The 67,266-nt window shown below is 37.8% G+C and overlaps 2 non-coding genes across 2 annotated transcripts; both read right to left on the bottom strand.

Moving 5' to 3' along the window:
* Window positions 1-13,997: 13,997 nt before the first annotated feature.
* LOC112724164 (small nucleolar RNA R71) lies at window positions 13,998-14,101 on the bottom strand. Its single transcript, XR_003163341.1, has one exon. It is a non-coding gene; the product is annotated as a small nucleolar RNA R71 (small nucleolar RNA).
* Window positions 14,102-31,225: 17,124 nt separating this feature from the next.
* Window positions 31,226-31,333, bottom strand: LOC112725091 (small nucleolar RNA R71). Its single transcript, XR_003164220.1, has one exon. It is a non-coding gene; the product is annotated as a small nucleolar RNA R71 (small nucleolar RNA).
* Window positions 31,334-67,266: the final 35,933 nt, after the last annotated feature.

Here is a 67,266-nt window from a genome sequence, read left to right as displayed (position 1 = left end):
AATATTACCCTAGCATAATTTAAATATAAATTGATTTAGGAGATTTACGTTTTCAATTTTCATTTAGGAGAATCAAGTAAATTTGATAATCTTTTATTTTAATTAAATAAAAAAACTTTTAGGATCTATGTATAGCCATCATGTTAAATTAAGCACTTGGGATATATTTTTTATTATGAAAACAAGATGATCCTTTTAAATTGAGAAAATGTAGTTAAATGTTTACTTTAATTGTGCTTAAACCTATATTATAATTTAAAATTATTAAGAATAAACAAAACTATGTAGTATATTGAACCAGCTTAATCAACGGTTTTTATTCAATCCTAAAAGATAAAAAAAAAATTTAATCTCGAAACAAAGTGAAATCACATTTTTCTTAGGATTTTAATTTTTATTGTATTATCTAAAATTTAAATAGATATAATTCAAATTAATAAATTTAATTTAGTTTTATAAAGTTGTTTACAGTCATATTATTATATCCATTTCATTAATTTTATTTAGTCAATTTTAAAAAAAAATAACGGCTTGAAATAGTTAAATTTTATCTACATAATAAACTCGATGGAATTTTTTTAAATTAATTTTTTTTTAAAATATGTACTCTTTTTGGTTTAATGGTTTAATTTAAATAAATGTATTTGTATTAATGAATACAAATACATGTATTTAAAATATTTAAATTATAATATTTTGAATAAATATCCTATTCTTTTTTGTTAAATTTTTGAAATTATGATTAACGCTCATGTTATTATAAATCATTTTGAAAGAAATACAAGTACATTCGCAACTAATCTTAGAATTGAATATAATATATTTTTATCATGTTTTAGAACACAACATTTTAACTTAAAAATAATAGGATTGTTTTTATCACAAACGTACGCATATTCTTATGATTTGTGATTTGGTAGTGTGGGATAGGTCGTTACATGTTAATTATAGTAGAGGGTGGAAAATAATTAGTTGCATATAAATCCCGCTACAACGGTGGTGTAGGTTTTTAAAAATAAAAGGTTACACATGCGACTTGGAACAAATTATATACAATTTAGATACTTTTTTCGTAATTTGTGGTTTTAATCAGGAATACATAATTGAGATTTACCTAGAAGATACATCACAAATAGCATCTTGCACGGCGGTGATGATTTCATTATGCACGGTTTTCTTTTCCATCTCTTTTTTTACGTTGAAATTAATCTTCAAAAAATAAAAAATAAAAACACATGAATAATGTCAGGTTGATAATTAAATAAGTTAACAATCAGATAAAATTTTATAAATAATTGCTAACACGTAGACATAAAAAAAGGTATGGTATGAAACGAATAAATTAAAAAAAATTAAAATAAAATAACATTAGTCACTGAAAAAATTATTAAAAAATTGACGTTACGACCTCTTTGAATTACTCCTAGTTGCACGACCAGTCATGGTGTGGCGTTATTCGTAACGTGAGTGCTGAAAAGGGGTGGATAACAGAAAAAAATAAAACAAGTTAATGAAAAGGCTGAATAGTACTGACATTACTCTAACATTTATTTATAACGTTTTGCATACTTGTTTGAAATTTAAAAAGTTATACTCTCTAAACAAAAGGAAGTTTAAGTTAGATTTTTTTTTTTAAATTTCAAATTACATTAACCACACATTCAAAATTTGTTACAAGATTTTTTCGGTGGCGTTTAATAATATTCAAATTTAAGTTACTTTTTGCACAAGGTGGCAAACCGTTAAAATTTCAATTTAAAAACGTTGCCTTTCAAATTTTAATTTAAATTTTAAATATAATTCAGATGAATTAACTGATTAATTTTACCATAAATTAAAATCTAAATTGACCATTTAATAAAAAAAGTTAAAACATCCATTTTTTATAATTTTTATCGTTTCAGAAGAATATATTATATTATTTAACAAATGACATAATTACAATATTAATATAATGTTTACAAATTACCGGACCTTTATAATGAACTCTATTTTGTAACTTTTTTTTTTCTATTTATCCAATTCGTTCAAATCATGTACCTGTTATTGCTTAAAAAAAATCACTGTTGAAAAAACAAAAGTGTATATTATATTTAGAAGAGCATGATAACTCTAAATACGTTTTGAACACACGGCTGCATGCAAGTGGCATTCGAACTTAATTAGAAGAGCATCATAGCTTCAACTGCTTCATAAATTTTTTTAATCAAATAATTTAATGTCAACAAATGTTAACTGAATGAACCAAATTAGTTATTTTAAAATTTCAAAACGACAATTAAGTTATTATTCGATAACAATAGAAATTGATATATTTAATTTTTAGCATGAGTATTTAATTTTTTTTTGTTTTTTGTGTATATTTTCTATTGTTGGTAGAACAAACAAAGACCCTCGGATCAGAACTAACTAATAGAAGTTAGAAAAAATTGCAGCATATCTACATTTGCTTAAGAAAATAAACAAAAATAAAAAAATTCAACCCAATCTTATCTTCAAGGAACCTAGGAAAAAAGAATAAGAAAGCAGGAGTTGGAGAGCACGGACGGCGGGCGAGATCGACGGACAGGCGGTGGCAATGGTTCAAAGAGAGGCTAGGGTTGGAGAAGGTGGAGTGGCTGAAATCAATAAATCATTCACAAAGTTAAAATAGCAACAGCAGCACAGCCAAATATCAATTAATCATCCATAATTCCATAGCTAAAATCAATAAGGCAACACACTACCATCATCTCTCAACTGGTCCCAATAAAAAATACCATTACCAACACCACAACATACTGAACAACATCCAGGAATCAAGAATAATTAGCAACAAAAATTAACAAAAAACAGCAACAATTAATCACCTAAAACCAGAAATCAGTAAATATATCAATTAAAATTCAAAAACAGTATACTCACTTTTTCATCAATTAAAAAGAGTATCAGCAGAGTAACAAATCCATTTTTAACAACAAAAAATCAACAATAGACAGTGAGCAGCTGCAACCCTCAACCAGATGACGTGTCGAGCAACAAGAGAGTTGCTGGGTTCAAGACAGGGGGAAGGAGGAGGCCGCGGAGGCGCCGACAACAATAGACGATGGCGGCAGAACCCTAATTTTTTGTTAAATGTAGAACCCTAAGCTTTTCAATTCTTCACGAAGAGGGGGGGTATTAGGGGAAGGGGCAAAGGGCAAGGGCGTGGGTTAGGGTGACGCGTTTAAACGTTTGTTTCTTTTCTTTTTTTCATTTTTTTGTTAAAACTCAAAACGACAGCGTTTTATAAGAACTGGTCGATTCCTGATCTGGTCCAACCGGCAGATAACTGGCCGGTTCAGCAATTTTCAAATGCTATTTAATTTGGCAATTTCACATGTTGGAGCGGACCGATTTATTCGCCGGTTCTGGGTTGAACAGGAAATAATGTAACAGAAAACAAATCATAGCTTTCAATAATACTCAACATATTTTTATCAAGCTGCAATATTTGAATAAGATATTTTTAAATAAATTAAAATAAAAACTATCACTTAAATTTAAAAATTGAGTGTATTTTTCAATTGTGGGCAACATTATGTGGATTGAAAACAAATTGAATTTCGTAACTTTAAAATTGATTTGTACAAAATTCAATATTTGAAATTATAATTTCTGGAATATATTCAATCATTAACCCTTATAAATTCGGAGCACCTAGATCATAGACGGTCAAAAGTTTTCATAATTTAACTATTCGTAAGAGAAAAATCTTAGTTAATTTTAACTTGAATTAACTATTATCACAAAATCATGTCTTCGAGGGGGAGAGGTAGGAGGCCGAGCAAGGGAAAAGATAGATCTACCATCAATGTCACAAGCAAATCGACAGAGCCTTGTATAGGCGTCATGGACAAGAATAGGACAAAGCAAAGGAAAAGAACGCTGAAACAAATAATAGATACATCATTAAGGTAACCGATCTAACTTTATTCTACAACTGAATATGGTTGTTATATTATGATCGGTCCATGTGAATAATAGATTTAAGCCCAATTTTGTGTTTTTCTTAATATTAATTTAATTCTTAATTATTATCCAGTACTATTTAATATAATAGAAAAAACCGTTTTATTATTTATTAGTACATATCTTTAGTACAACATTTTAAACATTTTCCGAAATTTTTTAGATTGTTTTTAGTTACAATTTTTAAATCATGAATCATTCTTTTCTGTGTAAATAATTATTCTATAACATAACTAATGGAAAATGTATTACATTAATATTTTAGCGTATGTTTTGTGAGGAACGATGTAATCATTTTTTCAACTTCAAAAAACTACACTACTCATGTATGTTCCATGTTTATGACTATGAATATATTAGAATAAAAACTATTTATATGTTTATGCTTTCAATTTTATTATTTTCGATATTGTAAAGCCTAAAAGATATAAACTGTATTTTTTTAGTTAAAAAGAAAAAAATAAAGTACATTCTTTGTGATAAATTTTTTATACGAATTAATTTTCATTAAATTTTATGTACTCTTTAGAATATGATATTAAGGTTTATTAATTATTTAGTCCCTATTGATGCATTAAATATATGTTCGTAATTTGTGTGTTATGTGTAACATTTAAAATACAGGTATGTGTATAAAAACATGAACTTGTATTGTAATGACATTGTTTAGTATTACTATTTTTAATTTTATTGTTTTAAGTACACATGATAATGGCTTCGTATTTGCAGTGGATGCCCATTAGTTTTAGACCACCGGAGGACATGATTCTAACGACAGATGAGCTTGCTTGTGCCGTTTATATTTTTGGTTCGGATTTAGAGTTCCAAGTTAATCGGTAAATCCTTATAACGCTATTCGATTTGATGCAAGTCAATTTTATACTTTGGTAACAACAATTTTCTGAACTAAATATTTGCACGTGTATTCGTAAAGGGATGAAGTACTCGTGTCAAATCGTACCTCATATGCAAATAGAGAAAGTTTAGCCACGTTAGTTCCAGGAGAATAAGTCATCCAAGATGTAAATATTTATTTTTTATTATTTAACATGAAAAGATGTTAATGTTATGAATCATAAAATTAAAAATATACAAATGTATTTGTTTGTAGGTTGTATATTCCCTTACTTGCATTCTCACATAAGAGCATAAAACGCATAACAAATTGCCATCCATATGGTTTCTGCCAACAACTTTTTCGGTAAGTTTCAGTACAAAAATACCCCGAGAAAATTTGTATTTAATATTTTGTTTGGTTTAAGTTTCAAGCAGCATATGAATAATTTGATGTCATGTTTATTTATCATAATATATTCAGCAACTAGCACTTACATGGTCCAGACGACCCAATCAACTAAGTGAACAATATGCAGATAACTACATGTATAAGATTGAGTACTTGTCAAGGGTAAGTCCTTTAATTTTTAGTAAATAAAATATGATTTATTTAATCCAAATTGTATGTTTATATGTAATAGCATAGACTCACAATCCTCATTATTTTGTAAATAAGTAGATTTTTGTCCCACAACGACCTCAATGAGCATTGGTTATTGATGATCATAGACATAAAAAAAGAAAAGATCTTTGTACTTGATTCTTGTAAAATACCAGACAGAAACTATGGTAGACTATTATTAGTTGAAACCATGGTAAGTAGTCCAGTTTTATTTTTTTAAAAGTAAAATTAGTTTTTCAACTTTAATTTTCTATTAATTTTGAATGTTTTGTATATAACGAAAAAAAAAAACACCACATTGTTTGAAATTACGATTTGAATTTGTATTTTAAAATCATTGCTATATTCGGTTTTTAAGTGATTTAATAGTTTGTTTAATTTGAAATTAAGGTTCATTTGTTAACACTAATATCGAATTAATAATTTTTAAATTTTTTATAATCTAAACATTTTAGACATGTAATAAAAATTAACCCGTTACATTACTTGCACTACACATACAGTATCCAACCATATTTTATGTCACATAGGCTATATTCATTGAACGAATGTTAGAACACAAATCTTTCTACAATTCTAGTGAAATCACTGTACCTCAGATTTCTAAGTTTCGTATCGTGGAACCGTCTGACCTGCCACAACAGAGGAAAGGCTCGTAAGTAATATTATTTTAAAAAAAATTTTACTTTCATGTCTATTAAGTTTGTTATGTATGAATCATGTGTTCGGTTAAACTGATAAAGTAGTATAATCACTCATATAACTAAACAGTAATGACTGCGGTATCTGGGTTGCTCCATGGATGAAAGAGTGCAGGTAGACTGATAATTTTGGCATCACGGTAACCAATCTTATTCATTTTCTAAATTTTTTATTATTATTAGGAAAAAATGAAATATATATATATATATATATATATATATATATATTATTCTAATTGCTTCATACTTTTTAAAATTATTAGGTCTATGACAATGATAGGATTAGGCTAGCAATCGACTTGGTTAGCAAGGAATTCAATATGAAGAAGTCAGAAGTTATGGATAAGGCACAGGCATATATGAAAGATATACTACAAAAACAATAACGACTACAAAAAGATATATATTTGTTTTTATTTTCATCGCATTTTATATTTGCTGAGACACGTCATATTTTGTTATGCATTTTTATCTTAAGTCGTTCTTTTATTATAGGATATTTTGTTCTCTAATCGAACCTACTGTTGAGTCATTTGATGTTTATTTCTGTGCTTAATAAAAGAACTAATATCATTTAACTTTAATTTTTAGCTTTCAAGATAAATCCAAAGATATAACTTTTATGCATTACATAATTTAAAATATACTTATTATATAGCTGTCTAATAATATTCTGAACATAAAGTAATTGTTGTTTCTGGATAGTATTCAAATGACGATCATAATAATAAGAAGAATCACATTCGATTATGAAAATCAATCTCATCCTGAAGATATGATATCATTTTTTTCTAAAAATGTAAAATCAAGTAATAAAGTATAGTTTAATTAATGTGTACATTGAAATAAATGTGAATTGTATATAGTAGCAACCCAACGTGGAATTGCAATGGCTGCCTGATAAACCACTATTTTACGGTTTCTTTTGTATTGAATTGAGTAAATTTTATCCATTATTCTCACACTTATTCATATAATTCTCATGTTTTACATTTTCCTTCCTAATTTTGTGCTATGATTGAAAACATGCTTCTGTGGCCTTAAATTTGCTAATTTTAATCCTTACTTATTACCATTCAATGCCGTGATATGTGTGTTAAGTGATTTCAGGTTTTTCAGGGCAAGAATGGCTTAGTGATTGGAAAATAAGCATGCAAAAGTGGAAGGAACACAAGTTGAGAATTTCAGAATCTGGTAGCAACGCGCACGCGTGGATGACGCGTACGTGTGACTGGTGCATTCGACAGATGACGCGCACGAGTGGCTGACGCCTACGCGTGGCCAATGAAAAGTCCAATGACGCGTACGCATGGCTGACGTGTACGCGTGGCTGACACATACGCGTGACAGAGCGTCACGTGCTGCATTAAATAAAAGATTTCTGGGTTGCTTTTGGCCTAGTTTCAAGCCCGAAAGTAAAGATTAGAGGCTGCAGAGTGGATCAGGAAGGGGGAATCAATCATTCACTTTTCATTCACACAATTTTAGGTTTTAGATGTAGGTTTATAGAGAGAGAGGCTCTCTTCTCTCTCTAGGTTTTAGGGTGTCTTCTTTCAATTATTCTTAGGTTCAGGTTCAATCTTCCTTTAATTTAGTTTTCTCTTACTTTTATTTGTTTAAGCACTTTAGTTCATCTCCTTCTCTTGTTAATTTCCCTTTTCTGCCATTTTTATGTTTATGAGCTCTTGTTACGTTAGATTTCATTTAATGCAATTTATGTTTTCCATGTTCATTGTTACTCTCTTTAATTGTTAGTCATTGATGCTTGTAATTAGTTGTTTAGATTTAATATCCCTTGTTAAATTTATCATGCTTTTATTTTGTACCTACCAAGTGTTTGATAAATTGCTTAGGTGGATGTTAATTTAGCTTTTTACGTTCTTAGCTTGGATTGAGTAATTTAGATACTCTTGAATTGTCAAAGTCTCTTGTTAGTTGGTGATTGAAAGTTGCTAGTTGGCTTGAGCTTCACTAACTCTAGTCTTTGATTAAGACTTGTGAACTCAAGTTGATTTGCTCACTTGACTTTCCTTCAATTGTTAGAGGTTAACTAAGTGAGAGCAATTTGCAATTACCATCACAATTGACAATGATAATGAGGATAGGAATTCCGATTCTCAACCCTTGCTAGGACTTTTCTTAGTTAGTTATTTTCTTGTTATTTACATTCTTTGCTTATTAAACTCAAACCCCAAAAATATACTTTCCCATAACCAATACTAAACATACTTCCCTGCAATTCCTTGAGAGACAACCCGATGTTTGAATACTTCGGTTGATTTTATTGGGTTTATATTTGTGACAAACAATTTAAACATTGACCGAGGATAATTTGTTAGTTTAGAACTATACTTGCAACACGATAATTTTTGTGAAAATCTTTATTGACATTTTTCCTCCGTTAAGTTTTTGGTGCCGTTGCCGGGGAATTGTAAATGTGTGCCTTATTATTGGTTATTGTATATATTGTGAATATGTTTGCCTTTTCGTTTCTTTGTTAGTTGTTTCTGTTCTAGGAGTTTATTTTCATTATTTCTTATTAGTTTTTATTTTTATTTTCTCCATTCATTATGAATTCTCACTCCTTTGGCTATGAGTTTGGTTCAAACTATGTTGTAGGGAGTGGAAGCTATAATGAGAAACATGCATCATGGGTGGGACAATCAAAGGTGGGATGAGCCTCAAGCTTATGGACAACCTTCTTGGCAACAACATCCACCAACTTACTATGAACAACCATTCCATGATGCATACCAAGACAATGGTTATGGTGGACCTCTTCATGACAATCAACAACCACTACCATATACCTATGTACCCCCTCTTCAACATAGCTTTGAACCACCATACTCACAAGCCCCCTACTACCAAACACCTCCATATGACCCTAATCCTTATCCCCCATACCGACCACCTTATGAGCCAAATGAACCATACATAGAGCCACTCCAATTCTAACCCAGTTACTTCCAAGAACCACCACCTCAATACACACCACCTCCAATGTATGTGAATTTTCAACCACAAGATGAATTTTTCTTTCCGCTACAACCCTCCATAGGGGAATGTCCATATCCATCAATTCCAGAGCAATATGATCCTAATTATGTTAGCCAAGCGGAACAAGAGCCACGTGATCATTTTAAGGAAGTAATAGATCGACTTCAAGAAACCATCCATCAAATGGAGCAAGAGGAAAGCCGTAAAGCACACGAAGCTCTCATGGCTGACAAATCTCAAATTGAGAACAAAGGACTGGAGTGTGTTGTACAACAAGTGAAAAAAGATGGAGAGTGTTGAACCACCACATCCTTATCATGATGAACCTCCGTCCTATTATGAACCCCTTCTCCCTACCGATGAACCCTCATATCCACTCTAGTATCCAATGGATGACACCCTTGGTGTTCTTCTTCAAGGGCAAAGAGAGATGCATCGGACGACACTAGAGTTCATAGCTACCTTGACCGAGGTAGTAGATAATTTAACTTCACTGTGCTTCAACACTCAAAGTACTCCCATGGCTACGTGTGGAGAATCTAATGAAGAGTGTCACATGAAGGAGAGACTAGAAACTCCGGTGGAAAGTGAGGAATGTGGCTTTGTATTGGAACAATTGGATGAAGCCGTAATTGTTGAAGAGGAAGAAGTGGTTGAAGACTTTGGAGATGCTGAACCTCCATGGGAAGATAGAGTTGCAGAGTATTCCTCCAAGAAGCTTGAAATCGATGTTGAGGAGGCTAGTGCACAACCTCCAAGGCATATTCCCTATGAAGAATTGGACGGAATAGATCAAGAGGCAAGTTCTCTTGGTGATGATGATCATAAATCAAGACATCCTAGTAATGAATTTGCATCCACAAGTGAACCCCTTGAGTTAGAAGAGCCTTCTCCCGATGACATTGAAAGCGACATTAAGGTAGATTCCTCTCAACCTCATATTTATGATTTGAGTGACAGAGAAGAGTTGGATGAATTTGGTGAAGAAGAGCTTGAAAGTGAAGAATATTTTCAAAAGGTAGAAGTCCTTCAGAAAGGTTGGACGGGAGTTGAATATGCTTTGTCAAGATCGTTGGAGACTTCTCTACCTTGGTTGCTGATGAGCGGATAATTTATACGCTTTTTGGCATTGTTTTTAGTATGTTTTTAGTATATTTTAGTTAGTTTTTATTATGTTTTTATTAGTTTTTAAATAAAAATCACTCTTCTAGATTTTACTATGAGTTTGTGTGTTTTTCTGTGATTTCAGGTATTTTCTGGCAGAAATTGAGGGACCTGAGCAAAAATCTGATTCAGAGGGTGAAAAAGGACTGCAGATGCTGTTAGATTCTGACCTCCCTGCACTCAAAGTGGATTTTCTGGAGCTACAGATACGCAATTGATGCACTTTTAATTGCGTTGGAAAGTAGACATCCTGGGCTTTCCAGCAATATATAATAGTCCATACTTTGCCCGAGATTTGATGGCCCAAACAGGCATTCCAAGTCAGCTCAAGAATTCTGGCGTTTAACTCCAAAACTGGCACAAAAGCTGGAGTTAAACGCCCAAACTGGCACAAAAGCTGGCGTTTAACTCCAAGAAAAGTCTCTACACGAAAATGCTTCAATGTTCAGCCCAAGCACACACCAAGTGGGCCCGGAAGAAGATTTCTGCATTAATTACTGATTTCTGTAAACCCTAGGCTACTAGTTCTCTATAAATAGGACCTCATACTATTGTACTTTGAATATTTGATAAGTCTTATGCTATCTTAGACACGTTTGAAGGCTGGCCATTCAGCCATGCCTAGACCTTGTTCTTATGTATTCTCAACGGTGGAGTTTCTACACACTATAGATTAAGGTGTGGAGCTCTGCTGTTCTTCATGAATTAATACAAGTACTATTGTTTTTCTATTCAACTCAAGTCTATTTCTTCTCTAAGATATTCATTCGTTCTTTAACTTGATGAATGTGATGATCCGTGACACTCATCATCATTCTCACCTATGAACACGTGCCTGACAACCACCTCTGTTCTACTAGCAATCGCTTGAATGCGTATCTCTTGGGTTTCTAATCTAAGATTGGAACCTTCGTGGTATAGGCTACAATTATTGGCGGCCATTCCTAAGATCCGGAAAGTCTAAACCTTGTCTGTGGTTTTCCGAGTAAGATCTGGGAAGGGATGACTGTGACGAGCTTCAAACTCGCGATTGTGGGGCGTGTGACAGACGCAAAAGGATCAATGGATCCTATTCCGACATGATCGAGAACCGACAGCTGATTAGCCGATGTTGTGACAGAACATCAGGACCATTTTCACTGAGAGGACGGGATGTAGCCATTGACAACGGTGATGCCCAACATAAAGCTTGCCATGGAAAGGAGTATGAATGATTGGAAGAAGGCAATAGGAAAGCAGAGGTTCAAGGGGAACAAAGCATTTTCATACGCTTATATGAAATCCACCAATGAATTACATAAGTATCTCTATCTTTATTTTATGTTTATTTTCATCACCTTAAACTCCATAACCATTTGAATCCGCCTGACTGAGATTTACAAGATGACCATAGCTTGCTTCAAGCCGACAATCTCCGTGGGATCGACCCTTACTCACGTAAGGTTTATTACTTGGACGACCCAGTGCACTTGCTGGTTAGTTGTGCGGAATTGTGACAAAGTGTGATTCACGTTTAAGAGCTCCAAGTCCTTTGGCGCCATTGTTGATGATCACAATTTCGTGCACCAAGTTTTTGGTGCCGTTGCCGGGGATTGTTCGAGTTTGGACAACTGACGGTTCATCTTGTTGCTTAGATTAGGTATTTTTTTCAAAATTTTTAAGAATGAATTCTATAGTTTCAAGGTGATGTTCTTATCATCACAAAAGCTGATTGATTCTCATCAATTTAGCTATTGAATGTAATGTCCTGCTGAAGCTTGGCCAAACATGTCTAATCTTTTTAGACTGAAGCTTTAGACTAACATTACATGATTCCTGGAATTTTCATTAAAAGTTTTGATTCTCTTTATTTTCTTTTCTATATAAGTTTCGAAAATCACAAAAGAAAATTTTTTATAAAACCATAAAAATAAAAAATATTTTATGTTTCTTGTTTGAGTCTAGTATCAATTTTTAAGTTTAGTGTCAATTGCATGACTTTCTTCTTCTTGCATTTATCGAATTTATACATATTGTTCTTCATTGATCTTCAAGTTGTTCTTGATGATTTCATTGCTCTGATCTTTAAATTCTCTTGTTTAGTGTGTTTTGTTGTTTTTCATATGCATTTTTACATTGTTATAATCCTTAGTATACAAACTTTTAAGTTTGGTGTCTTACATGCATTGTTTATTTGATCTTTGTTGCATTTTTATTGTTTCTCATCATCAAAAATTCAAAAATATTTTTCAAAACTATGTCTTTTCAAGTCAATAATACAGAGAATTGAAGATTCAGAACATTCAGCAGAGGAATCAAACAGAAAAAGCTGGGTGTTCAAAATGCCCAGTGAAGAAGGAAAACTGGCGTTTAAACGCCAGCTAGGTGGCTGGGCATTTAACGCCCAAAAAGGTAGAGTTTTGGGCGTTAAACGCCAGAATGGGCACAATTCTGGGCGTTTAACGCCAGGATGACACTAGAGGTAAGATTTTGTTTTTAATTCACATTTTTTTCAAGTTTTCATAATTTTTCAAAATCAAATCTTTCTCAAATCATATCTTTTCAATCATATCTCTTTCAAAATCAATTTCTTTCCATTTTATACCATTTTAAAAAATCCTTGCTTCAATTAAAGATTTACTTCAAAATTTTCAAGTTGTTACTTGCCTATTAAGAAAGGATCAAACTTTAAATTTTAAAATCATATCTTTTAATTTCTTGATAGTCAAGTAATCAACTTTAATTTTAAAAATTTTCTTTTTATAAATTAATTTTCAATCATATCTTTTCAAACATATCTTTTCAATCACATCTTTTTCAAAATTAATTTTTTCAATCATATCTTTTTCTAATTTCAAAATCTTTTTCAAAAATCACTTTATTTCTTTCCCAATCTTAGTTTTCGAAAATCTCAATCAAATTTTCAAATTTCTTTTTAAAATCTTTTAATTAATTTTCGAAAATTCTTCCCCTCTTCTCACATCCTTCTATTTAAGGGACTAAGACTCCTCTTCAAGGTACAATTCGAACTCCCTCCTTCTTTATATGTTCGAATTCTCCTCCATCTACCTCCTCCTTCTATTCTTATTTTTCTCTGACACCTCAAGGAATCTCTATACTGTGATATAGAGGAATCCCTACTTTCTTGTTCTCTTCTCTTTCATATGAGCAAGAACAAAGATAAAGGCATACTTGTTCAAGCTGATCCTGAACCTGAAAGGACCTTGAAGAGAAAGCTAAGAAAAGCTAAAGAACAATTCTCTTTAGAGGGCCTAACAGAGCTCTTCAAAGAAGAAGAAACCATGGCAGCCGAAAACAACAATGCCAACAATGCAAGGAAGGTGCGTGGTGACTTTGCTGCACCTACTCCTGATTTCTATGGGAGAAGCATCTCTATCCCTACCATTGGAGCAAACAACTTTGAGCTTAAGCCTCAATTAGTTTCTCTAATGCAACAGAATTGCAAGTTTCATGGACTTCCATTGGAAGATCCTCATCAGTTCTTAGCTGAATTCCTGCAAATCTGTGACACTGTCAAGACCAATGGGGTTGACCCTGAAGTCTATAGACTTAAGCTTTTTTCTTTTGCTGTAAGAGACAGAGCTAGAACATGGTTGGATTCACAACCTAAGGAAAGCCTGAACTCTTGGGAAAAGCTAGTGAATGCCTTCTTGGCAAAGTTCTTTCCACCTCAAAAATTGAGTAAGCTTAGAGTGGAAGTCCAAACCTTTAGACAGAAGGATGGTGAGTCCCTCTATGAAGCTTGGGAGAGATACAAGCAATTGATCAAAAGGTGTCCTACTGACATGTTTTCAGAATGGAGCATCATAGGAATCTTCTATGATGGTCTATCTGAACTATCCAAGATGTGATTGGATAGCTCTGCTGGAGGATCTCTTCATCTTAAGAAGATGCCTGCAGAAGCTCAAGAACTCATTGAAATGGTTGCAAATAATCAATTCATGTACACTTCTGAAAGGAATCCTGTGAATAATGGGTCAACTCAGAAGAAAGGAGTTCTTGAGATTGATACTCGGAAAGCCATATTGGCTCAGAATAAAATATTGACCCAACAAGTCAATATGATTTCTCAGAGTCTGTCTAAAATGCAAGCAGCAACAGGCAGTACTAAGGAAGCTTCCTCTGAAGAAGAAGCTTATGACCATGAGAACCCTGCAATGGAAGAGGTGAATTACATGGGAGAACCCTATGGAAATACCTATAATCCTTCATGGAGAAATCACCCAAATCTCTCATGGAAGGACCAACAGAGGCCTCAACAAGGCTTCAACAACAACAATGGTGGAAGAAACAGGTTTGGCAATGGCGAGCCTTTTCCATCATCTTCTCAGCAACAGACAGAGAATTCTAAGCAGAGCCCCTCTGACTTAGCAACCATTGTCTCTGATCTAATCAAGACCACTCAAAGTTTCATGACTGAAACAAGATCCTCCATTAGAAACTTGGAGGCACAAGTGGGTCAGCTGAGTAAGAAAATTACTGAACTCCCTCTTAGCACTCTTCCAAGCAATACAAAAGAGAATCCAAAAAGAGAGTGCAAGGCCATAACCACATCTCACATGGCCGAACATGGAGAGGAGGAAGAGGCAGTGGTTCCCACTGAGGAAGACCTCAATGGACGCCCACTGACCTCCATGGAGTTCCCTAATGAAGAACCATGGGAATCTGAGGCTCATTCTGAGACCATAGAGATTCCATTGAATTTACTTCTGCCTTTCATAAGCTCTAATGAGTATTCTTCCTTTGAAGAGGATGAAGATGTTACTGAAGAGCAAGTTGCTAAGTACCTTGGAGCAATCATGAAGCTAAATGCCAAGTTATTTGGTAATGAGACTTGGGAGAATGAACCTCCATTGCTCATCAAAGAACTAGATGACTTGACTAGGCAGAGATTACCTCAAAAGAGACAGGACCCTGGAAAGTTCTCAATCCCTTGTACCATAGGCACCATGACCTTTGAGAAGGCTCTGTGTGACCTAGGGTCAAGCATAAACCTTATGCCTCTCTCTGTAATAGAGAAACTAGGGATCATTGAGGTACAAGCTGCAAGAATCTCACTAGAGATGGCAGACAATTCAAAGAAGCAGGCTTATGGACTTGTAGAGGATGTCTTGGTAAAAGTTGAAGACCATTACATCCCTGCTGATTTCATAATCCTAGAAACTGGGAAGTGTATGGATGAATCCATTATCCTTGGCAGACCCTTCCTAGCCACAACAAAAGCTGTGATTGATGTTGACAGAGGAGAATTGATCATTCAAGTGAATAAAGACTCCCTTGTGTTTAAAGCTCAAGGATATCCCTCTGTAACCATGGAGAGGAAGCATGAAGAGCTTCTCTCAATACAGAGTCAAACAGAGCCCCCACAGTCAAACTCTAAGTTTGGTGTTGGGAGGCCACAACCAAACTCTAAGTTTGGTGTTGAACCCCCACATTCAAACTCTAAGTTTAGTGTTGGAAAGTTCCAACATTGCTCTGAACATCTGTGAGGCTCCATGAGAGCCCACTGTCAAGCTATTGACATTAAAGAAGCGCTTGTTGGGAGGCAACCCAATCGTTACTATTCTATGTTAAATTTCTATTTTCCTTTGTTATTTTATGTTTTCTATAGGTTGATGATCATGTGAAGTCACAAAAACAATTGAAAAAGCAAAAACAAAGAGAAAAACAGAACACCCTGGAGGAGACAGTTACTGGCGTTTAAACGCCAGTAAAGGTAGCAGAATGGGCGTTAAACGCCCAGTCTGGCACCATTCTGGGCGTTTAATGCCAGAAAAGGGCACCAAACTAGCGTTTAACGCCAGGAATGGGAAAGAAGCTGGCGTTAAATGCCAGAAATGGGCAGCAGCCTGGCGTTTAATGCCAGGATTGGCAGAAAGAGGCGTTTTGCACGCCACTTGGTGTAGGGATGAGATATCCTTGACACCTCAGGATCTGTGGACCCCACAGGATCCCCACCTACCCCACCTCTCTCTTTCTTCTTCACCCATTCACCAATCACCTCAATACCTCTTCCCCAAAAACCCCTCACCTATCAAATCCCACCATTCTCTTCACCACTCATATCCATCCTTCATAAAACCCCACCTACCTCACCATCCAAATTCAAACCACTTTTTCTCCCAAACCCACCCATAATGGCCGAACCATACACACCCCTCTCACTCCTACATAAACCCATCTTCACTCCTTCATTTTTACACAACCTAAACAACACTTCTCCCCCTTGGCCGAAATACAAAGCCCACTCCATCTCCTCTATTTCTTCTTTTTCTACTCTCTTCTTTCTTCTTTTGCTCGAGGATGAGCAACCTTCTAAGTTTGGTGTGGTAAAAGCTAAAGCTTTTTGTTTTTCCATAACCATTTATGGCATCAAAAGCCGGAGAAACCTCTAGAAAGAGGAAAGGGAAGGCAAAAGCTTCCACCTCCGAGTCATGAGAGATGGAGAGATTCCTCTCAAGGGTGCATCAAGACCACTTCTATGAAGTTTTGGCCAAGAAGAAAGTGATCCCCGAGGTTCCTTTCAAACTCAAAAAGAATGAGTATCCGGAGATCCGACATGAGATCCGAATAAGAGGTTGGGAAGTTCTCACCAACCCCATTCAACAAGTCGGAATCTTAATGGTTCATGAGTTCTATGCCAATGCATGGATCACCAAGAACCATGATCAAAGTGTGAACCCGGACCCCAAGAATTGGCTTACAATGGTCCGAGAGAAATACTTGGATTTTAGTCCGGAAAATGTAAGGTTGGCATTCAACTTGCCCATGATGCAAGGAGATGCACACCCCTACACTAGAAGGGTCAACTTTGATCAAAGGTTGGACCAAGTCCTCATGGACATATGTGAAGAGGGCACTCAATGGAAGAGAGATTCAAGAGGAAAGCCGGTTCAACTAAGAAGGCATGACCTCAAGCCTGTGGCTAGGGGATGGTTGGAGTTCATCCAACACTCAATCATTCCCACTAGCAACCGGTCCGAAGCTACTATAGACCGGGCCATCATGATACATATCATCATGATTGGAGAGGAAGTGGAAGTTCATGAGGTTATATCCCAAGAACTCTACAAGGTGGCGGACAAGTCCTCTCCTTTGGCAAGGTTAGCCTTCCCTCATCTCATTTGTCACCTTTGCAATTCGGTTGGAATTGACATAGAGGGAGACATTCTCGTTGATGAGGACAAACCCATCACTAAGAAAAGGATGGAGAAAACAAGAGAACCTCATCAAGAGCATGAGGAAATTCCTTATCATGAAATCCCTGAGATACCTCAAGGGATGCATCTTCCTCCACAAAACTATTGGGAGCAAATCAACACCTCCATAGGAGAATTAAGTTCCAACATGGGACAACTAAGGGTGGAGCACCAAGAGCATTCCATCCTCCTCCATGAAATTAGAGAAGATCAAAGAACCATGAGAGAGGAGAAACAAAGGCAAGGAAGAGACATTGAGGAACTCAAGCACTCCATAAGATCTTCAAGAGGAAGAACAAGCCGCCATCACTAAGGTGGACCCGTTCTTTAACTTCCTTGTTCTTTATTTTCCTGTTTTTCGAAAATTATGCTTTATGTTTATCTATGTTTGTGTCTTTATTACATGATCATTAGTGTCTATGCCTTAAAGCTATGAAAATGAATCCATCACCTTTCTTAAATGAAAAATGTTTTTAATTGAAAAAGAAAAAGAAGTGCATAAATTTCAAATTTTAAAACAGTTTGATTATCTTGATGTGGTGGCAATACTATTGTTTCTCTGAATGAATGCTTGAACAGTGCATATTTTTGAATTTGATTGTTTATGAATGTTAAAATGTTGGCTCTTGAAAGAATGAAAGGAAAAGGAGAAATTTTATCTAATGATCTGAAAAATCATAAAATTGATTCTTGAAGCAAGAAAAAGCAGTGAAAAGCTTGCAGGAAAAAAAAAGAGAAAAAAAAGAGAAAAGAAAGAAGAAAGAAAAAGAAAAGCAAGCAGAAAAAGCCAATACCCCTTTAAACCAAAAGGCAAGGGTGATAAAAAGGATCCAAGGCTTTGAGCATCAGTGGATAGGAGGGCCCACAGGAATAAAATCCTGGCCTAAGCGGCTAAACCAAGCTGTCCCTAACCATGTGCTTGTGGCGTGAAGGTGTCAAGTGAAAACTTGAGACTGAGCGGTTAAAGTCGAGGTCCAAAGCAAAAAGAAGAGTGTGCTTAAGAACCCTGGACACCTCTAATTGGGGACTCTAGCAAAACTGAGTCACAATCTGAAAAGGTTCACCCAGTTATGTGTCTGTGGCATTTATATATCCGGTGGTAATACTGGAAAACAAAGTGCTTAGGGCCACGGCCAAGACTCATAAAGTAGCTGTGTTCAAGAATCAACATACTTAACTAGGAGAGTCAGTAACACTATCTGGATTCTGAGTTCCTATAGATGCCAATCATTCTGAACTTCAAGGGATAAAGTGAGATGCCAAAACTGTTCAGAAGCAAAAAGCTAAAAGCCCCGCTCATCTAATTAATACTAATCTTCATAGATGTTTTTGGAATTCATTGTATATTCTCTTCTTTTTTATCCTATTTGATTTTCAGTTGCTTCGGGACAAGCAACAATTTAAGTTTGGTGTTGTGATGAGCGGATAATTTATACGCTTTTTGGCATTGTTTTTAGTATATTTTTAGTATATTTTAGTTAGTTTTTATTATGTTTTTATTAGTTTTTAAATAAAAATCACTCTTCTGGACTTTACTATGAGTTTGTGTGTTTTTCTGTGATTTCAGGTATTTTCTGGCTGAAATTGAGGGACCTGAGCAAAAATCTGATTCAGAGGCTGAAAAAGGACTGCAGATGCTGTTGGATTCTGACCTCTCTGCACTCAAAGTGGATTTTCTAGAGCTATAGAATCCCAATTGGTGCGCTCTTAATTGCATTGGAAAGTAGACATCCTGGGCTTTCCAGAAATATATAATAGTCCATACTTTTCCCAAGATTTGTTGGCCCAAACAGGCGTTCCAAGTCCGCTCAAGAATTCTGGCGTTTAACTCCAAAACTGGCACAAAAGCTGGAGTTAAACGCCCAAACTGGCACAAAAGCTGGTGTTTAACTCCAAAAAAAGTCTCTACACGAAAATGCTTCAATGCTCAGCCCAAGCACACACCAAGTGGGTCCGGAAGAAGATTTCTGCATTAATTACTGATTTCTGTAAACCCTAGGCTACTAGTTCTCTATAAATAGGACCTCATACTATTGTACTTTGAATCTATGATAAGTCTTATGCTATCTTAGACACGTTTGAAGGCTGGCCATTCGGCCATGCCTAGACCTTGTTCTTGTGTATTCTCAACGGTGGAGTTTCTACACACCATAGATTAAGGTGTGGAGCTCTGCTGTTCTTCATGAATTAATACAAGTACTATTGTTTTTCTATTCAGCTCAAGTCTATTTTTTCTCCAAGATATTCATTCATTCTTCAACTTGATGAATGTGATGATCTGTGACACTCATCATCTTTCTCACCTATGAACACGTGCCTGACAACCACCTCTGTTCTACTAGCAATGGCTTGAATGCGTATCTCTTGGGTTTCTAATCTAAGATTGGAACCTTCGTGGTATAGGCTAGAATTATTGGCGGCCATTCCTGAGATCCGGAAAGTCTAAACCTTGTCTGTGGTATTCCGAGTAGGATCTGGGAAGGAATGACTGTGACGAGCTTCAAACTCGCGATTATGGGGCGTGTGACAGACGCAAAAGGATCAATGGATCTTATTCCGACATGATCGAGAACCAATAGTTGATTAGCCGATGTTGTGACAGAACATCAGGACCATTTTCACTGAGAGGACGGGATGTAGCCATTGACAACGGTGATGCCCAACATAAAGCTTGCCATGGAAAGGAGTATGAATGATTGGAAGAAGGCAATAGGAAAGCAAAGGTTCAAGGGGAATAAAGTATCTTCATACGCTTATCTGAAATCCACCAATGAATTACATAAGTATCTCTATCTTTATTTTATGTTTATTTTCATCACCTTAAACTCCATAACCATTTGAATCTGCCTGACTGAGATTTACAAGATGACCATAGCTTGCTTCAAGCCGACAATCTTCGTGGGATCGACCCTTACTCACGTAAGGTTTATTACTTGGACGACATAGTGCACTTGCTGGTTAGTTGTGCGGAATTGTGACAAAGTGTGATTCACGTTTAAGAGCTCCAAGTCCTTTGGCGCTATTGTTGATGATCACAATTTCGTGCACCAGTTGCCGTCTACTTCATTTGAGTGGGTAAAACTTCTCTCTATTCACTTTACTATCCCACTGAGTTTGGTATTCTTGAAAGAGTTGGCCAACTTAGGAGGCTTTGTGGAATGAAGCGTAAGAGACAGATGTTTAGTGGTTGGAGTTGCAAATCAAGACTCATCAAGGTTGAGATTTCAAGAGCTAGATGCAAAGGTTGGACTAGTGATCAATTGGTTGGATCTAAGAGAAGAGTTTGATATTTCATTGAGAATTCAGATTACTTGCCACCCATTAGAACAATGATGATCCACTTAACGACGAGTGTAGAAACAAGATTTGGGATCCCGACAAACAAGAGAATCAACTATGGGAGCTCAACGCTTGTGAAGAACTTCATTAAGGCTTGGTGAAATCATTTGAAAATGTTGGAGCTTATTGGAAGTCCAAGCGTTGGTGGAAGTTTCAAGATGAGTTCAAGCACAAGCCACCATGACAAGGAGCTCACCAAATGTCCAACTTAAGGACTTTAACTAAAAGTGCTAGGTGGGAGACACCCCACCATGGTAAATTCTTTCTATTTTCTCTTTTATTTATATTGGTAATAAGTTAAATTTTCATCTTTAGTTAGGTTTATTTGGTTTACATTATGATTTCACTTGTTTATTAATGTTTGATATTACTTTGGTAGCCTGTTAATTTAAAAAAAATACCACGCGTGCGCATGGCCGACGCGCACGCGTGGAACCCCATAAAATGGACCATGCAAAAACGGTGCTGGGACGATGCGAGCGCGTGGCCTAGACAGAGAGTTGTGCCAGGGCCGTGCTGGTGGGGTGCTAGGCGTATAGCCAACCCCACGCGTACGCGTCACTGACGCGTATGCGTCCTTTGCGTTTTTTGCCATCCACGCGTAGGCGTGGACGACGCGTGCGCGTCGATTCAAAATTTTGATTGTCCAGTACTACAAACAGAGAGATGGGCTGCTACTGTGCGAGTATTGTGCGCGGAGCACAATTCACATCCACACGTACGCGTCACTGACGCGTACGCGTCACTTCCTTATCCTGCAACCCACGTGTACGCGTGGGCGGCGCTTACGTGTCCCGTCCTATTTTCTATTCTTCTTCTTTCTTCTCTCCTTTCTTATTCTTTCCTCTTTCCTTTCTTCTTCCTTTTCTTGTTCCCTTCTTACTTTCTTCTTCCTTTCTTTAACTTCTCATCCTTATTCTCTTTTATTCTCTTTTGTTTATTGCATTTACATACTTTCATTCATTGCATTTTAATTTTGTACTTGTTTTCATGTCTTTTTCTAAATTTGCTATTTTTCCATTAGAGTTGAATTTTCTTACTTAACTGTTGACTATTTCGTGCATTGTTTTGGTGCTTCTCGACTTGTCTGCTATTTACTTGAAATGCCCTTCGCTTCTATTGTTTTCTTACTCATATGTTGTAGCTACCATGTAGTTGAGAACCTCATTATTACTTGGCATTAGCATACCCATATTTTATTTATTTGCATATCTTTGTTTGTTGGTTCTTCTTCTTCTTTTTTCTTCTCTCCTTTCAGGCTGGCCTCCAAGAGGGAAAAGGAAAAGTTTCTAACTGGGGCACAACAAGTCTCTCCGCACAATCTTTTGAGAAAGCGCATCTGTTGTAGTCACCCGTCCACTTGCATATCTTTGCATGCACCGAGGACGGTGCAATCTTTAAGTGTGAGGAGGTTGATACCGACTTCTGTGGGTTAGTTACTTTCTTTTCAACACCAATTCTTATTTTTCTTTGTTCGATTAGTTGTTGCATTGCATAATAGATTGCATGTGTAGTTAATTGCTTGCATTTATGTACTACTTAGTTGAAGTGATGAATTCTTTTCTAAGAAACTATTTTATAGCATTTCACCAATTTAAATTAAAATTTTTATTGAACTTGCTTGAAGAAACTTATTTTGGAACATGGTTTTAGAGCTCAAACACACAAAACCAGTGAGATTTTGAGCCTATTTGATTGGTTGCATCTTATCAACCAATGTTTTATTTTGGTGTGTGTTATTCTCTCTAAAATTGTGATCTTTGTCTTGCTTAATTCTATATTTGCATTGTTTGATGTATGCATACACTTACGTTATTGAAGCCTTTGTTTCACTATAACTCACATACTCATATGGCCCTACCATTTCATTATCTTTTGCAAACTAATGATTGAGCCTATTTTATCCCACTTGTTCTTTACTTTAGCACATCATTAACTCTAAGCAAAAAACAATAAATGACCCTAATTTGAATCCTTGTTTAGCTTAGACTAGTAAAAGTGTTCATGATTTAAGTGTGGGAAAGTTGGGTTTGGAAATATTTGGTTTGGGAATTGAGTATGCTAGACTTTTTTGTGAAAATGTGAAAAGAATATTGAGCACATATTCTTGCATTCAATATCTTAATCATATGCATTGAGAAAAATAAAAGAAAAGAAAAAAATAAAAAGATAAAAAGATAAAAAGAAAAGAAAAAGAGCAAATAAATAAAAGAGGACAAAATGCCCCAAAGTAAATGGTGATAGCAATGCATATGAGTTGTACTCAAGTTTGGATGCATGAATATGAGGTAAAACATAGTTAATGGATAGTTAGATTTTATATTCTGATTACATGGATTGTCTAAAGTTAGGTGGGAAGTTTAGGTTAATCAAGGATTTAGATTTTAGTCCACTTGACCAAATACAATCCTACCTTGACCCTAACCCCATTACAACCCTTGAAAAGACCTCTTGATATGTGTGTTTGTGCACTAAATGTTTGTTGATTGGTAGGAGAAGAGCAAGTCTTAGAAAGCAAGATTAGTAGAGAATTGAGATAATTGAACCTTAAACACCTGAGCGATTGGAGTGTATACACTTCCAATGAGGGTTCGATGCTCGATTCTTTGTTCTCGGCTTTCACGAGCTTTCTTCTTGCAAGTCTATTTGTATTTCATTTTCTGATTTGAGTTAGTGGAATCCAGTTCATGTTTGTTCTTGGAGAATTTGATTTATTTTTAACAAAGTAGGTAAAAGCATTTTTCATTTAGTTATATTCATATAGATAGGTTGCATTTCATAAATTCTACCATTCCTCTTCACCTCTTTTATAGCTTCTATTGAGCTTAGCATGAGGACATGCTAATGTTTAAGTGTGGGGAGATTGATAAACCACTATTTTATGGTTTATTTTGTATTGAATTGAGTGGATTTTATCCATTATTCTCACACTTATTCATATAATTCGCATGTTTTATATTTTCCTTCCTAATTTTATGCTATGATTGAAAATATGCTTCTGTGGCCTTAAATTTGCTAATTTTAATCCTTTCTTATTACCATTCGATGCTGTGATATGTGTGTTAAGTGATTTCAGATTTTCTAGGGCAGGAATGGCTTAGAGGATGGAAAAGAAGCATGCAAAAATGGAAGGAACACAAGAAGTTGAGAAATTCAGAATATGGTAGTGACGCGCACGCGCGAATGATGCGTACACATGACTGGTGCATTCGACAGATGACGCGCATGCGTGGCTGACGCCTACGCGTGGCCAGTGAAAAGTCCAACGACGCATACGCGTGATAGAGAGTCACATGCTGCATTAAATAGAAGACACTGGGGTTATTTTTGGGTTGCTTTTGGCCCAGTTTCAAGCCCGAAAGTGAAGATTAGAGGCTGCAGAGTGGAGCAGGAATGGGGAATCAATCATTCACTTTTCATTCACACAATTTTAGGTTTTAGATGTAGGTTTCTAGAGAGAGGGGCTCTTTCCTCTTTCTAGGTTTTAGGGTGTCTTCTTTCAATTTATTCTTAGGTTCAGGTTCAATCTTCCTTTAATTTAGTTTTCTTTTACTTTTATTTGTTTAAGCACTTTAGTTCATCTCCTTCTCTTGTTAATTTCCCTTTTTCGCCATTTTTATGTTTATGAGATCTTGTTACGTTAGATTTCATTTAATGCAATTTATGTTTTCCATGTTCATTGTTACTCCATTTAATTGTTAGTCATTGATGCTTGCAATTAGTTGTTTAGATTTAATATCCCTTGTTAAATTTATCGTGCTTTTATTTTGTGCCTACCAAGTCTTTGATAAATTGCTTGGGTGGATTTTAATTTAGCTTTTTACGTTCTTAGCTTGGATTGAGTAATTTAGAAACTCTTGAATTGTCAAAGTCTCTTGTTATTTGGTAATTGAAAGTTGCTAGTTGGCTTGAGCTTCACTAACTCTAGTCTTTGATTAGGACTTGTGAACTCAAGTTAATTTGCTCACTTGACTTTCCTTCAATTGTTAGAGGTTAACTAAGTTAGAGCAATTTGCAATTACCATCACAATTGACAATGATAATGAGGATAAGAATTCCGATTCTCAACCCTTGCTAGGACTTTTCTTAGTTCTTAGTTATTTTCTTGTTATTTACATTCCTTGCTTGTTAAACTCAAACCCCAAAAATATACTTTCCCATAACCAATACTAAACATACTTCCCTGCAATTCCTTGAGAGACGACCCGAGATTTGAATACTTCGGTTTATTTTATTGGGTTTGTATTTGTGACAAACAATTTAAACATTGACTGAGGATAATTTGTTAGTTTAGAACTATACTTGCAACGCGATAATTTTTGTGAAAATCTTTACCGATATTTTTTCTCCGTCACTGCCTTTTGTCTCAATGTACTATATTAGACTACGACTTAAATATATAAATTTTTAGTTAAAAAACTTACATTATGTGCTGTTTTTTATTAATTTAGTTCGAAATAATAAATTTTGATATTGTTTTATAGGGATTACTAACATCAAATTTTGATAATTTGGCCAAAAATTTTAAATGTTTTGTGTTTTAATTCTTCTAGCAAATCTTCAATAACTCATAAAAGTTAACAGAATAGATGGTTGTAGATTATATTAATAGACAAGGGTAAAAGTTGCGATGATAATACGTGGTGATAATTCATAACGATCGGGTGAAAAGAAGGTAGCAGGAGAAGAAAAAAATCAGAAAGAAGGCCAAGGTGATTTAATAGTCAATAACAGGTATGTGTACAGAGAATAGTATATAGTAAGAGAGAGAATAGTGTTTAATATGGTGAAAGGATATTACAAAAATGTAAATTAATGTTTTAAAAAAATAATAAAAATAAAGAGTTTAAAAAATTAAATATAAAATTTAAAAAATATTTTTCACCAATTGAAATTATGTATGAATATAAAGAGTATTTTGAATATGAATTTTTATCTCTACTTCAAATTAAATACTATTGAAAATAGATAAGTAAAGTTAATAACGTCTATAAATAGTTAATTGTTTATAATGTTTATAAATCTTTATTTGGATTTTGTTATACATAATAACAACATAATAAATTTGTTTAATATCTTATTTAATTTAAATTTATAAATTTTATACAATCTAAAAATTAAATAACTTATACATTTTTTATTTTTAATGTTTAAATTATTATATCCAATTTATAAGATTAAAATTAAAATTAGAAAAGTTAATCTCTTAAAAAGCCACTGAATATGTTAAACCGCTAATATAATATTTAAGTAGGTCAGTACAATAGACTTGAGTAGTGTCCCATCCAATTTAAAATCATCATGGTAACGACACATCGCATGGCAAAGAACAGTGTTACTTTCAGAGGCTCCGAAGCGGGGATTTTCCCTCCCAAATCCATTCTCAAAATCAGATTCCCTCTCTTTCCTTTTACTTTTGGTGACTGAAATTTTAAGAGCAACTAAAGAAAAGAAATTCAGGGATCTTAATGTTTTTCTTCACCTCACTACCGCCATCACCGCCACATACTCTGATGATCCTCCTCTTCCTCCTCAGTTTTCACTTCATACCACCAACCAGAAGATTTTAGAAATCCAGAGAAGCAGGGATGAGCCATATATGGAGGAAGCATGATGAGAAAGCACAAATATCTTCAACAACGTGCCGCCACAAAAAGAAACAAATATTTGAGAAGTGGCTCTCGGAGAAGTGGATCGGCATGGAATTTGCTAAACGTCAGGTGCCTGGTGGTAGGAAAAGTCAACTTATTTCTTCTTGTTCTTCCTCCATATGAAAGCTGTTTCTATTATGAGTATTGAATTCTAAAGTGGAGTTAACACTAATGGGCTTCAGTTTTCAACGATTGAGTTCTTTTCTTTTGCTTATTGCTTCAAGTATTATTCTTTTTTGTTGGTTTTATTTTGCTGTTTAGGTTTCACACAAATACCAACAAGTTGCGGCTTAAAATGTTGTTGTAAGTGATTCTCTAATTCACGGGTAAAAACATGTAAGAAAGGTTTGAAGATGAACTGGCACTGGAGCGAGCCTAGTAAGCCCTTCAGTTGCTCAGAGAAGAACGAGCATCTCCTTAGAGGGAAACCCTAGTTTCCTCCACCGTGATCGCCTCCGCTGGGCTTCTGATTGTCGCCGTCATTTACATTGGAGATATTTGTCTGTTCGTCTTGCTCCAGGCCCGCACCTCAATCTCCAGTCACGAGCTTTGTCGCGGCCTATAACCACTCATCTTACTCAGTCGGTCTTTTTCCGCTATCCCTCATTGTGGTCATCGTCTTCCGTGCTTGTCACGAGAAGGTAACAGTTGCTCTTCCCACTAAATCATTAGTAGTCCCTCAGATGAATGGATCATGCAGAAAATTACCACCCTGGTTGTAACACCCTACCACACAGAGTCTTATGCTTAAGTCATAAAACAGAGGTGGCGAGGTATTACGACCTCTAAAATAAAATTTAGTACGTATAGTATTGCAAAAATGATCATAACTAGGAGCCTTTGAAGAAAAGTGGGTAAATCAAAACCGTTTTAAGTCAAAAGCGCAACACTCCGATTGATAACGTAAACGAACAGACAAGGAGTGAGTTAAAACGAAGAAATATAAAAAGAGTGCCAAAATACATATATCAAGACTCGGGACTTGGCTTACGAAGATAACCGGTCCGAGCATACAGTATACATACATATATAGTAAGGAAATTCCCAAAAGACAACCCAAAAGACAATATACAAAATAACCTCTAAGAGGAGGTGATACAAAATACATATACAGTGGAGAACACAGTATCTAAACAGGCATATAATAACCAAAATAAAATCCCAAGATACAAGGATCTCCACCAAAAGAAGGTTGATGAGCGGATAATTTATACGCTTTTTGGCATTGTTTTTAGTATGTTTTTAGTATATTTTAATTAGTTTTTATTATATTTTTATTAGTTTTTAAATAAAAATCACTCTTCTGGACTTTACTATGAGTTTGTATGCTTTTCTGTAATTTCAGGTATTTTCTGGCTGAAATTGAGGGACCTGAGCAAAAATCTGATTCAGAGGCTGAAAAAGGACTGCAGATGCTGTTGGATTCTGACCTCCCTGCACTCAAAGGGAATTTTCTGGAGCTACAGAGGCCCAATTGGTGCGCTCTCAATTGCGTTGAAAAGTAGACATCCTGGGCTTTCTAGAAATATATAGTAGTCCATACTTTACCTGAGATTTGATGGCCCAAACCGGCGTTCTAAGTCAGCTCAAGAATTCTGGTGTTTAACTCCAAAACTAGCACAAAAGCTGGAGTTAAACGCCCAAACTGGCAAAAAAGCTGGTGTTTAACTCCAAGAAAAGTCTCTACACATGGAAGCTTCAATGCTCAGCCCAAGCACACACCAAGTGGGCCCGGAAGAAGATTTCTGCATTAATTACCTATTTCTGTAACCCTAGGCTACTAGTTTTCTATAAATAGGACCTTTTGCTATTGTATTTTCATCTTTGATAAGTCTTATGCTATTTTAGACACGTTTGAAGGCTGGCCATTCGGCCATGCCTAGACCTTGTTCTTATGTATTTTCAACGGTGGAGTTTCTACACACCATAGATTAAGATGTGGAGCTCCGTTGTTCTTCATGAATTAATACAAAGTACTATTGTTCTTCTATTCAATTCACGCCTACTTCTTCTCTAAGATATTCATTCGTTCTTCAACTTGATGAATGTGATGATCCGTGAAACTCATCATCATTCTCACCTATGAACATGTGCTTGACAACCACCTCTGTTCTACTAGTAATGGCTTGAATGCGTATCTCTTGGGTTTCTAATCTAAGATTGGAACCTTCGTGGTATAGGCTAGAATTATTGGCGGCCATTCCTGAGATCCGGAACGTCTAAACCTTGTCTGTGGTATTCTGAGTAGGATCTGGGAAGGGATGACTGTGACGAGCTTCAAACTCGCGATTGTGGGGTGTGTGACAGACGCAAAAGGATCAATGGATCCTATTCCGACATGATCGAGAACCGACAGATGATTAGCCATGCGGTGACAGCGGATTTTGAACGTTTTCACTGAGAGGACGGGAAGTAGCCATTGACAACGGTGATGCCCAACATAAAGCTTGCCATAGAAAGGAGTATGAATGATTGGAAGAAGGCAATAGGAAAGCAGAGGTTCAGGAGGAACAAAGCATCTTCATACGCTGATCTGAAATTCCAACCAAAGAATTACATAAGTATCTCTATCTTTATTTTATGTTTTATTCATCTTTTAATTATTAATTCTCCATCACCATCTGAATTCGCCTGACTGAGATTTACAAGGTGACCATAGCTTGCTTCAAGCCGACAGTCTCCGTGGGATCGACCCTTACTCACGTAAGGTTTATTACTTGGACGACCCAGTGCACTTGCTGATTAGTTGTGCGGAATTGTGACAAAGTGTGATTCACGTTTAAGAGCTCCAAGTCCTTTGGCGCCATTGTTGATGATCACAATTTTGTGCACCAAGTTTTTGGCGCCGTTACCGGGGATTGTTCGAGTTTGGACAACTGACGGTTCATCTTGTTGCTTAGATTAGGTACTTTTCAGAATTTTTAAGAATGAATTCTAGAGTTTCAAGGTGATTTTCTTATCATCATAAAAGCTGATTGATTCTCATCAATTTAGCTGCTGAATGTAATGTCCTGCTGAAGCTTGGCCAAACATGTCTAATCTTTTTAGACTGAAGCTTTAGACTAACATTGCATGATTCCTGGAATTCTTATTAAAAGTTTTGAATCTCTTTATTTTCTTTTCCATATAAGTTTCGAAAATCACAAAAAAATTTATAAAACCATAAAAACCAAAAATATTTTATGTTTCTTGTTTGAGTCTAGTATCAATTCTTAAGTTTGGTGTCAATTGCATGTTTTTATTCTTCTTTCATTTTTCGAATATATGCATTATGTTCTTCATTGATCTTGAAGTTGTTCTTGATGATTTCATTGCTCTGATCTTTAAAATTGTGTCTTTTCAAGTCAATACAGAGAATTGAAGATTTAAAATATTCAGCAGAGGAATCAAACAGAAAAAGCTGGGCATTCAAAACATATCTTTTTAATGCCAGAATGGCACCATTCTGGGCGTTTAATGCCAGGATGACACTAAAGGGAAGATTTTGTTTTTAATTCAAATTTTTTTCAAATCTTTATAATTTTTCAAAAATCAAATCTTTTTCAAATCATATCTTTTCAATCATATCTCTTCAAAATCAATTTCTTTCCATTTTTTTTATTTATTACTATTTTCGAAAATCCTTGCTAAAATTAATGATTTACTTCAAAAATTTTCAAGTTATTACTTGCCTATTAAGAAAGGATCAAACTTTAAATTTTAAGAATCATATCTTTTAATTTCTTGTTAGTCAAGTAATCAACTTTAATTTTAAAACTTTCTCTTTTTAATTTGTTCTTGAATCATATCTTCTCAATCATATCTTCTCAATCACATATTTTTCAAAATTAACTCTCAATCATATCTTTTTGATTTCTAATTTCAAAATCTTTTTCAAAAATCACTTAATTTCTTTCCCAATTTTAGTTTTCGAAAATCATCAATCAAATTTTCAAAATTTTCTTTTAATTATTTCAAAATCTTTTACTTTAATTTTCGAAAATTCTTCCCCTCTTTTCACATCCTTCTATTTAAGGAACTAACACTCCTCCTCAAGGTGCAATTCGAACCCTATTATTTTAATAAGTTCGAATTCTCTCATCTCTACCTCCTCCTTCTATTCTTCTTTTCCTCTGACACCTCAAGAAATCTCTATACTGTGACATAGAGGATTCTATACTTTCTTGTTCTCTTCTCTTTCATATGAGCAGGAACAAAGATAAAGGCATACTTGTTCAAGCTGATCCTGAACCTGAAAGGACCTTGAAGAGAAAGCTAAGAGAAGCTAAAGAACAATTCTCTTTAGAGGGCCTAACAGAGCTTTTCAAGGAAGAAAAAACCATGGCAGCCGAAAACAATAATGCCAACAATGCAAGGAAGGTGCTTGGTGACTTTACTGCACCTACTCCCGACTTCAATGGGAGAAGCATCTCAATCCCTGCCATTGGAGCAAACAACTTTGAGCTTAAGCCTCAATTAGTTTCTTTAATGCAACAGAATTGTAAGTTTTATGGACTTCCATTGGAAGATCCTCATCAGTTCTTAGCTGAATTCTTGCAAATCTGTGACACTGTCAAGACCAATGGGGTTGACCCTGAAGTCTACAGACTTATGCTTTTTCCTTTTGCTATAAGAGACAGAGCTAGGACATGGTTGGATTCACAACCCAAAGAAAGCCTGAACTCTTGGGAAAAGCTAGTCATTGCCTTCTTGGCAAAGTTCTTTCCACCTCAAAAATTGAGCAAGCTTAGAGTGGAAGTCCAAACCTTCAGACAGAAGAAAGGAGAATCCCTCTATGAAGCATGGGAAAGATACAAGCAATTGATCAGAAGGTGTCCTTCTGACATGCTTTCTGAATGGAGCATCATGGGAATTTTCTATGATGATCTGTTTGAACTATCCAAGATGTCATTGGATAGCTCTGCTGGAGGATCTCTTCATCTAAAAAAGATGCCTGCAGAAGCTCAGGAACTAATTAAAATGGTTCCAAATAACCAATTCATGTACACTTCTGAAAGGAATCCTGTGAATAATGGGATAGCTCAGAAGAAAGGAGTTCTTGAGATTGATACTCTGAATGCCATATTGGCTCAGAATAAAATATTGACCCAACAAGTCAATATGATTTCTCAGAGTCTGTCTGGAATGCAAGCAGCAACAGGCAGTACTAAGGAAGCTTCCTCTGAAGAAGAAGCTTATGATCCTGAGAACCCAGCAATGGAAGAGGTGAATTACATGGGAGAACCCTATGGAAATACCTTTAATCCTTCATGGAGAAATCATCCAAATCTCTCATGGAAGGATCAACAGAGACCCCAACAAGGTTTCAACAACAATAATGGTAGAAGAAACAGGTTTAGCAATAGCAAGCCTTTTCCATCATCTTCTCAGCAACAGACAGAGAATTCTAAGCAAAGCCACTCTGATTTAGCAACCATTGTCTCTGATCTAATCAAAACCACTCAAAGTTTTATGACTGAAACAATTTAAGTTTGGTGTTGTGATGAGCGGATAATTTATACGCTTTTTGGCATTGTTTTTAGTGTGTTTTTAGTATATTTTAATTAGTTTTTATTATATTTTTATTAGTTTTTAAATAAAAATCACTCTTCTGGACTTTACTATGAGTTTGTGTGTTTTTCTGTAATTTCAGGTATTTTCTGGCTGAAATTGAGGGACCTAAGCAAAAATCTGATTCAGAGGCTGAAAAAGGACTGCAGATGCTGTTGGATTCTGACCTCCCTGCACTCAAAGTAAATTTTCTGGAGCTACAGAAACCCAATTAGCGCGCTCTCAATTGCATTGGAAAGTAGACATCCTGAGCTTTCCAGCAATATATAATAGTCTATACTTTGCCCGAGATTTGATGGCCCAAACCGGCGTTCCAATTCAGCTCAAGAATTCTGGCGTTTAACTCCAAAATTGGCACAAAAGCTGGCGTTTAACTCCAAGAAAAGTCTCTACACATGGAAGCTTCAATGCTCAGCCCAAGCACACACCAAGTGGGCCCGGACGAAGATTTCTGCATTAATTACCTATTTCTGTAACCCTAGGCTACTAGTTTTCTATAAATAGGACCTTTTGCTATTGTATTTTCATCTTTGATAAGTCTTATGCTATCTTAGACACGTTTGAAGGCTGGCCATTTGGCCATGCCTAGACCTTTATCTTATGTATTTTCAATGGTAGAGTTTCTACACACCATAGATTAAGGTGTGGAGCTCTGCTGTTCTTCATGAATTAATACAAAGTACTATTGTTCTTCTATTCAATTCACGCCTACTTCTTCTCTAAGATATTCATTCGTTCTTCAACTTGATGAATGTGATGATCCGTGACACTAATCATCATTCTCACCTATGAACATGTGCCTGACAACCACCTCTGTTCTACTAGCAATGGCTTGAATGCGTATCTCTTGGATTTCTAATCTAAGATTGGAACCTTCGTGGTATAGGCTAGAATTATTGGCGGCCATTCCTTAGATCCAGAACGTCTAAACCTTGTCTGTGGTATTCTGAGTAGGATCTGGGAAGGGATGACTGTGATGAGCTTCAAACTCGCGATTGTGGGGCGTGTGACAGACGCAAAAGGATCAATGGATCCTATTCCGACATGATTGAGAACCGACAGATGATTAGCCGTGCGGTGACAACGCATTTGGAACGTTTTCACTGAGAGGACGGAAAGTAGCCATTGACAAAGGTGATGCCCAACATAAAGCTTGCCATGGAAAGGAGTATGAATGATTGGAAGAAGGCAATAGGAAAGCAGAGGTTCAGGAGGAACAAAGCATCTTCATACGCTTATCTGAAATTCCAACCAAAGAATTACATAAGTATCTCTATCTTTATTTTATGTTTATTCATCTTTTAATTATTAATTCTTCATCACCATCTGAATTCTCCTGACTGAGATTTACAAGGTGACCATAGCTTGCTTCAAGCCGACAGTCTCCGTGGGATCGACCCTTACTTACGTAAGGTTTATTACTTGGACGACCCAGTGCACTTGCTGGTTAGTTGTGCGGAATTGTGACAAAGTGTGATTCACGTTTAAGAGCTCCAAGTCCTTTGGCACCATTGTTGATGATCACAATTTCGTGCACCAAAGGTCTCCAGCATGCCTCAGCGAGGAGCCTCACGTCCTGCACCTGAAAACCACAAAAATCTGCATGGATGAGAACCGGAGGTTCTCAGCATGGTAACAGTGCCCAAATATCTAACATGTAATGTCCTGGGAAAGCCAAAGACAATCTTAGAACTTCCAAATTATAATCAAAGCGTGTAAACAGAACTAAACTATGACAAAAGTAAATAGGCGACTAACTTAAGGATCTTTGGTCTAACTATATATATATATCCTCTTTCCAAATCCTGCAAACCTCCCAACCACCAACAGCGAAATAAATGCAAGCACAAGTATATCAAACAAGGAAATGTACAAGTAGGAAATAGATAGAACAATTAAGCAAGTAGCAAGTAATGATGCAGTCAATTAGGCAATTCAGAAAAATCACATATAATGCATATGATGCATGCCTGTCCTAGTGGCTGATGAGTCTCATCTGTCAGTTATAAAGCCAGCCCGACAAGTCCTGGTAGCTAACCATTGGACTGTCCCTTTGTCGCGCATCCCCAACTCGAGTTATCCACAAACATAATCATAATTTATATCCAACAACCTCACTAGTGTATATTCACGGGGGCAAGCTCATCCGGAACTTTCACAGTGTCCGACCACACTTGCAACATAGGGTTAGTAGAGTATCGAGTCTCTACCTGAAGCACGTGGTGGCTAGCCACTGCTTTCACCCAGGGAAACTCATATCTCAGGTAGGTGAAGTACAACGGTCATAATAATCAGCATATATGCAATAATCACAGCCATACATTAGTATACATCTCAGCCATTCCAGCCTACCAATCATAATTCCATACTCAGCCCTTTCGGCTCAAAACATATTCAGCACTCCACCATCCTTCCCAACCGCTCACATCATCATTATACATCATACTCATCATTACATCCATTTTCTTCCCCCACGAGTTACCCCTTTCCTAGCCTTCTCTTAATCACTAGGCATTTAACAACAAATTAAGACTTAAGGAATGAAATTGGAGGTTTATAAGTGTGAAATAACATTCCGGAAGGTTACGAGCTTGTTGGGAATGTGAAGAGATTGAAAACAAAGTTTTAGAGAAGAACTGGGTCGCGTGCGGACGCACAGGGGTGTGCGTGTGCACGCCTAGAAATATTTTTAGACGTGTGCGTACGCACAGGTCCGTATGCACGCACAGAAAGCAAAATCTTTAGGGTGGGGGCACATGCACAATGTGTGCTAGTGTTGCCACCAGTGTGTCATTCCCAACGCGTGTGTGCGCATAGGCTTGTGCGTACGCATAGCTCGCAATCTTTCGTTGGTCTCACGTGCGCACAGGGCGTGCTAGCACTGCCACCAACAGCCTTGTCTTTACGTGTGCGTACGCACAAGGCTATGCGTGCACACAGGAACCAAATTCTCGCCGAGTGTGCGTCCGCACACAAACCAGAGATCACAAATTCTGCAAAAGTTGCAGAATTCAAATTGTTGGCCCAAACTTCTCACAATCATATCTCCTTCCACAAAAATCAGATTTCAACCAAATTTAAACCATTTCGAAGCTTATGAAATTGCCTTTTATTTGATATAAAAATTATTAAGTTTCAAAAACAATAACTCATGATATGATCCGTGGAAGTTCATCAAATTTTCATTTTTACCAAAACTCATAAACTCCCAATTTCAAAACATATACTTACCAACTCATTCAAAAACCAGCCAAACTCAATGTTTAACTACCAAATACTTACATCCACTCATTCAATCATCAAACCACCAAATCTACCATATTTAACCAAATTTCGAGGTGACAATTCCCACATCAAAATCAACAATTCACACCCCAATCTCCAACAATATCCAATCCACCAATCACCATATATATATATATATATATATATATATATATATATATATATATATCCACACATAACAAATTCACATTTCAACTCATGCTCCTCAACAAGAGCCTCAATGCTATCACCAACTCTACATATCGAACCATATCACACCCAATTTTCACAAATGGTACCAACATTTATCATCATTCCGTAATTTACTAAATTCACATATAACAACAAAATTCATATCAAACTATCCACATCATTAATGATTCATCTCCTACCCTAGGGTCTCTAGCCTACGTTTTCACACCACATTACATTTTAGATACAGGAAACCGAAACTATACCTTGGCCGATTCCCGTTCCACCCGGAACACTCTCAAATCAACTTCAAAGGTTTCCAAAGCCTCACCAACAGATTTCCAAGCTTGGGATTCCACACCAAAATTTTCCAAAACCACTAATCAAGCTCCAAAACACATATATACAAAGCCTAAGCCACAATATCATATAAAAACACAATAACTCAATCACTAAATCACTAAATCTCAAGTCTCTAGATTAGGGTTGAGATTCTCACCTTATCCAAACACCAAGGGAGCTAGATAAAACCTTCCCTTCAAGTTAATTTGAGCCTACAAAATCCAAACTCAAAAATCTCAACACTTTACCCACAAATTTTCGAAAATGAGGGCTGAGAATTCGAAGAGGATTCTATGACTTACCTCAAGATTACTTGGGTGGATTTTGTAGAGCTCGACGCCACGGTCGCGTGATCGTAAACGGTGCATCAATCGGAGCTCGGAGCGAAAAGATATGATCAATTGAAGTTAGAAGTGAAATAGGAACAAGGGTTCATGTTCTTCCTTCCTCCCCCAAGTGTTTTCGGCGTGTGTGTTTAGAATCGGTGGAGAAGAAGGGATGTGCCCTTCATTAAGTGGGGCATTGGGCTGAACCAAGGGCCTAACACAGGTCCGGTTGGCCCGGTTTGGCCCGTTCGGCCCAATCTTGGGCCGTTTTCTTTAAAATTGGTGTTGAAATTCTCGTTTCGAATTTCTCTACAACATTAAACCATAAAAACCTCATTTCTTACTTTTGAGAATATATTTTATTTTATGGGTTAATTAGCTATTAATTAACCGGATTTTAAATTCTACCCACCTAAATGGGAATTTTGCCCACAAAATTTGAATTTAGTTACCTGAGAACTGGTGTGGGTAGTCTGCTCACATCTCTGACTCAAGCTCTCAGGTGTGCTCCTCAACACCGGCTCGACTCCATGCCACTTTCACTAATGAAACCTTTTTTCCATGCAACTTCTTAATACTTGGGTCATCAATCCTGACCGGAGTCACCGGCAGAGTCAAGTTTTCCTTTAGCTGAACCAATTCCGGTTATAACACATGGCTAGCATCAGGAGTATACTTCTGAAGCTGCGATACATGAAATACGTCGTGCAGGTTCGAAAGATGAGGTGGTAGAGCCATTCGATACGCCACCGGCCCAACCCTCTCTAGAATTTGGAATGGACCAATGTATCGAGGGTTCAGCTTCTTTGTCTTAATCGCTCTACATACTCCTGTTGTCGGAGTAACTTTAAGGAAAGCATGGTCTCCTTCCTCAAACTCTAAGGGCTTTCGCCTCTAATCGGCGTAACTCTTCTGACGGCTCTGGGCAGTGAGCATCTTGTCTTTGATTTCTTAACTTGTTCCATGGTTTCGGCTATCATCTCAGGCCCCAAAAGACTCTTCTCCCCAACTTCATACCAGCATAGCGGAGATTGGCACTTCCTCCCATACAGAGCCTGGTACGGAGCCATCCCGATGCTCGCATGGTAGCTATTATTGTACGCAAACTCTACTAGCAGCATGTACCGATCCTAGCTCACCGGCTGGTCCAAAACACAAGCCCTCAACATGTCCTCTAGGGTTTGGATTGTCCTCTCAGATTGACCATCTGTTTGGGGATGGTAAGTAGTACTTAAACTCAAACGGGCTCCAAAAGCTTTCTGAAACGCACCCCAGAACCTCGAAGTGAAACGGGGATCCCTGTCAGAAACTATAGTCGTAGGCACACCATGAAGTCTCACAATCACCTTTATGTACAAACGTGCTAACTCCTCAAGAGTATAGTTCATCCGAATGGGTAGAAAGTGAGCCGAATTTGTTAGTCGGTCCACAATCACCTAGACAGCATCGAAACCGGTTCTAGTTCTTGGCAACCCCAACACAAAATCCATTGCAGAATCTCCAAGGGTTGCAACGTCCCGGAAGGTCTCTGATGTTCGATCTTCACCTTTTGACAAGTTAAGCACTTCAAGACATACTCTGCCACATCATTCTTCATACCAGGCCACTAGAACATAGTCTTTAAATCATGGTATATCTTGGTACTCCTAGGGTGGATAGAAAATCCACTTTTGTGCGCTTCCTTTAAAATATCTTGACGCAAGGTCCCAACATCCGGCACAATGATCCTACCCTTGAATCTCCACAATCCATCTGGATCCCATGACACTCTCCATTTCTTCCCTTGCTTAATAGCAGGTAATACCTTCGACAACACATCATCGTTCTGATGAGCCTTTAAGAGTCTGGACTTAAAATCACTTGAGATTTGTAACCGACTCAGACACAGAGTTCCCGACACTTCTTGAACTCCAACCTTCAGGTTCTCGAATGCTTTAAGCAATTCCTCCTCCCGAAGCATCATCCAAGAAGCATATAGTGATTTCCGACTTAACGCATCTGCCACAACGTTCTCTTTTCCTGATGGTAATTTAACTCAAAGTCATAGTCCTTTAGTAACTCCATCCACCTCCTCTGCCGCATATTGAGCTCTTTCTGATCAAAGAGGTATTTCAAGCTCTTATGATTAGAGAAAACTCGAAACTTGACTCCATAGAGATAATGTCTCCACACCTTTAATGCAAACACAATCGCAGCAAGTTCCAGGTCATGCGTTGGGTAGTTAACTTCGTGAAGTCTCAACTGCCGTGAGGCATATGCCACCACATTCTGGTGTTGCATCAGCACGCACCCTAGACCCTTTAGTGAGGCATCACAATACACCTCGAATGGTTCATTTGGCTTGGGTAACACCAACACAGGCACGGCAGTCAACTTTTGCTTCAACACTTGAAAGCTTTCCTCGCACTCAGAAGTCCAAACAAATAGCGCGTCCTTGTGGGTCAACTTGGTCAACGGCAATGCCATTTGCGAGAAGCCTTTAATGAACCTCCTATAGTATCCAGCTAAGCCCAGAAAACTTCTAATCTCAGTAACTGAGGTCGGTCAATTCCACTCCATCACTGCTTCCACCTTGGCAGAATCTACTGCTATCCCCTGTTTACTCACTACGTGACCCAGAAACTTCACCCCACTCTTCTAGAATTCGCATTTAGACAACTTGGCATACAATTTCCTCTCCTTCAGAATTTGTAACACAGTTCCAAGTGCTTGGCATGCTCTTCTTTGGTCTTAGAATAAATTAGTATGTCGTCAATGAAGACGACAACAAACTTATCCAAGAATGGGCGGAAGATTCTGTTCATATAGTCCATAAACACTGCGGAAGCATTGGTCAACCCAAAAGACATTACAGTGTACTCGTAGTGGCCATAACGAGTTCTGAAAGAGGTCTTAGGGATGTCTTCATCTCTCACCCTTATCTGGTGATAACCAGATCGTAAATCAATCTTGGAGAAAACTCCGGCTCCTTGCAGCTGATCCATGAGATCATCAATCCTTGGCAGTGGGTAGTTGTTCTTTATTGTGACCTTGTTCAATTGTCTGTAATCCACACAAAGCCGCATACTCCCATCCATCTTCTTCACCAATAACACCGACGCTCCCCACGGAGAAACACTAGGGCAAATAAAGCGCTTGCTCATTAAGTCTTCCAACTGAGTCTTGAGTTCAGCCATTTCCAAAGGCGACATTCTGTAAGGGGAAATCGAGATTGGCCCTGTTTTCGGAACCAACTCAATCGCAAATTCAACCTCTCGGCTAGGAGGGAATTCCTCAATGTCATCAGGAAACACCTCAGAAAATTCACAAACAACTGGATTTGTTCTAGGCTCTGTGATGACAAGTCATCTTATACTAGTTTTACAAGCATTTTCACTAGTTTCATTAGGTTTTATGCACTTTCTTGCACCTTAAGTAAGTAATTGGAGTGGATTTTCATGGTTATCTTGAATCAATCAAACATCATTCATTTTACACAAAATCATAGGTTTTATGCTAGAATTCATTGATTTTATAAATAATGCAAAGATCTAGTGATTTTGGTGGAGCTTTGATTAGTTGTTTGGTTGCTTGTAGGTAAAGAAACGGTGGAAAGAGGAATTTTTGGCACACTTTTGAAGTTTGGGCATGCTTTGGACCTTAGGCAACGCTTTGAAAAGCGTGGCCCATGAACATAGAGCGTGGCGCATGAAAGACACAAGGAGTAGCGCTCAAAAACTCAAGCATAGCACTCTCTTTTGTTCACTTTTTCGTGGAGTAACAAGCCCAGGGAGGAAAGCTCGCACAAAGCAAAGCAAGGCACAGCAAGGAGTAGTGCTCAAAGATTTGAGCGTAGTGCTCCAATTTCCTCACTTATGCGTGTCTTTCATCAAAGAGAAAGCACTAAATGGTGCAACACAAACCAAAGACCAAGGGCCAGCGCTCAAAAACTCAAGCGCAGCACTCTATTTCTTTCACTTTCTCGTCCAAGGCACACAAGGCTCTTGCCCAAGAAAATTAAGGAAGCCAAGAGCTCTCACCAAGGCTCGAAGAGGGGAACCAAGCAAAATGAAGAGTAGCGCTCAAGAAATCAAGCGCAACGCTCTCTTTTCTTCACTTTCTCGTGCCTCTAATCCAAGGAACCAAGGCACACAATCAATGACAAGGAGTGTAGCGCTCAAAAATTGAGCGCAGCGCTCAAAATGTGAGCGTTATGGGCTAGGCTTGGCACATGACAAGGCAAAGAGTGAACATAGCATTCACAAAACCAAACGGAGTGCTTCCCTGGGAGGTTCCCACACACCAAACCAATTTGAACCAAAGCCAAACCGGACCCATGCCTCCACTTCAATTGAACCAAAGACAAACCGGACCCATCCTTCTTCAAATCGATTTCTCATTCAAGGCCAACTTTGAAAAGCCCACTCCAAGCTTTGAAGATCAAAATAGAAAGTGTATATATAGGAGTTAATTTGATTTGTAAAGGACCTTTTGCTCATTTTTAGTTTTACTTTTAGCTCAATTTTAGTTTTCACTTTTGTTTTGAATTTGGGGATTTGGGAATTGGATCTGGTTTTCCTTTTGCATTTTCTTTTCTTCTGCAACTTTCACTATCTGTTCTTGGAATGTGAATTAAGATTGAAGAGCTTCATTGATTCTAATTTTGAGAATAATCTTTTACCTCTCTTCTCAATTGTTCTAAGAATTGGATCTGAGTTTCTTTTTCTGTTTTCAATTTCATTCACCTGCAACTTCTACTTTTTTGTTTTGGGTTTTTAGATTTAGATTGAGGAATTCTATTGAATTTGGATATGAGTTTCTTTTGCTATTTTCAATTTCATTTTCTTCTGCAATTTATCTTCTGCTTGATCAAAAAAGTAATTGAGATTTAGATCTGTTTCTAATCTCATTGCACTTCTTCGATCTTCAATCTCTTTTTAAATATTTCACTATTGACTCAAGTTTTCTTGCTGTTTTGTTTCTTGAAGAAACCTTCCATTTCTGTTCTTGCTACTGAGATCTAGATCTAGATTCTTGCATCTCAGAGCTTTCTGATTTATTTTAGTTTGAAATTTCTTGTTCAATTTCAAATCCCAGCACCCAAATACTTTTAATCTTCAAGCAATTTAGATTCAGTAAATTTACATTTCTTGCACTTTAAGTTTTAGCTATTTACTTTCCTTGCAATTTAAGTTTCAGTTCATTTACTTTCTTGCACTCTAAGTTTCATGCAATTTAATCTTTCTGCACCTTTAGATTTAGTCAATTTATCTTCTGCACTCTATCTTTCTGCTCAATTTACATTCTGTACTTCTATTTACTTGCAATTTAGCTTCTGTCAATCAAAATCACTCAATTCATCAACTGTTCGCTAAACTAAATTCATCACCTAACTAAAATTGTTCAATCCATCAATCCCTGTGGGATCGACCTCACTCTTGTGAGTAATTACTACTTGATGCGACCCGGTACACTTGCCAGTAAGTTTTGGTGTGGAATCTAATTTTTATCCATCAAGTTTTTGGCGCCATTGTCGGGGATTGATTTAAATTGACAATGATTAAGTAAGGTGATAGTCTAGATTAAGTATTTTCTTTTCATTTTTTTACTAAGCCTACTAACTGTTTGATTTTTTGCTTAAGCTAACACTAACTTCACTCTAGCAGTAGAGTATTTTCATTTTGGTTTCTGTTTGTGTTTGTATGTCAGGAGGTGAATCCACATCTTTTAACTTGAACGAGAGAACTCTTCGAAGGTTAAGAAGAGAGGCAAGAGGAAAGGGGATTATTGGTGACGAGAAATCAGAAGGAGAGGATCAAGTGATGGAGGTGAACATTCCAGTTCACAATGAGGGTGTGGCCAACAACCATGGTCAACCTCAGAGAAGAGTTATAGCCTCATATACTATTCCCAACCTGGTGGGTTGCGGAAACCAGCCAATTAAGAAATCAATATAGAAATACGTTGCGAGTATAGTCCTTAACCAGCAAAAATCCGCTCATCAATTTAGAAAGGTTGTCACAAAATTAGAATAAAAATACTGGGAGTATGAATCCCAGATCGTCTCCCAACGAGTTGACAAAAATGGTGCTATCTTATTAATCAGGAGTTTTCCGAGAAATTTGAGAGTTGAATGACAAAAAATAAATAATTGTAAATTAAAAGGGAATTATATATTCAGAATAAAAAGCCTTGACTGGGGGAATGATTAATTGGAAGTTCCATCCTTGTTGGAATTCTCACAAGTGTAGTATCAAGAGGTTGTTATTTTACTTAGTTAACCCTTACTAAATAAAGGAAAGTCAAGTGATTAAGCTAACTCTTATTCGCAAATCCTAGTCCTCTCCCTTGGGAAGGTCTAGCGTTAGTAAATAGAAAATTAGCCAACAACTTCCAATTTAACTAATCACTTGAGCATTCCAACTCAAGTGTCTCATTTTAATCAACCACCATGTCAAGTAGGGAATCTACTCCATTGACATGAAAATTAATTGCATAGAATTAAATAGGGAATAAAAGGAAGACATGATAGACAATAACTACAATTTAATTAAAAGTGAAAGTAATCCTTTGCATTAATAAATTCTAAAAATAATCCAATTGTAACTCTAAACAAGAATTAAGAATATGGAAGAGTAAGGGAATAAGAAAACAAACTAAAATAATATCTTCAACAGAGGTAATGACTCTTCAATATCCAAACCAAAAGTATAAAACTAAGAATATGTGAATATAAAAGAAAACCTAGAGGAAGAATAATTTCTCTCTAGATTCAGATCTAAAACTAAAACTATGCTAAGGAGAATCCGTCTTGAGTCTCTACTCGTTCCCTGGCTCTAGTCTGTGTTTCTGGGCTGGAAACTGGGTCAAAACTCGGCCCAAAATCGCCCCCAGTATTTTCTGTTATTTCTGCAGATCGCGCATGTCACGCGTATGCGTCAGTCACGCATACGCGTTGCTGGTCGTCTTGGCATGTCACGCGTCTATGTGCAAACTCCAATCCATGCATACGCGTCGGGCACGCGCACACATCGCTACAAATTTTTCCATGACGCGCGCACGCGTGAGCCATGCGTGTGCGTCGATGCTCGCTGGTTATCTACTTAGTTTCTTGTGTTCCTTCCATTTTTGCAAGCTTCCTCTCCATTCTCTAAGCCATTCCTGCCCTATAAAGCCTGAAACACTTAACACACGGATCACGGCATCGAATGGTATAAAGGAGAATTAAAATACACACATTAAAGACTCTAGGAAGCAAGTTTCCAATCATAGAATAACACTAGGAAGGAATTGTAAAATCATGTAAATCATATGAATAAGTGGGTAAGGACTTGATAAAAACCACTCAAATGAGCACAAGATAAACCATAAAATAGTGGTTTATCACAACCCAAAGCATTATGGGAGTAGCATCCTAACCCCCAATATCAATACCAATAACTTTGAACTCAAGCCTCAATTGATCACCCTGGTTCAAAATAACTGTCAATATGGAGGAAGTGCTGCTGAGGATCCAAACCAGCATCTATCTATATTCTTGAGAATTTGTGACACTGTCAAAACCAATGGAGTCAATCCTGATATCTATAAACTTCTTTTATTCCCATTTTCACTGAGAGATAAAGCCACACATTGGTTGGAGACCTTCCCTAAGGAGAGCATTACTAGCTGGGATGATTTGGTTAGCAAGTTTCTAGCCAAATTCTATCCACCTCAAAGAGTCATCAAATTGAAAACGGATGTGCAAACCTTCAGACAGCAAGAAGGAGAGTCATTATATGAGGCTTGGGAGAGGTACAAGGCTCTGATTAGAAGATGTCTAGAGGGAATATTCAGTGAATGGGTTGAGCTGCAAAATTTCTATGAAGGCTTGTCCTTACCTTCAAGGAAAGCTTTGGATTATTCCTCAAGAGGATCTTTACAAATGATGAAAACCGCTCAAGAGGCACATGATCTCATAGATGAGGTGGCCAACAATGAGTATTTCTATTCCTCTGAAAGGCAAGAAGCTCCAAAGAAGGGGGTATTTGAGCTTGAAGGAGTTGATTGAACATGGTACATAGGGAAGTGGTGGTGTTAGGGAGTAATTAGATTGGAATTGGGGTAAATAAGGATCATACGGTGGTGAGTGGTGAAAAGGAACTTGTGAGTGTGGTGGTTCAAAGCTACGTTGAGAGGATGGTCTATAGGCACAGGGTGGGGCTTGTTGGTGATTACAAGGGGGTCCACCATATCCATTACCTTGGTATGCATTGTAAAGTGGACCTTGTCTATGATACTGTGGAGGGTGTTGTTGCCTAAAGGGTTGATCAAGTCCTCGTGGCTCCACCCATCTTTGATTGCTCTGACCTTGATGCATGTTCCTGCTATAGCTTTCATTCTCTTCAACAATATTAGAACCAAACTCAAAGTGAGATGGGTGAGAATTCATGGTAGCTAGTAGAAATAAAAGGGAAAAACAAAAACAAATAAACAAGAAAAAGAAAAATATTTACAATAACAAATAATAAGGCACACGTTTGCAGTTCCCCGGCAACGGCGCCATTTTGAAGAACTAAAGATTGACTGTTTAGAATTCAGAATAAATTCTCGTTGCAAGTATAGTTTCTAAACCAAGCAATCAACCTTTCTTACAAAAGTTTTGGTTGTCACAAGTAACAAACCCCTTTAAAATTGATAACCGAAGTATTTAAACCTCGGGTCGTCTTCTCAAGGAACTGCAGGGAGGTGTTCTTATTATTGGTTATGAGTTTTGTAAATTGGGGGTTTTGAAAGTAAGGAACAAGTAATTCAAATGACAAGTAAAATAAACTCTTGGCAAGGTATGAAAATTCGGAAGTCCTATCCTAGTTACTCCTATGAGAATGGATGTTAATCCCACTTAGTTAACCCTTATGAAGGCAAGGGAAAGTCAAGTGAACTAATTAGTTAGATTCCTAAGTCCTAGCCAACTCCTAAGGAAAGACTAAAGTTAGTGGAATACCAGTCAATTTAGCCGACATAACAACCAATCACGGATAGTTGATAACTCAAGAGCTTCCAGTTAATCAATTAAAGCCAATAACATAAAAAGCTAAATAAGAATCAATGATCTGAAATACTTCAATTGAATTAATAAGAGAAAATCAATTTAAACATAAAGAGTTCATAAGCCAATCTGGCAACATAAGTATTTAAAGGATAGCATCAAAATATCTGAAAGTAAAAGAGAAATATAAAGTAAAAAGAATATTGAACCTGATGAAGAGTTGAAATTCTAAATCCTTTAAGAGGAATCCTAATCCTAAAAACCTAAGAGAGAGGAGGGAACCCCTCTCTCTCTAAAAACTACATCTAAACTATGAAAAGTGAATAATTGAAGACATGATAATGAATGGATGCATTCTCCCACTTTATAACCTCTAATCTGTGCCTTCTGGACTTGGATCTGGGCCAAAAAGGGTTTTAGAAATCGCTGGGAGCATTTTCTGTAATTTCTGGTGCGTGGCGTCTGTCACGTGTCTGCGTGGGTCACGCAGTCGCATCATCTGGAGTTTTCCTTGTCACGCGTTCGCTTCGGTCACGCGTACGCGTCATCTGTGTTCTGCTCATGGCGCGCGTCCGCGTCAGTCACGTGTTCGCGTCGCTGCCTTTTCGCGCTGGGCATGCGACCGCGTCGTCCATGCGTTCGCATCACTGCCAGTTTCTTCAAAAACTCCATTTTGTGCTTTCCTTCCATTTTTGTATGTTTTCTTCCCATCCTTTAAGTCATTCCTGCCTTAAAAGATCTGAAACTTCTCAACACATAAATTATGGCATCGAATGGTAATAAAGGGTAATTAAAATAAATAATTTCAAAGCATAGGAGACATGTATTTCACATATATCACATAATAAGGAAGGGAAAGTGAAACCATGCAATTTACATGAATAAGTGGGTGAAGGGTTGAATAAATCACTTAAATTGAGCACAATGTATATCATAAAATATGGGTTTATCAACCTCCCCACACTTAAACAATAGCATGTCCTCATGCTAAGTCCAAGATAAAGAGTAAGGTAAGGTCAAAGTGGTGGAATCTCATGCAATGCAATCTATCCTAAATACAACTACCTAAATGAATCATGCAATTCTAATTGTTATTCACTTGTATATAAAACTTACATGTAGTTAAATTAATTCACATCCTCAAGGAATCATATATACATAGCCAAACCCTAGATATTGTTAAAGCACTTTTACAATTGAGATGGGTAAAAATATTTTACAAACTTGCAAGACAATTAACAATTTAAGCAGAGATATATGGTGATGAGCTATTGAACCATCATTGGATTTTGTGTTTACTCTCTAGTTACTCAGTGTTTATTGGGTTAATCACTCTATTCTTCTTTTTATCCTTACTTTCTATAACTTTGTTCTTCATCTAACCAATCAACAATTTATAGAATATAGGCATACAAAAATCATGAGGTCTTTTTCAAGGTTGTAATGGGGCCAAGGTAAAGGTAAGGGTATATGTATAAGGCTAAGTGAGCTAATAAGTGAATCCTTGATTAGTCTATGATCTCACCTAACATACATATTTTATAAATCAAAGTTTCTTAACCTATTTGCCCAAATTTTCTCACTTTGTATTGCAAGCTCATGCATTAACTTTAATTTTATCCCATGTGCATTTATTCTTTTTATTTTTGCAATTGGAGAATTTTCGCATCCCCTTAATTAAATACCGAAAATGTAAATAAAATTTTTTTTAATGCACATGGTAATTCAATTGTTTTGATTTCACATGAGCATGCTTCCCAAATTTTTATTTTGAAACATCTTTATTCTCTTTTTTTTTTTTTACTTTTCACCTTTTTTTCTATCATCCATGTTCCCATAAAGTTCTTCACACTTAAACAATACATAATTTCTATCTTAAGCTAACCAAGATTCAACTTGAATTTTTATTTTATTTTTCTGCTTAAGGCTAGTAATGTGGTTTATAGAACAAGAGGGGATTAAAAAGCTCAAGGAGGCTAACAAGGGTGATGTAAAAGGTAGGCTAATTTGGGATAAGTGAGGAAAAATTCAAATGATGGCCTCAATCATCTCTTAGTATGTATCTATACTCTATAATTGGACATATAGATTAAAACAAAGTAAAGAATACCAGAATGAAAAAGAAGGGCAAAACACATAGGAATAAAAATTATGGTTTGAATGTAACCATACAATTAAGCTCAAAACTCACAGGCTGTGTGTTCTCTAGCTCAAAAATCATATATCAGTTATACATATCATGCAAGTAAAAATTAAGAGTTCCAATTATTCTCAATGTAAATCTTAGGGTGCCTTTAAAGTTTTAGTGTTGTTCCTTGATGAAATGTTGTTAACTAACTAACATGTAATGCTATATATACAAGGTGTGGATTGTTTTGATTATGTTAAAGTCTCTAGTTTACTTCCTTTTTATTTTTAATTTAAACCAAACTATCATATGCTAAAAGGGTAAACTATACTAATTAATCAACATATTCTATAACTAATAAGTTTAGAATTGCAACTAAACTAAATGGCTAAAATATGAACTAAAGTGCAAAATGTTGAAATAGAGTAAAAATACAGCAAAAGACTAGTGTGCAAGTACTGAAAAAATAAAAATAAAGATAAAAATACAGAAAAATAAACAAAATAAGATAAAAAGAGTCTGTAGTGGTTCACCAAAAAATACGCCAGAGATGGCGACCTCCCCACACTTAAGATGTAGCATCGTCCTCGATGCTCACTCAAGCTGGGTGTGAAGTAGTGTCATCACCGGAAGGATGGGCTACTGGAGTCTCTGTGGTGGCCTGAGGGTCTGCAGACTGCATGAGGGTAGGAGGATCTGTCTGCTGCAGTGGAGGCACTGACTGGATAGGAATCTCTGCATCTGCGGCCTGTATCTAGTGTAGCTCCTCCTGTTGTGGCATAGTCTGCTTTGAGCCTGCCTGCTCGGCCTCTCTCTATGGATGGATCTCCTCCTCATGCTCGTCTGCCTCCTCCTCAGATGGCTCAGATGGTGTGTCAGGCTCGGAGGGGAAATCGCTGCCAGATCGGATCATCATCTTGAGGTGCTCATAGCGTCGCTTGTTGCGACGCTCAGATCTCTCATATCGCCGCTTGTTGCGATGCTCCATCTGGTCCAGCTGCTGGAATAAGCGGTGCACGAGGTGGTAAACAGGCTCTGAGGCAGGTGGAGGTGCAGTGGGTAGGGCTGGTGTAGCAGTGGAAGAAGAAGGGGCAGCTGAAGGTGTGGTTGTCTCATCAGAAGTGGTGAGGAATGGAGGTGTATAGCCTAAAGCCCGAAACTTTCTGCTGTGAGGAATAATCTTCTTGTAGTCTGCAGCAGGTGGCTTCTTGTCAGCATCTTCCAAAGGCACGTCAGCTCGACGGCCTAGCTGGGTGACCAGGTAAGGGAAAGGAAAGGTGCCTCTGACATGGACCCTGGCCATATAGTGCCGGATGAATCGTGGCAGATACAGGTCCTTACCCTCCAGCACATACCTGAGAAGGGTGATCATAGTGGCAGGCAGCTCCGTCTCATGAGTACTCGGCATAACAAAGTTGCTCAGGATCTGGTGCCAGAGCCGAGCCTCATCATTCAGATACATTAGCTTAATTCCCTTAGGCATAGCTGTGTTCTTTCCCATGACCCATGGGACGGTAGGGTCAAGGGCTATCCTTTGCTTGACAGCATCCCAGTCAAATCTTAGAAAGCGCATGTCCTCTTCAGCCTTTTGGTAACCGTCAGGCTGATCTGACTTAGGCTGAAGGCGCAGAATATCCTCAATGGCTTCCTCAGTGACCAGTATCTATTTCCCTCTGAGGTGCACTGCATCCAGGGAAGTTTTGAAATAATTGCAGTAAAACTCTCTTACCCAGGAAGCATTGACCTCAGTCAAATTTCTCTCCAAGAAGAACTAGCCTCTCTGTTTGATCTGATCGGAGGTGTACTGCTGTAGTTCTTCTGGAATTTTCAGAGTTCTCTCCAGGTACATGTTTCTGGAGGTAGCAAACACTGGATACTTCAGCTCACAGTATTTGTTTGCCAATTTTACTGGATCATTAGCGGGGAGGAGCTAGTCAGCCTTCTCCTGCGGGGTAAAGTGTTTCTCCCGCCAGGAGTCATCATGCATAATGTCTAGGATAGACATAGAGGATTCACCTTTTTTCTGTTTGCCAGTTGTGGCTTTGCCTTTTCCCTTACACTGAGGGTCAGACATCCTGAAAAACAGAAATTTAGGATATAATAAAAACAGGAAAATAAGTAGGCAAATAACAAGATAAGCACATAGTGGCAAATGAGCAGTAGAATAATGAAATGAGTTGAATAATTGTGCATTTTGGATTGTTTCGGAGTTAAAAAGCTGAGATGAGAAATTACAATCCAAAATATGTTATAAGTAGAATACCTGTTAATTAGGAAAAACAATAATCATGCCATGAAGTAAAAAGTTGAATGAGTTAGTTAAAAAGCAAAAGGAGAAGTTAGAAAGTTTAAAGTGGTGAAAAGTGAAAAAGTGGAAAGCAGTGAGTTAGGAGGAAAAAGTCAAAGTAAGTGGCGTTGAGAAATGTTTCCTAAGTATCAAGAAATACACAAATTGAAAGACTAGTCAACTCAAATTCAAAAATATCAGGTTAGTGATGATGATTCATAAAGATATAAAAATAGCAAAAAATTAAAATCGAATCATCAAAAGTGCAATTTGTTAACCAGGAAATAGAAAGGAATAAGAATGCTGGCCCGTGCATTCATGAAGTGGTTTGGGAAAAGCTAAGGAATGCCAAATTCAAATTGCCAAAACCAAAACATGAATGAAAATCAAGACAATTTACAAAAAATTGGGCAGCATTCTGACTAAAATTGGATGTTCCCGGGTAATAAACAGCAAGCAGAACAGTTCATATAAATTAAAATAAAGCTGCAATTACATATACGGAATATAAACATGAAAAAGCAGTGTAAAAAAGTAGCATGAAACAGCATATGAACAGGATTAACATCACAGCAACATCAGAATTGCGAAATTGATAAAACAAGAAGCATGAACAGCGCAATTATCAGGCCTAAATCCACTAACCATATCCTAGCTACCTAACCACCTAGAATCCACTACAACATACATCTCTAACTATCCTAATTTTAAACATAAACTGAAAAATATGCAACTAACTACGAATGAAAGAAAAGCGGCATTCGGCGGAACCTGGTGGTTAGAGGCACAAGTATGGAACTAAGAGAGGTGGTGGGAGTGGGGTGGTATTGGCGGCAATGCGGCGGTGACGTAGGGTGGCGCGGCGGCGAACCGTGGTTGGCACGGCGGTGGGTGGTTGTTCGGTGGTAGGGGTTTCGGGTTGGGGTAATGGTGGAGAGGAGGTTAAGGAGGAAGGAAGGGAGGGGGTGAGGGTGTTGGTGGTGGGAGGCGCGGCAGTGATGGCGCGGTGGCGGTGGCTAGCCGCGGGTGTGGAGGGGAGAGAAGGGAGGGGAGAAGAAGAAGGAAGGGGGAAGGAAGAAGGAGGGGGTGGGCGGTGCGGTGGGTCCGGGTTAGTGGGGGTGGTGCGGCGGTCGGAGGTGGTTGGGGTGGTGGTGTTGGAGTAGGGAGCAGAGAGGGAGCAGAGTGGGTTGGGGGAAGAGAATAGGGGCGCAATGGGGTAGGGTTTCGCATCACTGGGGTTAGTGAATTTGAATCTACGCAAACGCGTGGGGCACGCGATCGCGTGGCTAGGGTGGAATGGGGTGGACACGATCGCGTGAGTGACGCGATCGCATGGAATGGGTAAAATGATGAATGACGCGGTCGCGTGAGGCACGCGACCGCGTTGTTGGAAATTGTGCTAAACGCACAATTTCAGCGTCGTTTCAGCGCAACTCTCTGTCTCCATCTAGGGTTCCATGCTATCCACGCGACGCGGACGCATCGCTCACGCCTTCGCGTGGGATGGGTGTTGTGCAAGTGACGCGTTCGCGTCAGGGATGCGAACGTGTGGGCCGTTTTGTGCTAAACGCACACCAGCCGCACGATTCCAACCCAGATTTCTGAGCGTTGGATTTTTACGCCGATTTTCAGATCACGCGTTCGCGTGATTGACGTGAACGCGTGGGAGGTATTTTCCGCAACTGACGCGAACGCGTTAGCAATGCGGTCGCATCGCGCCCTCTTTTTTTTTATGCAGGTATGCAATTATGCAGTATGCAATGCTAATGCAAATGCTATGAACAACATCCAGGTTCAATAAAAATAATATAACATAAAATCAGACAGTACGAAATAAAAATTGAAAAAGAAACGACCATACCATGGTGGGTTGTCTCCCACCTAGCACTTTTAGTTAAAGTCCTTAAGTTGGACATTGGATGAGCTTCCTGTTATGGTGGCTTATGCTTAAATTCATCCAGAAATCTCCACCAATGTTTGGAATGCCAACAGCCTCCGGGGTTCCAAACTAGGCATGTGAAGCCTTTGAGCAACTTTAAACAAGTTCTCAGGCTCCCGGGGTGACGAATGTCAGAATAGATTCCAGGGTCCTAAACTTTGCTTTTAAATCCGCCTGTCTTGATCTATATGCTTCCATCCGGGCGGTTTAGAAATTGTATTCTCACCAAGATGACCAAACGTCTTCCGTGACCCATTCAATCGAACTTGATACCAATCCTTGCACTTCGAATTGAAGCGTGGAACCTTATTGAATCTTGTACACCAGCTCTGAGTACGAGCCATTTCCCTCTTACTCTTAAAGCCGCAGAGAGCTCTAAGCTAGCCATCTGTTTCAAGCAAACTATATTCAAGTGGAAAAATAAAGATAAAGGTTAAGGATTGTACCCACTTGAAGCTTGTATTAGGTGGTAATGGCCTTGGGATAGGTGTTTTCAGTGGTTCTGTAAGTTCTACTCCCTTGTAGTGTTTTGCGGATTCCTCCACTTCTTTGCAAACTTCTTCAAATGAAACCACGTCTTGATCAAAGTCTTCGATATCTTCCGCATCACTCAAGTCATAAGTTGGGGGTTGAAAAAAATCTACCTTGACATCATCTTCGTATTTACTTGGATAAGGTTCTTCAATCTCAGAGAATTCACGTGCGGATGCGAGTTCATTACTAGGAGAACTTGACTTGAGACTATCATCATCAAAGAAACTTGCGTCTTGGGTTATTCCGTCTAGTTCTTCATGAAATACCTGCTTTGGGGGTTGTGCACTATCCTCCTTAGCATCGATTGTAACGTCCTTGACGAAATTTTTCACAACTCTGGATTCCCATGGAGGTTCAGCATCTCCTATATCTTCAATCAGTACTTCTTCTTCTTGGGTAATTTAAGCTTCCTCCAATTGTTCCAGAACAAAGTTATGCTCATTACTGCGTACTGGGGTTTCTAGTGTCTCCTTCATGCTCCGTTTGTCTTTAGATTCTCCACATAAAGCTATTGGAGTTTCTTGAGTGTCTAAACGTCTGGAAGATAATTGATGTATTGCTTGCTCCAGCTGATGAAGGGTTGTATGAAGTTGATCTACTGTTTCTTTAAGGCGAGCCTGTGATTCTTGAGGTGATGGATATGAACATGGTACATAGGGAAGTGGTGGTGTTATGGAGTAATTGGATTGTAATTGGGGTAAATAAGGATCATACGGTGGTGAGTGGTGAAAAGGAACTTGTGAGTGTGGTGGTTCAAAGCTACGTTGAGAGGATGGTCTATAGGCTCAGGGTGGGGCTTGTTGGTGATTACAAGGGGGTCCACCATATCAATTAGCTTGGTATGCATTGTAAAGTGGTCCTCGTCTGTAATACTGTGGAGGGTGTTGTTGCCTAAAGGGTTGATCAAGTCCTCGTGGCTCCAACCATCTTTGATTGCTCTGACCTTGATGCATGTTCCTGCTATAGCTTTCATTCTCTTCAACAATATTAGAACCAAACTCAAAGCGATAGGGGTGAGAATTCATGGTAGCTAGTAGAAATAAAAGGGAAAAACAAAAACACATAAACAAGTAAAAGAAAAATATTTACAATAACCAATAATAAGGCACACATTTGCAGTTCTTCGGCAACGGCGCCATTTTGAAGAACTGAAGATTGACGGTTTAGAATTCAGAATAAATTCTCGTTGCAAGTATAGTTTCTAAACCAAGCAACAACCTTTCTTACAAAAGTTTTGGTTGTCACAAGTAACAAACCCCTTTAAAATTGATAACCGAAGTATTTAAACCTCGGGTCGTCTTCTCAAGGAACTGCAGGGAGGTATTCTTATTATTGGTTATGAGTTTTGTAAATTGGGAGTTTTGAAAGTAAGGAACAAGTAATTCAAATGACAAGTAAAATAAATAAATAATTATAAAATAAACTCTTGGCAAGGTATGAAAATTCGGAAGTCCTATCCCAGTTACTCCTATGAGAATGGATGTTAATCCCACTTAGTTAACCCTTATGAAGGCAAGGGAAAGTCAAGTGAACTAATTAGTTAGATTCCCAAGTCCTAGCCAACTCCTAAGGAAAGACTAGAGTTAGTGGAATACCAGTCAATTTAGCCGACGTAACAACCAATCACGGATAGTTGATAACTCAAGAGCTTCCAGTTAATCAATTAAAGCCAATAACATAAAAAGCTAAATAAGAATCAATGATCTGAAATACTTCAATTGCATTAATAAGAGAAAATCAATTTAAACATAAAGAGTTCATAAGCCAATCTGGCAACATAAGTATTTAAAGGATAGTATTAAAATATCTAAAAGTAAAAGAGAAATATAAAGTAAAAGGAATATTGAACCTGATGAAGAGTTGAAATTCTAAATCCTTTAAGAGGAATCCTAACCCTAAAAACCTAAGAGAGAGGAGGGAACCTCTCTCTCTAAAAACTACATCTAAACTATGAAAAGTGAATAATTGAAGACATGATAATGAATGGATGCATTCCCCCACTTTATAACCTCTAATCTGTGCCTTCTGGACTTGGATCTGGGCCAAAAAGGGTTTCAAAAATCATTGGGAGCATTTTCTGTAATTTCTGGTGCGTGGCGTCTGTCACGCATCCGTGTGGGTCACGCGGTCGCGTCATCTGGAATTTTCCTTGTCACACGTTCGCTTCGGTCACGCGTACCATCATCTGTGTTCTGCTCATGGCGCGCGTCCGCGTCAGTCACATGTTCGTGTCGCTGCCTTTTTGCGCGGGGCATGCGACCGCGTCGTCCATGCGTTCGCGTCGCTGCCAGTTTCTTCAAAAACTCTATTTTGTGCTTTCCTTCCATTTTTGTATGTTTCCTTCCCATCCTTTAAGTCATTCCTGCCTTAGAAGATCTGAAACTTCTCAACACACAAATCACGGCATCGAATGGTAATAAAGGGTAATTAAAATAAATAATTTCAAAGCATAGGAGACATGTATTTCACATATATCACATAATAAGGACGGGAAAGTGAAACCATGCAATTTACATGAATAAATGGGTGAAGAGTTGAATAAATCACTTAAATTGAGCACAATATATATCATAAAATATGGGTTTATCAGCCAGCAGCAGCAAAGAGCCAGTGACAATTGAAGAAAAGAACCATGAAAGGCTCAAGGAGAAAGAGGAACCTCAAACTTCAAAGAAAGGAAAGCAAGCTATTGAGGAACAATCACAAGCTTCTAAGAAGGAGGAGAAACCATACACTCTTGCCATTCTCTATCCTCAAAGGTTCAACAGAGAGCTTAAAGATCAACAGTTCCCAAAATTCCTAGAGGTGTTTAAGAAGCTGGAGATCAACATTCCACTTGCTGAATTTCTAGAACAAATGCCTCTATATGCAAAATTTCTCAAAGAGCTTATCAACAAGAAAAAGAGTTGGAATGAGAGAGAGAGACAATGATCTTAACATAGGAATGCAGTGCATTGGTTCAAGAAGGCATTCCACCAAAGTTCAAAGACCCTGGGAGTTTCTACTTGCCTTGTATCATTGGTAACACAGCCATTGATAAGGCACTGTATGATTTGGGCTCCAGTATTAACCTCATGCCTCTGTCTATGATGAGAAGGCTATCTATAGAAGAAGTGAAGCCTACACAAATGTCATTGGAGCTAGTGGATAGATATTTGGTAATTCCTGAAAGGGTGATTGAAAATCTCTTGGTTAGAGTGGAGAAATTCATCTTTCCTGCAGATTTTGTAATCCTAGACTTAGGAGAAGAGGAGAATGACTCTCTGATATTAGGAAGACCTTTCCTGGCCACAACAAGGGCCATTATTGATGTGGAACAAGGAGAATTGACCTTGAGAAGATCACTTTGAATGTCTTCCAAGAAATACAGCCTACTGATAAAGAGAAAAGTTGTATGAAGGTTGAAGAGGAAGATATACACTGGAAAGAAAAACCCAATGAAGAGATCAACAGCTCATCTGCAAAGCAAGAGATAGACAGTGGAGAAGAAAAAGAGGGTAAATAACATGTAAAGGCTGAGAAAAGAAGGCAGGAAGGGGTTGAAGACTTAATTATTAAGAAGGAGGTTCCTGACATAAAACATGCTGCAAAGGAAGAGGGACAAGTGAAGAAAGGAAAGAAGAGTAAGAAAAGAGGTCCAAAAGGGTGAAAGAACAAGAAGATACCAACTGAAGGATTCTCAAAAGGGGACAGAGTGAGATTGCTATACCAGCAGTTGGAGACAAATCCACAAACTGATGATTACTACACGATCAACAGGATACTCTCACTGGAGCATGTGGAGATTGACCATCAACGTACAGGCAGAAGGCCCACCGTGAGAGGAAACAAATTGAGGCACCACAATCATCAACCACCCAAATAAGGGACTAATGTCAAGCTAGTGACAATAAAAGAGCGCTCCATGGGAGGCAACCCATGATTTTATATTCTTATTTTTTATTTCAATAATTACTGGTTTTTCTAGCATAAGTTTGAGCTCTCATGAGTGGATTTAAGAATTGCACATATCATTTTAGAGCATATGCTTGACTCCTAAGTTTGGTGTGCCTAAAGGCACTTTAAAATAGCTTGTCAAGCATGATTGATCATAAAACTATTCTAGGATATATACTCATTCTTTCTGTTTAAGTATATAGCCAAACCTTAAGTTTGGTGTCTGTGTATGCTCTGAATTGCAAGAGAATCATTTTCTTTTAACTCAAAGGCTCAAATTCATGAATAGAGAAACCATACATTGCATCATTTTATGAGTTTATGATAGCATGGTAGCAAATAAAAGGTTCCTTACAATAAATATACTAATTGTGATGGATATTCATTTGATTTTATAAAGATCACTTAGAAGAAAACAAGTTTGGTGTTCACCAAAATTTTGTTTAAGTTCTAAGAGGCATGGTTGGTTATTCACATATAAGGAACACATAGCAACCTTTTCTTTTTATATATATGTAGTGCACCATCACTATGTTGAAATCCAAAGTTTAAGCTTACCATGCTTTAATTCACGTGGATAGGTACAAGGGAGATTGAGAAGAAAATAAAAGGGGCATGTACGGTTGTCACAAGATCAAAAGAGAGTCACATGTGCCTAGGGAAGTGTGCTCTCTTGAAAAACAAAATATGCATAGCTTTGAACCTTGGAGGCCAAACTACATGCAACCAATGGAGGAGCAATCCTTGTCTCCACTCATCTTCACATGCAGGCCGTCCATCTCATGGATCCACAACAATATTTTGCTCAATCCTCACCCCTCATTGCCAAATAACCGAGCCAAAGCTTCCCTCCAACAATCCCTCCACTTCTATAAATTGGCAGCAATATCCTTTAAGCCACACACCTTGCTTTCTTCGTATAAAGCCTCCAACCTTTTTCTTTGTTTCATACATTCACTACAAATTGGTAGTAGCTCTTCTTAAGCTCACATAACCATTGTTCTCTTCATATATTCATCCCGCACACTTTTGCTTTCTTCGTGTAAATCCCCCACAAGACCTACATTGTTCTTCCCTCACCCAAAGACACCACACAACACCTCACCTTCCATTTCCTCCCTCACAACTGTGCCTTAACTGAAGCCTGTCTTCTCTTCTTCTTTCTTTCCTTCTTAATATATGGCTTCCTCAAGTTCTAGAAGGAGGAAAGGAAAGGAACCAATAGTGGCCGAACCACCAACCTATGATACCAAGAGGTTTAAGTCTCCATTTCATGAATCAAGGTATTATAGGCTAGTGGAAGCAAAGAAAGTTATTCCAGACACAGGGTTCAGGCTGAAAGATGGGGAATATCCCATCATGAGAAGAATAGAGGCAGAAAGGAGATGAGAACTTCTTTGTGAGCCTCTCACAGACATCAGTGTAGTCATGATAAGGGAATTTTATGCAAATGCTGTGAGGGAAAGCAAAGACAACCCTCCCTATAAGAGTTATGTTAGGGGGTGATGAGCGGATAATTTATACCCTTTTTGACAGTGTTTTTAAGTAGTTTTTAGTATAATTTAGTTACTTTTTATTATATTTTAAGTAGTTGTTATTCAAAAATTACATTTCTGGGCTTTACTATGAGTTTGTGTATTTTTCTGTAATTTCAGGTATTTTTTGGCTGAAATTGAGGGACCTGAGCAAAAATCTGATTCAGAGGCTGAAAAAGGACTACAGATGCTGTTGGATTCTAACCCTCCTACACTCAAAATGGATTTTCTCGCGCTATAGAAGTTCAATTGGCGCGCTCTCAATTGCTTTGGAAAGTAGACATCATGGGCTTTCCAGCAATTTATAATAGTTTATACTTTTTCTGAGATTTGATGGCCCAAATCAGCGTCCAAAGTCAGCCTAAAACTGTCTAGCGTAAAACGCCAGAACTGGCACCTTTTTCGGCATTAAACGCCCATTTTGGCACCTGAAGTGGCGTTTAATGCCAACTTTGGGTATATGAACGTGAAAGCTTGAAAGCTCAGCCCAGGAACACACTAAGTGGGTCCCAGAAGTGGAATTCTGCACTATCTGCACTTAGTTACTCATTTTATGTAAACCTAGGTTACTAGTCTAGTATAAAAACTACTTTTAGAGATTCAGTTGACAACTTATGACATTTTTTTACACTTTATATTGTATTTCTGACGTCATGAGTCTCTAAACCCCATGGTTGGGGGTGAGGAGCTCTGCTGTGTTTCAATGAATTAATGCAATTATTACTGTTTTTCATTCAATCGTGCTTGATTCTATTCTAAGATACTCATTAGTACTTCAATCCGGAGAAGATGATGATCTGTGACACTCATCATTATTCTCAAATCTATGAACGCATGTCTGACAACCATTCCGTTCTATTTGAGCTCAACGTAGTCATTGGGTGACAGCTTGAATGCGTATCTCTTGGGTTTCTGATCCACAGACCGAGTCCCGAGGTTAGAACCTTCGTGGTATAGGTTAGAACCAATTGGCAGCATTCCTGGGATCCGGAAAGCCTAAACCTTGTCTGTGGTATTCCGAGTAGGATCTGGAAAGGGATGACTATGACGAGCTTCAAACCTGCGAATGTTGGGCGCAGTGACAGTGTGCAAAAGGACAAAGGTCCTATTCCGACACTAGTGGAAACCGACAGATGATTAGCCGTGTGGTGACAGCGCATATGGATTTGTTTTCATCCGAGAGGATCATACAGCTTGCCATTGAAAGAAGCCATGTGTGTTTGGAGAAGAAGACAGTAGGAAAGCAGAGATTTAGATGACAGAGCATCTCCGGAACCTCAGCCTATTTCTCATTACTGAATCACAAGTACTGTTTATTTCATGTTATTTATTTTTCATAAATTCAATCACTCTTGTTATTAATCTCCTGACTAATATTTACAAAACAACCATAGCTTGCTTCAAGCCGACAATCTCCGTGGGATCGACCCTTACTCACGTAAGGTATTACTTGGACGACCCAGTGCACTTGTGATAAACCCCAATTTTGTGGTTTATCTTGTACTTAATTTGGGGGATTTTATCACCTTTTCCCACATTTATTCAATGGAATAGCATGGTTTTGCAATTCTCCCTTGATTTGTGCTTAAATGTGAAAACATGATTTTTAGGCTTTAAAATAGCTAAATTTAATTCACTTTAATTCTATTTGATGCCTTGATGTATTTGTTGAGTGATTTCAGGTTCATAGGGCAAGTATTGAATGGAAGAAGTGAGAAAAAAAGCATGCAAAGTGGGAGAACTCATGAAGAAATGAAGGAATCGTAAAGCTATCAAGTCTGACCTCTTCGCACTCAATCGACCATAACTTGAGCTACAGAGGTTCAAATGAGGCGGTTCTAGTTGCGTTGAAAAGCAAACATTTGGGGCTTCAAAATGATATAAAATTTCCCATATGTTGATTCATGTACAGGGACGCGCACGGGCCATGCACGCGTGCGCGCCAATGCTGCCGTGGCCCACTAAAGTGAAATGCCCCCAGTGATTTCTGAAGCACTTTGGGCCCAACCCAACTCATTTCTAATGCTATTTCATGCAGAATTCAAGCTTGGGCAAAGGGGGGAGCAATTGTTTGAAGTGTTAGCATCATGTAGTTTAGTTTCTAGAGAGAGAAGCTCCCTCTTCTCTCTAGAATTGGGATTAGAATTTCTTAGATCTAGGTTTAATTCATGCTTTGATTTACTTTTTCCTTTACAATTTCTTGTCCCTCTACTCTTCCTCTCTCTAATTTTGTATTTCATTCATGTAATTCTCTACTTTTATGTTGATGCACTTTTGTTCTTCTATTTCTCTTTCAATGCAATTTATGATTCATGCTCTTTTATCATTGATTTGCTTTATTGTTGTTTAATTCCTTGCAATTGAGTAGTGTAGATTTATATTCCTTGCAATTTTACTATACTTTCCTTTTATGCCTTCCAAGTGTTTGATAAAATGCTTGGTTGGATCTTAGAGTAGATTTTGAGCATTCTTGGCTTGGAAAGAGTAATTAGGCAATCTTGAGTCATGAAAACCCAACTTATGTTGGTGATCTAGAATTGTTAGCTAATATTGTTTCCATTGACGCTAGTCTTTTGCTAATTTAATTAGTAAGTTGATTAGGACTTTTGGATTGAGATTAGCTAGTCTTATTAGACTTTCTCTCATGGAAGATAATATGATACCTTCTTCCAATGTTGGAGATGACGTAATAAGATAAATTCTTGTTTATATTTGTGACATGATTAATTAATCTTGTTTGACATTCTCCCTATGTGAAGATGACATGATACCTTCTTCTATTTGTTGGAGTTGACTAAATAAGATGAATTGATCATTGTATGACTAGGATAGAAAGCCTATGATCTCAACCCTTGCCATGAATGTCTCTCTTTTTATTACTTACTTTCTCTTATTTACTTGTCTTTTTTAAATACTTGCATGATTTACTTTTCTTGTCATTTATTTTCCGTCCCTTATAAACAAAACCCCTTGTCCCCTTCATAGCCAATAATTGACCACTTCATTGCAATTCCTTGTGAGACGACCCGGAGTCCAAATACTCCGGTTAATTTTCATTTGGGGTTTGTTACTTGTGACAAATCAAATTTAATTTGATTTGAGGATTGACTATTGGTTTGGACTATACTAACAACGGAATTATTTTGTGGAAATCCGAACTGGTATAAATCCTTGTGTCAACTTGCTGGTTAGTTGTGCGGAGTTGTGAAAAGTATAATCACAATTTCGTGCACCAAGTTTTTGGCGCTGTTGCTGGGGCTTGTTCGAGTTTGGACAATTGACGGTTTATTTTGTTCCTTAGATTAGGAAAAAAATTGTCTTTTTGGTTTAGAGTCACTAACATTGAGTCTTCTATTATTGTTTTTGGTTAAAATTTTAAAATCCTTATTTTATTTTCCTAAACTATTTTCGAAAATTTTTAAAAAAACCAATAACTTCATAATTTAGTCTTCTATTTGAGTTTAGTTTCATATTTTAAGTTTGGTGTCAATTGCATGATTTTATTTTTCTTTCAATTTTTAAATTATATGTTCTTAGTTCTTTATTGATCTTCAAATTGTTTTTGATAATTTTCCTTATTTGATCTTTAAAATTTCTTGTTTGGTGATTGTTGCTGTTAATCTTATACATTTTCAAATTATTAGTGTCCAAAATATAAAAATTTTTAAATTTGGTGTCCTTTGTGTTTCTATTTTCTTAAAAATTTTTAAAATTTGTTCTTGGTGTTCATTCTGATCTTCAAAGTATTCTTGGTGTTCATCTTGACATTCAAAGTTTTCTTGTTTGTTTTCTCTGTTTTGATCTAAAAAAATTCTAAGTTTGGTGTCATTCTATTGTTTTTCTCTTTCCTCATTAAATTCAAAAATATCCTTTCTCTTTATTTAATTGAATTTTTGAAAATTTCATTTAAAAAATTCAGATTTTTATTTTAAAATTTTTATTTTATCTCATCTTAGTTTTAAAATTTCAAAATTCAATATCTTTTTCAAAAATCATATCCAAAGTTTTTCAAATTTTTTTTTACTAACTGATTACTTTAATTTTCGAATTTCTTTTTTTTCTTTTAGTTTTCGAAACTTATATTTTATTTTCTAATTATTTTATTTTATCTTATTTTTTTATTTATTCGGCTATTTTTAATTAAATAAATAAAAATAAAAATATATTTTAATTGCAATTCACATCAATTCCTTTTCTCCATCATGGACCTAAGTGGAAATTAACAGTCTAGAAGGACTCTGGGATTATATGCTAATTCCATTACTGCTGCATACAGGAGTAGTATCTGTATACCCCCCCATCAGAGCAAGCAGTTTTTAGCTAAATCCTCAGCTCATTATCATGGTGCAGCAAAATTGTCAGTATTCTGGTCTTCCACAAGAAGAACCTACTGAGTTTCTGGCACAGTTCTTACAAATTGCTAACACAGTACGTGATAAAGAAGTGGATCAGGATGTCTACAGATTATTACTGTTTCCATTTGCTGTAAGAGATCAAGCTAAGAGGTGGTTAAACAACCAACCCACAGCAAGCATAAGAACATGGAAACAATTATCAGACAAATTCCTGAATCAATATTACCCTCCAAAAAGGATGACACAGCTAAGGCTGGACATCCAAGGCTTTAAACAAGAGGATGATGAATCTCTTTATAATTCCTGGGAAAGGTACAGATGGATGCTAAGGAAATGCCCCTCTGAAATATTTTCAGAGTGGGTACAATTAGACATCTTCTACTATGGGCTTACAGAAAAAGCTCAAATGTCTCTAGACCACTCAACTGATGGATCTATACATATGAGAAAGACAATTGAAGAGGCTCAAGAGCTCATTGATACAGTTGCTAGAAATCAGCATCTGTACTTGAGTAGTGAGTCCTTCCTGAAAAAAGAGGCTAAATCAGTATCCACTAAACTTAGTCATCGAGAACAAGTTGCTGAACTCAATCAGCAATTGCTTACTATAACAAAATAGTTCGCAGAATTCAAAGAGATGCTCCAAGACACTAAAAATGCTAACCAAAATATGGAAGCACAATTGAATCAGACAAGACAGCAGCTATCTAAATAGATAACAGAAGAATGCCAAGCTGTTCAATTAAGGAGTGGAAAAACAGTAAACGTATCAATCCAAGGTAGCAGGAAGCCAAGAAAGGAACAGCTAATAAAGGATAACCAAACCACTACCCAAAATCCCTTTGAGGACAGTAAGAGCCCAGAGAGGAATGATTCTGGCGTTTAAATGCCAAAAAGGGGTGAAAAGGTGGCGTTAAACACCCAAGGGATGGCCAGTTCTAGCATCCAAACGCCAGAAAAGGGTGGCAATCTGGCGTTAAACGCCCATGCAACCCCCAACTCTGGCATTCAAACGCCACAAAGGGGTCAGACACTTGCAAGTGCTGATAACAACCCCCTTAAGCAGGCTTCTCCAACCACTTCTGCAGGAAATAAACCTACATCAATTAAGGTTGAAGAATATAAAGCCAAGATGCCTTATCCTCAGAAACTCCGCCAAGCGGAACAGGATAAACAATTTTCCCACTTTGCAGACTACCTCAGGACTTTTGAAATAAAGATTCCGTTTGCAGAGGCACTTGAGCAAATACCCTCTTATGCTAAGTTCATGAAAGAGATCTTAAGTCATAAGAAGGATTGGAGATAAACTGGAAAAGTTTTCCTCACTGAAGAATGCATTGCAGTCATTCTGAAAAGCTTACCAGAGAAGCTTAAAGATCCCAAAAGATTTTTGATACTGTTCATACCCTGGGTCGAGCTATCCGACCTGGGATGATTCGAGAAAAAGCGATCAAACCTCTTTAGGTCAGACTATCCGACCTCTTCTCAAAGAGCTCGGCCAAATCGACAGAAGAGCCCAATTAAGGGCCCAAACAGAGGAGCATGACCCGAATCCTAAGGCGGCCTAAGCCTATAGAGATGAAGGCGATTCCATTGAAAGATACGCTGACCTCAACTCAAGGATAAAGATAAGATAAGATAACTAACTTATCTTATCAAAAAGGTCACATCTCACCATTATAAATACACTGGAGCACCCAGGTATAACTCATACTCTGATTCTACATAACACATGTTTAATACCCATGCTAACTTAAGCATCGGAGTCTCTTGCAGGTACCCCCCACCCTTCGGTGACAGAGGATCAGCAGCACGTCCAAGTCCAAACAAGTCGGACGTACCAGCTCCGGCCTCCACTCACTAGCCAGACACATCGGTTCCGACCATCACTGAGGATCTCATCCGAGATCGACCTACAGTTTCAGGTAACCCTCGGAACATTGGCGCCGTTGCCGGGGACCTGGAAGTCATCCCAACACCATGGCGGACAACCATGACAACAATCATGATTCAGATCTAGAAAATAGAACGCCGCACAAAAACGCGGACACCCCACTAAAAGACACCCCGAAATCCAACGGAGACAAAAATCCAGCAAACCCGGGGGCAATAGAAGTACTTCAAGATCGCTTGAAGCAATTTGAAAAAGAAACCCAACAACAACGAGAAATCGGGAAGGATCTACAAAGAGAGATACGGCGACGTCGAGAATTCGAAGAAAAATTACAGCAAGTGGAAGCCGATCTCAAATCGAAGGCCCCTCGGATCACTCCTGAGGAAAGCTCACGTAAAGAACAGGATCCATTCACCAGAGAGATCATGAAAACCAAAATCCCAAAGGACTTCAAACTCCCAGATATGACTTTATATGATGGCACCACAGATCCCAACCACCATCTCAGCAATTTCAGAAGCAGAATGTACCTTACTGACGCCTCAGACGTCGTTCGCTGCAAAGCTTTCCCAACAACTCTCACAAAGACAGCAATCCGATGGTTTGACAACTTACCTCCAAAGTCCATCCCAAACTTCGACGACCTGGCCAAAAAGTTCCTGGCCAGATTCTCCATCCAGAAAGATAAAGCCAAGCACGCCCCCAGTCTACTGGGGATCAAGCAAGGAGATCGGGAGAGCCTCCGCAACTAGATGGAAAGATTCAACAAAACATGCATGGACATACAAAGCTTACCAACAGAGGCCGCCATCATGGGACTCATCAATGGCCTACGAGAGGGGCCATTTAGCCAATCTATATCAAAGAAGTACCCTACCTCACTAGACGAAGTACAGGAGCGAGCAGAAAAATACATCAACATGGAAGAAAATGCTCAATTAGGAGAAACCTCAAAATCTGGGAACCCCTACCGAGATAAAGACAAAAAGAAAGAAGACCGACAAGGGGAGAAAATTAAAAAATACCATAATTATACTCCCCTCAGAGCAACCCTAGTCGAAATATACAAAGAGGTCTGCCATACAGAAAAGATTCCCCCAGCACGGCCCCTCAAAGGAAAAAGATGAGGAGGAAATCGGAAGGAATATTGTGAATATCATCGGGTCAGAGGACATGCCACCAACGAATGCTTCGACTTGAAAAATATCATAGAAAAATTGGTGAGGGAAGGAAAATTAGATCGATTTCTGGCCACCCGAGATGATGATCAAAGAAAAAGATGAAGGGATGAAGATACCGAACGAGCAGAATGATCACCTCGGACACCAGAAAGACACGTCCACATGATACATGGCGGATTCGCAGCAGGAGGGATCTCCAAATCTTCCCGCAAAAGGTATCTCAAAGAAGTATGTCATGTCGAAGGAGAGGAGGAAACACTCAGCATCCCAGCGATAACATTCACTAAGGAGGACGCGTCCGGCATCATCACAGGACACGACGATCCCATGGTCATCACCATCATATTAGCAAACGCCAACCTACACCGCACCTTAATAGACTAAGGGAGTTCTGGCGACATATTATTCAAGACAGCCTTTGATAAACTCGACTTAGAAGAAAAAGAACTTAAGGCATATCCGAACAGTCTGTTCGGGTTAGGAGATACCCCGGTTCGACCACTAGGATATATATCACTACATACAACCTTCGGAAAGGGAGACCAATCCAGGACCCTCAAAATAGAATACATCGTAGTCAATGTAAGTTCAGCTTACAATGCTCTCATAGGTCGGACAACACTCAACTAACTCGGCGCAATAGTCTCGACCCCACACCTATGTATGAAGTTCCCAACGCCAAAAGGGATAGCCACGATAAAAGCTGACCAAAAGATGGCACGTCGCTGTTATAACGAAAGCCTAAACCTCAGAGGCAAAGGAGAAGAGTTCCACGCAATCGAGTTGGGCGGAGTTCAATGACGAGAAGATCTTCGCTCCCAACCAGAAGGTTATAGAAAAAATTCAGATCGGGGACACCTCGGAAAAAATAACTAATATCGGCACAATCCTCAAAGGAGGATTAAAGGAATTGCTAATACAATTCTTATGAGATAATGTCGATCTCTTCGCATGGAAAGCCGCGGACATGCCAGGCATAGACCCTAAACTAATGTGCCACAAGTTGGCGGTCTATCCAGGATCTCAACCGGTGCAGCAGAGACGAAGAAAGCTTGGGCCAGAACGATCTCAGGCTGTGGAAGAGCAAGTACAAGCACTGCTGGAAGCCGGATTTATAAGAGAAGTCAAGTACCCACTATGGCTAGCCAACATCGTCTTGGTGAAAAAGTCGAATGGAAAGTGGCGAATGTGCACTGATTACACCGATCTCAACAAAGCTTGTCCAAAAGACCGATACCCACTTCCAAGCATTGACGCTCTGGTAGATGCTTCCTCTGGATATAAATATCTCTCGTTTATGGACGCATACTAGGGATACAACCAAATCCCCATGTACCCACCAGATCAGGAAAAGACCTCGTTCTTAACACCAAAGGCAAACTACTGCTACATCGTGATGCCTTTCGGTCTCAAGAACGCAGGAGCTACTTATCAAAGGCTAATGAATAAAGTCTTCTCAGATCACATCGGAAAAATTATGGAAGTTTATGTGGACGACATGTTGATAAAAACGCAAACCGAAGATACATTATTATCCGACTTGGCTCAAGTGTTTGACACCATAAGGAAACACAACATGCGACTCAATCCCGCAAAATGTACCTTCGCAGTAGAAGCAGGCAAATTCTTAGGTTTCATGCTCACACAAAGGGGAATTGAAGTAAATCCAGACAAATGTCAAGCCATACTCAACATGAATACCCCAACCTGTGTCAAAGAAGTACAACAACTCAACGGGAGATTGGCCGCCCTATCCCAATTCTTAGCAGGAGCTGCGATAAGATCTCTCCCCTTCTATGTCACTCTAAGAAAGGGAAAACAGTTCGAATGGACGACAGAATGTGAGCAAGCCTTTAAAGACTTCAAGGAATTCTTAGGACGGCCACCTATCCTATCTCGACCACGAGAAGGAGAACCGCTCATATTATATCTCGCAGTAGGAAGCCGGGCAATAGCCTCAGCACTAGTCAGAGAAAACGAAAATGGGCAACAACCCGTCTACTTCATTAGCAAGGCACTACAGGGATCCAAACTGAACTACCAGAAAATAGAAAAATTTGCCTATACTCTTATCCTAACGTCTCGACGACTCCGCCCGTACTTCCAGGCTCACACTATTAAGGTTCGAACTAACTAGCCCATAAAAGGAATATTGCAGAAAATAGATTTAGCAGGCAGAATTCTACAATGGGCAGTCGAGTTGTCAGAGTTTGACCTCAAATATGAAGCTCGGACGGCCATCAAATCACAGTATCTGGCCGATTTTATCGCAGAATTCACAGATGCCCTAGAA

This window comes from Arachis hypogaea, chromosome 11 (assembly GCF_003086295.3).
Source record: "Arachis hypogaea cultivar Tifrunner chromosome 11, arahy.Tifrunner.gnm2.J5K5, whole genome shotgun sequence".
In the NCBI taxonomy this organism is placed as follows: Eukaryota; Viridiplantae; Streptophyta; class Magnoliopsida; order Fabales; family Fabaceae; genus Arachis; species Arachis hypogaea.
This window is presented reverse-complemented; position numbering and strand designations above follow the sequence as displayed.